This window comes from Sceloporus occidentalis, unplaced genomic scaffold, assembly GCF_023333645.1.
Source record: "Sceloporus occidentalis isolate IW3139 unplaced genomic scaffold, rSceOcc1.0.p SCAF_5, whole genome shotgun sequence".
NCBI lineage: Eukaryota > Metazoa > Chordata > Lepidosauria > Squamata > Phrynosomatidae > Sceloporus > Sceloporus occidentalis.
This window is the reverse complement of record NW_028316985.1, coordinates 101853733-101919522: the sequence shown is the minus strand read 5'-3', so window position 1 is coordinate 101919522 and position 65790 is coordinate 101853733. Positions and strand designations below refer to the sequence as shown.

The window sequence follows — 65790 nt, the reverse complement described above, 5'->3', positions numbered from 1 at the left end:
TTTTTTCAAAAACCTGTTTCTCACCCATCTACCTACTCAGTAAATAGGAATGAGTGAGATTAAAAATAAATAAATACACGTACATGGGAAAGCAGATGGAAACAAAAGTTTACTGGGTGGCATGACAGCAATTAGAAAAGGTTGGAGCAATTAAGCACAACTGATTGGGCAGGTAGGTTACATCCCAGTCCAAGACTCCAACCCCCAAACAATGGATATAAATCCAATAACAAAGAAATGTCCACCTAAGCTCTCAACAATGACAAAAAATACGTCAAACCCCATCTGCAACCCCTTCCCCATTATCCATGTAATACTTGTAGAGAGGCGGGCGGTAATATACAGATAATTGCAGCAAAAGTAGAATCAGAAAAACTGAAATGTGGTGAACAAGAAGACAACATGAGGATTAAACTCTCCATGGCTCAGATTTCAAGATGTACTTCCCTGTGCTGCCCCTAAAACGTGGGGCAAAGTGTGTATATGGGTGGGGGGGGGTATAGCATTAAACCTCCCTTTCTCCCTCTGTTCCTCCTTTATCTTTCCTTTCATCCATCCCTACTTCTCTCTCTCACTCTGTGGAGTCCTGCTTTTCCTACCTGCATCGCTGCATCATCAGGCAGTCCACTACAGTAGGGCAGGGAATCGTCCAATTAAAAAGATTGTATGTACAGCGCTGTGTAAATTTACAGCGCTTTATAAATAAAGGTTAATAATAATAATAATAATAATAATAATAATAATACAGGTTTCCTTTCCTTCCTTCTGTTCTTGTTGTTGTTGTTGTGTTTCATGCCATTTTACATCCACTGCTGCATGCCACCCACTACAGATGGAAGGTTTGGTTTTTTTAGCAAGAACATCAGGCAAGGTAATGAAAGGGAGGAGAAACAAAAATGCTAACCCCCAAAATCATTTCTGGAAAAATATCCTCCAAATTGGAATCATAGAGTTGGAAGAGACCACAAGGGCCATCCAGTCCAACTCCCTGCCATGCAGGAACTCTCACTCAGAGCATCCCCGACAGAGGGCCATCCAGCTTCTGTTTAAAGACCTCTAAGGAAGGAGACTCCACTACACTCCATGGGAGTGTGTTCCACTGCCAAACATTTCAATAAGTAAACAGCGTTGTGGTTTATTTTGTTAAAAATAGATAGATGTAATCAACAGCAATGCCTCGTTTTGGACCTAGGGTTGCTAGAATGAAAATTGTAGATGGCTTTTGTAATTTTAATGGTTGTGTCGAACACAGCATTTCAGCAGGTGTTGCTTGTTACCTAGCTGTGTGACAAGCAGCACCTGATGAATTCCCTCTTCTGCACAACCACGGGAGGCACAGGAGTCATCTCCAGTTTTCAATCTAGCAACACTGTTCTGATCTCTTTTAAAAATAATGCTGTAGCATGGAGTTATAGCTTAGTAAGCAGCACTAAGTGGGCCTTAATTTTCCAAATGCAACTTCAGATTTGCCAGATTGTAAAGGCAACATACTCTGGATTAAAGTTCTCTCTTTATCAAAAATATGTCCATTTAGCTTATGTTATAGTGCACAGAAAGATTACCCATTTTATTTCTTCTTTTTTTCTGAAAAATCATAACTATAGCAAGCCCTCAGTCTCTTACAAATGCATAAGCAGGCATCTCTAAGAAGATTATAACATCTGTAGTGATTTTCATGTGTAAATGGTGGCTGTTATTTTATATCACCTCATGTAGTTATCAACAGTACCATAATAAACTCTGGACAAATCACAAATCAAGTGATGAAAATGCATCTGTGATGGTAGGCAGTCTTTGGGAAAATACGAGCATAAAAAAAAGACATATAGGTGTTCAATGCTTTAAATACTGACACTCATGATTGCTGTTTTTTTTTAAAAAAGGGGGGGAGCCTTTCCATGTGGAAAATTGGGTGCTTGTTGAAAGGTTAGAAACAAAATTTCAAATTAGATTTATAATCTTCTTTTTGGCCAGCATAAGGAAGCAAAGATTTTGGCACGAGCTAGAGCAATTTTTGCCAACGCGACAGATGTTTTGGACTTCAGCTCCCATCAGACCAGTTAGCATTTCTGCGGTCAGGAATTCTGTGAGATCTAGTGCAAAACACCAGGAAGGCACCAGGCTTGGCCAGACTAGAGGAAGGCCAGACCACAGTATAAGGTGTTATGTCCATTTGTGTTAAGTGAAATTAAATGAATGTCTAGTCGTAACTGACTGTAGGGGTGGTGCTCATCTACGTTACTAAGCCAAAGAGCCAGCGTTGTCCAAAGATGAATTCAGTGGTCATGTGGCCAGCATGAGTGCACCAAATGCTGTTACTGTCCCACTGAAGTGGTACCTATTTATCTACTTGCATTTGCATGCTTTCGAACTGCTAGGTTGACAGAAGTTGGGATTAATGACAGGAGCTCACTCCATGCAGCACTCATGCCTCGAACTGCTATCCTGCCAATCTTCAGAACTGACACCTTAATCACTAAGCCACCACTTCCCTTAAATGAAATTAAAATATTATTATTATTATTATTATTATTATTATTATTATAAATCCCACCTCTCCCTTCCGGAATCTAGGCTGGTAACAACAGTCCAATAAAAGAGATATGCAGACAATAGTAAAATTTCCCTGGTCCCCTTAACCTTCCCTCCTTCTGCTAAAATTGCACATAAACATCAAGATACAATACAATATCCCCAGTACAGTGTACTTAGTTACAAATTTTGTAACTAAGGATCGACACAGGTCGAATTGTTCCAAGAGACTATCAGGAGAGGCAGTGAAAGAGTGAATGGATCAATTTGGTTAATTCAGCTGGAGGTTAGTCTGGAAGGCCCACCGGAAGTTAATTCTAACTACCTTTGGGCAGCAGGGTACTAGAAGGTGTGTGTGTGTGTGATGTCTGATTATTGATAAAATTCAAAGCAAAATGGATTTTAAAAAAACAGGGAGAAGAAGAGGAGGAGGAGGAGGAGCAATGTGACCTCTCCTATTTTTCCCCCTGAAAAACTGGCTGAGTACCCCAGAAATCATCCTTGACCTGTACAAACCATACCCCACTTAACAACTCATGGTCATGCTGGAACGATGCTCCTCCCTCCTCTAACACTGATAAAACTGTGCCCGTTTTAATTAGTTTTGGGTCTGGTTTTTCATCTCTCGTGTTATGATGAGTTAAAGCAAAGCTTTGAACACGACAGAATTTAACTTGCAAATCTGCTCTCCAAAGATGTTTTCCCTCTTGAAAGGAATCCTGATTGACAACAGCAAAAGAACACAAGCCACTGAACTATTATATCTTGGATTTGAGGGTTTGGGTTGTGTGTGTGTTTTAAATAAAATCAATGTTCTCAGTACGCAAAGGCCGCCAAAGGCATGAACCATTCTTATTCCTATTTACAGCCACATTGAAGGGGCAGGGACTTGATGGGCACTTTACAAAGAAAACGTACTAATTTGAGTCCCACTCCCACCCGCGCTTCATACATAAAGAGAAAAGCTGACAACATGAAATCTGTACAAAATACTTGCCTTTCTGTGTTCCCTATTCTTCTATCAGTGCTTACACAGATGAAATTATTTCTTAACGATAGCAAGTTTCATTAGGACTGTAGCTGAAACATTATTTTAATTGACATGTAGCATGTTCTATGAAAATAACAGACAAAACTCCCTGACCAGTCAATTACCATATAAATAGGAAGGCATAGATCATTCCTCTATTGCCATCAGTGCATTTTTTGCTGATGAAAATATGTTAATAGGCAAAGGCAGCTTTTTCATTTGAATAATGACTTAATGCTTCTGTGGATTTCAGATGGTGGATTAAGGCCTTTCTGCGAAAAGTTTTTGCATTTGTCCTATAGTTGCTCAAAGAGGGGAAAGGGCCTGGCATTTGAGAATCTTCACACACACACACAATTGCTAGGATGTTGGTGTGTATGTGCTAAAATATCTTTGGGCCAAAGAAAATATGTATTCATCTTTTATTTCAGAAAAGCTAGGGTTTGATGGACCAGCATGAAAGATGAATGACATATTTGATGGTTGCAATCAGTTTCCTTTATCACACATTGCAGGCTTTCTTGGATCCTTGCCATTTTCCCTACCGGATGGACTATATCCATCACTTATTTGCATTATGTTCTTAGGATTTCATAAGATCACAGAGACAAGAAAGGCAGACATTTGTATATGGAGCTTCACTGTGTGCAAAAGTGAGATCTGGAGGCAAGTAAATTATGTGCCTTTGGTACTTTTCATGACTCTGTCCTATTCACTGAGTGGTAATCTAAACTGGAATGGGATCAGGGCTTGGAAAAATTACCCCCAGGATCCTCCAGCAAGCATGACCAGTCACATTCTGGGACCCATAGCCCAGAAACATAAAAGAGGTTGTAATCACTGATGACTCAATGTGGCTAGCTATCAAGAGGAGAATTTAAGGCTCCATCTTACATAGAAGAATTTGGGGCAGATTTTTGAAGATATTATCACCAGTATACATTAAATGCGAGTTCCAGCTATTCCTGCAACTATTGCTTTCCCTATTCTTTTCCATATAAGCTGTTTTGAGCAAAGTGCTTCTTTGTCTCCTAATGTGAGCTAACAAGAGTTTTTTTTTTGTTGTCATCAGTTTTTTGTTGTCCACAAATTGACTTCAACTTATGGTGATCTCATGAATGAATGTCATTTAAAGTGGTATCAAACTGCATTATTTCCACAGTGCAGATGCAATTTAGTATTCTTCTGATTCCTTGACTGCAGTCTCCACTCTGATTAATGACTGAGTGGCAAAACAGACAGCCCCTTTGTGCTGGCTTGGGGGCATCGTCAGAGTGTGGCATTTAGATACTGTATGCTCTGACATTGCCCTGAAGCCAGTGTCATACCACCCACCCTACCACACAGCAGGCAGCTTTGCTCAATAAACATTCCAATCCCCAAGAAAGGGGACACCAGTTATTGCAGTCACCACTGGACCATTGCATTTATCTCCCAAGCAAGGAAAGTGATGCTCAGAATTCTACAACAAAGACGTTTATCATATATGAAGTGAGAAATGCCAGATGTCCAGGCTGGATTCAGAAAAGGAAGAGATACTACAGATCATATTTCAAGCATACCTTGTATAATGGAGCACATCAAAGACTTTCAGAAGGAAAGCAGCCTGCAATTTATAGATTATAGCAAAGCCTTTGATTGTGCTGATCATGAAAAACTCTGGAACATGCTTTAAAAAACTGGTGTGCCACAACATTTGATTGTCCTGGTGCATAACTGTTCTCAGGGCAAGATACATGGGCAGAAAGGGTCAGCACCACATGCTGTGGCCTGTGCACCGAGCAAAAAGAAGCCCTGAAAAGGGGCTACCTTTTGTGCTACAGAATGGGCACTATTGGCGCACTTGCACACCATGATGATGCCTCTCATGCGCCACACTGTTTGGATGCAGCGCACAAGACATGTCACTGGCACGTGCACTTTATGCCAGTCTGTGCCAGGCCTATGTTAGCAGAGAATGCAGAGAAATGGAATGGTTCCGAAATGGCAAGGGGATCAAGCAAGCCTTCATTTTATCACCTTGTCTGTTTAATTTGTATACTGAACATATCATAGGTAAAGCAGGATTAGAATAAGAGGAAGGAGGCATGAAAATAGGAAAAAACAGCAATAATGAAAGATATGCAGGTGACACCATACTAGTAACAGAAAACAGCAAAGATTTGGAATAATTACTGAAGAAAATCAAGGAAGAAAGTGCAAAGAAAAGTTTATAGTTGAACATTAAGAAAATAGAAGTCATGACCACAGATGATTCACATAACTTTAAAGTAGACAGTGAAGACATTAAAAATAATTCAAGATTTTTCAGACCTTGACTCAGAGCTGAAACAGAGAGAAAGCTGGTTTGGGGCCACAGCAACAGCATGTCGCGGCCCCAATCCAGCTTTTTGCTGGCACAAAAAGAGGTGACAAAATGCTGTTCTTTTTTTGAGCTGGCAAAAAGCTGGCTTTTCTGCCGCCACTACGGCTTTGCGGCATATACACAAGCATTGAGCATTTCCAACTTGTGGGTCATTTCCCCCCCCCCCCCCCCAATATTTGTTGACAGATTTTAGTTGGAATATTTTGAATATGACCAACAGAATAGATGAAAAAACAGAAAAAGTATGGCCGGGAAATCCTATACATGATCACTACGGCAAGAATTTTATAAGCACAATATTGGAAACTCAACCTTATAAGTAATGCAGGCCTTGGCAATGAAATAGTTCACCAGCACTAATTTAGATGCTCATCCTATGATGGAGCATTCAAGCAAACAATTCTCACCCTACCCACTGTGATTGTCTTGCATTAGGGATGAGCAAAAAAATGGCTCATGGGACTGCATGGGGCCACAGGTTATTTTTTGGTACAGCCTTAGTATTATCCATTGACAATGCAATTTATAACTAAGTATGGTGGCAAACCAATAAATGCATTATAGTTAATGGCAAGAAATGCTAAATGTACTAAAGTCAATGGCATAGTGATTATCTAAGTCATCATCATTGTAAATTTAGCTCTTTTTGGTTCAGTATCATTAGACAATGTCATACTAATTAAAGTTATTCTATGTATATATAGGATTCATCAATCTATACATATAAGTTTAATAATAATCAAGTAGAAATTTGGGTAAAGAGCCTAAATACCTTAAAAACACAGATCCCATCTGATCTTGGAAGCTAAACAGGGTCAGCCCTGATTAGTACCTGTTGGGGAAACTCCAAGTGATGACCAGTTGCTGTAAGCTCTTTTTCAGAGGAAGGAACTGGCAAAAAGCCCTCTAAGTATTCCTTGCCTAAGAAAACCCAATGAAATTAATCAGGTCACCATAAATCGACAGGTGACTTGAAGGCACACAGAGGACTGAGGAAATTTATTTGTTAGTAATGGATAGCGGAATTTTTAAATAATTTTAATATTTGAATGATTTAATAATTTAATAATATTTGCTGTATAATTAATTAATTAATTAATTCAACTATTTTAAAAATCAATTTTAAAATTAGAATTATCTAAAACTATTTAGAGATAAATCTGTTTCACGTACACATAACATGTATTTCCAACTTTATTTTTTAAAAACAAAACAAAAATCTGACCCTTCAGCACTTGGCCAGCCTAAGGACACCTGTGGTCCCACTGTAGTGCTCAACTTTGCTTTATGTTGCTTAGTTTGATAACAACTCCATTGTTTAATTCAGTTGGATCTCAGTTGCACTTCTTTTAACAGCCTGGAGAACTGACTGACTATGACAAAGCATGAGAACTCCTGTGTTCATGCGCACAGCATGGGAAGCTTTTATAATGGTGAATTAAATAAGGAAAATTCTTTCTCCTGTATATTGTGTATACACATCCATTCACTAGATTCTTACTTTTCTCAGCTGGAAAAGCCAGTAGAGTAAGTTCTAAAAGATGTCACAGCTTACTTGATTTATTCTGTTTCAAGACCCTCTAGGGAAAAATCTTCCTCTGGGGAGATGCCAGACTTTCTCTCTTTGCTGCCCCTAAAAGAGTAAATTACACTCTACAATTCTTACAGGCCCCAAAGGCTGGAACTTTGCAGAAAGCCAGGTTCTTTGATGCTGTGAATGAATAAGATGAAAAACTGGTGTGAATGTGGTTGTACAGAGGCAATTTCTCATTCAGCAGGAGGCTTTATTTCCATTGTTAAACAAGTCACTTCCCATGAGGGCATCTGACATATAGCCCATGAGGCAGGAGCTCCACCTGTGATTTGTGTGTGTGTATACACACACACACACACACACACACACACACACATACATGTATGGATGTGCTCATAATATGAGACATCTCTTTTAATTAATCAGTCCCACCTCTAGTATATTCTGCAACATGTTTACTATAGAGATTATCACATGCCTCTTTTCACCTGATCCAGGCACAGGCTTAAACAGACTTAAAAAGATCTTATCACACATCTCCATCCCCAACTCGGTGGCATGGCGTACCCAATCTGGACTCCTGGCATACTTTCTGAAGAACAATACTTTCCTGTTCTTTGAAATTTACACCAACAGTCCAGATCAGGGTACATGATGTAGCTGAGTCAGGCACAGAGGCATGCAATAAGATCCGTTTAAGCCTGTGCCCAGCCTGTGCTTGGATCGGGTGAAAAGAGGCATGCGATAATCTCCTACAACAAATTTCTGTAGTTACCCTATAGGTGAATAAGAAATTGATGTTCCAATTGCCTCCCTTCCTTAAGTAAAAGTAAAGATTTTTCCCTTGACAAGGGTGTAAGGTCATGTCTGTAGGGGACAGTGCTCATCTCCACTACTAAGCCAAGAGAGCCAGCGCTGTCAAAGACTACTCCATGGTCATGTGGTCTAGCATGATTGCACAGAATGCCATTATCTTCTCAACAAAGTGGTAGCGGTACCTATTTATCTACTTGCACTTTTACATGCTTTTGAACTAAGTTGGCAGAAGCTGGGGCTAGTGATGGGAGCTCACTCCATCACATGGCACTTGGGTCTCAAATTACCTATCTGCTGACCTTGCGATGGTCAAAGTCATCGTCTTAACCACTGAGCCACACATGCATATTCTGTGGAGATTTGAGGATGAAGGAAATGTCTCCTTCTGTAAAGATTCTAGACCACATATAACTAAGGGTCAGAACAGATCAGCAGCTTGAGCCAGCTTGGGGACATGGCATTTACACACACCATGCCCCCAAGTCGAAGTCACTCTACGGGCAGCTTCGGGACAACTTGGAGGCGTGGAGTTTAGACGCCACATGCTCCAGAGCCAGTGAAAAATTGGCTGGATTGGGGCCACATGTCTGTTTGCTGCAGCTGGATTGGAACCACACGTCTGTTGGCTGCTGCCCCAATCCAGCCTTAATTGCAGCAGGCCCAAGCCGCCCCATCAGGTCTGTCTGTTTCACCCCTAACAGTGTTCAGATTTGGGTGTGGCTGTATGAAGACTAGGAATGTGGCGGGCAGCTAGGAAAAAATTAGAAAAAAATCCTAAAATGTAAAGATATACAACTGAGCATGAAAATTAGAATCGTACAAACCACTGTATTCCCTATTACCATGTATGGATGTGAGAGTTGGACAGTTAATAAAGATGATAGGAAGACAATCAATGAGATGTGGTGCTGGGGAAGAGTATTGTGGATACCATGGACAGACAAAAAGACAAACAAATGGGTCCTAGAACAGATCAAGCCAGACACCCCGTGTGTGTGTCTGAAACCTGGTCAACACCCCCACTACCCCCATGCCATCTGCGTGCACCGCTCCGTGCACGTGCGTGTGTGCTGCACTATGCATGTGCTGCCCCAACCTCCTGCCTTGCATGCACTGCTCCAGGGTGTATGTGCACATGTACCACTCCACTACCACCTCACGCGCTGACCCACATGCAAGCTTCTCTGTTGCCCCCCCATGCGCTGCTCCACCCCCATGCATGCTACTGCACACCGTGCACGTTAGAAAGCCTCACCAGAAGTCCCACCCCCAAGCCTTGCTTCCAGAAGCCTCTTCCCCCACACTGGGTGACAGCCAGTGCAGGAGCACTACTGTGTAGAAGGGCACATAGGGGCTGTATAGACAGCTCTGTAAGGGGGGGGGGGTCTGTGCCGCCTCTGGAAGCACTGGAATGGGGCCACAGTAATGGTCAGTCTGTGGCCCCAATCCAGCATTTTCCCACTTCTCCTTGGCCTGGAAAAGGGGTGCCCTTGCCCCTCATGTGCCCACTGTACCCTGACATGAAGGAGGAGAAAGGAGTGGCTCCTTTCGCCTCTATATCATTGGCACGGCCGTGCAGTTGCTGCATCAACAATTCACAGGCAGGAAGAAGCTGCCTAGAGCAGCTTCTTCCTTGCGAAGTCATAAGGGCTGCGATGCAGCCTTATGACGCCACTTCCTCTGCGCAACATGTGGACGCTGCATGTCGCGTACGTCATCATGGTGCCCCCCGTGTGGATGGGAGGCTGCCATGATGGTGGCAGCAGTAGAATTGGCGGCACCACGCCACTTTCTGCCCATCTGTACCAGGCCATAGATACAAATAAAAATGACTTTAGCATTCAGGATCATAAAAATATGCCCACCATGTTGCCATATGTATCCTTCTTCCTCAAGCAGAGAACTGGGAGACTGAATAATATGCAATGTCTTTCCCTCCAGCCATTGGGCAGGCACCCTGCCCCATAGCAAAATGATATGTTCTCCCCTCCATATGTTTCTCAGAATAACAGACTAAAAGCATGTCCTACTCTTGACATGAGTAGCTTACAGTTGTCTACCAATGCCTGCCATTTCATCCCAGGCTAAAAGATTCTGCAGCACAGCCACACAAAGGAGAATTCACCCCAATGTTCTACACAAAAGAGAATTTGTACTGGGTGTGTCTGTGAGAGAGAAGCCAAGAGCCGTTTGCATGTTCAGATGCACCATGCCTTGTTGTTGTTGTGTGCTTCCAATTTGTTTCTGACTTATGGCTACTCTAAAGTGACTCTGTTGTGGAGCGTTCTTTGGAAGATTTGTTCACAGGGATTGCCTTTGCATGGGTCTAGGTGTCAAAAAATGTTGAAAGCAGCTAGTGATGATAATGATTTTATTTATTTATTACCCTCCTCTCCCCATGGATCGAAGTGGGGAACAACAACAATTAACAAACATGCCACATCAGTTAAAACACATGAGCTAAAATGCACACCAACATAAAAGGACAAATAAAATATACATATACTAAAACAATCCATATTAAAAATTCACAATTTAAATCTGCTGGTTACCATCAGCACCACTGTGTGAGGTGTGGTGGGAGAGTGCCACTGAACTCAGTGTGTGCACATGTGGGTTTATTTTCATTTTTATTACTCTGGGTTAAACATTTTCATAGTATATTTTACAAATCATTCAGAAAGATTATTGCATTCAAAAGAAATATTACCCATCAGGGAGGAATAAATCAAGCTGAGAAGCTGAGCAATGATGTAAAGAAAGAGACAAAATAAAAGAATGGCATAATACTTAATAATGGAGCAATAAAATTAAGGACACATGCTAATGAAACATGATGCCCAAGGTGAAACAACCCCACCCCACCTCTTTCTCTTGTCTGTTGAGTTTCAGATTGTAAATTACCTCAGGGCAGTGACCTCTCTTTTTAGTAACACTTTGCATAACCTCCACAACCTAAACTGTCTCCCAGTACAATAACATCCAAAATTCACAAAAAACAGTAATACCTTTATTGGGAAAACCAAATTGCACAAAATACATGGTGTAAGCTTTTGAAGCTCCAGTAGTTTCTTCATCAGGCAAAGATGCTAAAAATCAAACAGGAGAGGACAAAAAAGGGAGGGCGATAATGATGCTGAAGTCATAGGCCTATGTTAACATACAGCAGTTCTCAGTTAAACTAGTATGGAAATTGGGCCATTCACATTACAATTTACCCCGGTTCTGAAATCGATTCTTGCACATGAAGTTCATATTCACCCCGAATTCCCCACAAGCGAATCAGAGGCTTGCACACCCATTCCATGGCAAATGCCCCTTAGAGCGGGTTAAAAGAAATCGGCGCAAATAGCGTTTCTTTTGAGAAACCCCGGGTTCTGTGGAATATGAACTTGCCCCCGATCATGACCGGGGCAAATTGAGGGAGGGATTTAGGTCAGAGGGTGGGCAAAGGGCAGGGCATTCCCTCCCATCATCAGAAGGGAGGGGGAGGAGGGGGAGGAAAGAGCCGAAAAAAAGGGGAATCTGGATGCAAAGGGGTGACTTTTGGGCTGCAGAGGGCTGTCAGAGAGAGGTGGGGATGGAGAAAGTGATGAAAGAGGAGGAGGAAGAGGAGGAGGAGGATGAAGGAGCTAGGGGAAAGAGTCAATGGGCATCCCTGAGGAAGGAGAGGGTCTGAAGGAAGGAGGAGGAGGAGGAGGAGGAGGAGGAGGAGGAGGAGGAGGAGGAGGAGGAGGAGGATTTCCAGGGGGAATTGGGTTGCGGGGCTACCCTGGGGCATGTAGGGAAATCCAGCTGCAGCAGAAGCAGCCTCTTCTATTTCTGATAATTTCCCTTTGATGTGTATTTTTTAAAAATTATTTTTGGCAAAAAATGTGCATATTCTTGGCAATATATAGATAGATAGATAGATATAGAGATATAGAGATAGATGGTGAGCAGGAGCAAGGGTCATTTCAGGGCAGGTGGGGGGGGCAGAGCAAGACAAGCCTCTCCTATCCATCAGGGACCTTGCCCCTTTGATGTGTATTCTTTTAAAATTATTTTTCTCTGTCTATTCTATGCACATATTCTTTCCTTTGGAATGACAGCTGGGTTGGGAATGAATGTTACAAACCGAATGTAATGTTGCAACTTGACAAACTGATACAGCTTTTGCTAGGGCAGGCAATTATTTCCTTTGGAATGACTGCTGGATGAATGTTACCAATTGAATGTAATGCTTCTCTTTCCAATTATGTAAATTGACAAATTGATACAGCTTTTGCTAGGAATTCAGGGGTAGCCTAGGGAGAGACAAAAAAAGCATCCTTTTCTGGCATTCCAAGGTGAGGAATTAATATTATTATTATTATTATTATTATTATTATTATTATTACCTGTGTATGAGGCATTCTAGGATGGCAAGGAATGGGGAATACTGGATGCATTAACTTGCATTTGGGGGTTGAAAATGGGGCCAGGGGGAGATCATAACCTGCACCCCCCCACACACACACACACAAAGAGGTTTATTTGACAAAAGGTGCACACTTTGGGGCATCTTGTGCATGGCTCTTTAAAAAAAAGGAGGGGGGAGGACCCTTCCGATTCCCCTGCAAACGTCACCTATGACAATTGCTTGATTGACAGCAGGCACCCTCAAGTTAAACCCGATAAGGCATTCGGGTTAAAATGCCCCTCAGTCGGTAGTGAGCACTTGCTAATGGAGAGATTCAGGGGAGGGGCATCCGGATCTACCCAGTTCCACCCACGTTACATGGGCCAGTGGGAATGGGGTGGCAAAACACCAAATGTAGTCCCAGTTTTAAAGAACTTTTACCTTTGTTGGAGGTAAAACCCCTAAAGACTTAAGTCCTAGTCCTTTGGCTCCCAATTCCTTGGATCTTTTGCTGGATGAAGAAGCCAGTGGAGCATCAAAAGCTTGCATCATGTATATTCTGCATTTTGATCGATCCAATAAAGGTATCACCATTTTGTAGCTTTTTGATGTTACTATCTATTGCTATATGGCCAACACAGCTGTTGTTGTTGTTGTTGTTGTTGTTGTTGTGTGCTTTCATATTGTTTCTGACTTATGGCAACCCCCAAGGGGGACCTGTCATGGGGTTTTCTTGACAAGGGTTTTTCAGAGGAGGTTTGCTAGTACCTTCCTCTGAGGCTAAGAACATGTGACTTGCTCAGAGTCCTAGTTGGTATCATGAGCAAGTGGGGAATCGAACCCAGGCTCAAGTCACAGTCCAACACTCAAACCATTATGCCACATTGGCTTGCTTTCTGGATCGAAATACCAGATTTTAACCACAACAAGGGAATCCTAAGGAGGGAGTCAAGGAACTGGGACATGACTCTTTGAGGTTTCTACCTCCAACAAAGGTAGAACTTCTTGGACACTGAGACAGCATTTAACGTGTTTTCCCTAAACAGCATCTAAAAGTTTTCCAAATGCAACAACACAGAGCCTTCTTGAGAAATTCAATGTTCTCTGCCAAAGAAAGGGGTGGGTAGCCTCATAGGACAGAGACAAACTAGATCTCAAGGGAGGTTCCTTTTTGTATTGCTAATAGAGTTCAAATTTTACTTTCTGGACTTTAAGACTCATTATTTCCTAGAATCCAAAAGAGTAATGGCCTCTGTATACCTGGATATGCCTCCGTACCAGCTTAACTGAGAACAACTATAACAACATCTTAACAAAATGGAGGCCCATGGCTCCAACAGCCAGCCAGCCAGCATGGGGTAGTGGATTGAGTGTTGGACTCTGACTCTGGAGACCAGGGTTTAATTCTCAACTATGGGTGACCTTAGTCTCAGCCTCAGAGGATGGTCATGGCAAACCTCTGAACAAACCTTGCCACAAAAATCCCATTATAGATTTGCCTTAGGGTTGGAAACAACATGAAGGCACATAATAGCAACATTGCATGAACAATGTCATTTCTCCCCTCTTTTTTCTCCTCTTTGATTTTTAACATCTTTGCCTGATGAAGAAACCAGTGGAGCTTCCAAAGCTTGCACCATATATTTTGCGCATTTTAGTTGGTTCAATAAAGGTATCACGTTTTTGGTGTGGATCCAATAACATCAAAAATCCACCAGACAGTGATAGTTTTATGTTTTAAATGTTTGCTTAAATAAAAACGTCTTAGCCAGCTGTTGAAAGTGGCACCACAAAGAGGGTTATGGTTTTTGCCTCAGTGGTGCCAGAAAGGGGTCTAACGTTCGAAAACAGCCAACCAGGAACAGGGTGCCCAGATGTCCTCCTATTTTTCCAGGACGTGTCCTCCATTTCCACCTTCTCTCCAGGAGGAATTCCAGAATGTACAATCCAGAATTGTACTAAAACAAATGACAGTATAGTACTTGCCCATAGAGAAACCATTCTTGCCCACAGAGAATCATTCGAAAATACTTGCCCATAGCGAGTATTCTCCAATGATTTCCTATGGGCAAGTATGGTTTCTCTATGGGTACGGATTCCCCAATGACCTCTATGGGAGGCATTCCCCAATGATTCTCTACTGGCAAATATGGTTTCTCTAAGGGTTTCTCTTTGGGTAAGCATTCTCCAATGATTCCCTATCAACAAGGATTCTCCAGTGATCCTCTATGGAAAGTATTCTCCATTGATTCGCTATGGGCATGCATGGTTTCTCTGCAGGTAAGTATTCTCCAATGATTCCCTGTGGGAAATATTGCCCAAATGATTCTATATAGGCAAGTATGGTTTCTTTATGGGTAAGTATTCTCCTATGATTCCCTATGGGAAGTATTCTCCCATTATTCTCTATGGATAAGTATTCTCCAATGATTCCCTATGGACAAATAGGGTTTCTCTATGGGTAAGTATTCTCCAATGATTCTTTATTATGGGAAATATTCTTTAATGATTCCCTATGCGCAAGTATGATTTCTGTATGGGATGTATTATCTAATGATTCTTTATGGACAAGTATAGTTTCTCTATGGGCAAGTATTCCCCAATGATTCCCAATGGACAAGTACTCTCCCATGATTCCCTATGGGAACTATTCACCAATGCTTCTTTATGAGCAAGTATGGTTTCTCTATGGGTAAGTATTCTGCAATGATTCCCTATGGAGAAGTATGGTTTATCTATGGGAAGTAAAGTATTCTCCAAGGATTTCCTATGGAGAAGTATGGTTTCTCTATGGGTAAGAAGTATTCTCCAATGATTCCCTATGGGGAAGCATGGTTTCTCTATGGGAAGTACAGTATTCTCCAAGGATTCACTATGGAAAAGTATGGTTTCTCTATGGGAAGTATAGTATTCTCCAAGGATTCCCTATAGGGAAGTATGGTTTCTCTATGGGTAAGAAGTATTCTCCAATGATTCCCTATGGGGAAGCATGGTTTCTCTATGGGAAGTACAGTATTCTCCAAGGATTCACTATGGAAAAGTATGGTTTCTCTTTGGGAAGTATAGTATTCTCCAAGGATTCCCTATAGGGAAGTATGGTTTCTCTATGGGTAAGAAGTATTCTCCAATGATTCCCTATGGGGAAGTATGGTTTCTCTATGGGAAGTATAGTATTCTCCAATGCTTCTTTATGGGCAAGTATGGTTTCTCTATGGGAAGTCTAGTATTCTCCAAGGACTCCCTATGGGCAAGTATGGTTTCTCTATGGGTAGTATAGTATTCTCCAAGGATTCCCTATGGGCAAGTATGGTTTCTCTATGGGAAGTATAGTATTCTCCAAGGATTCTCTATGGGCAAGTATGGTTTCTCTATGGGAAGAATAGTATTCTCCAAGGATTCCCTATGGGCAAGTATGGTTTCCCTATGGGAAGTATAGTATTCTCCAAGGACTCCCTATGGGCAAGTATGGTTTCTCTATGAGAAGTATAGTATTCTCCAAGGATTCCCTGTGGGGAAGTATGGTTTCTCTATGGGAAGTATAGTATTCTCCAAGGATTCCCTATGGGCAAGTATGGTTTCTCTATGGGAAGTATAGTATTCTCCAAGGACTCCCTATGGGCAAGTATGGTTTCTCTATGGGAAGTATAGTATTCTCCAAGGACTCCCTGTGGGGAAGTATGGTTTCTCTATGGGAAGTATAGTATTCTCCAAGGATTCCCTATGGGCAAGTATGGTTTCTCTATGGGAAGTATAGTATTCTCCAAGGACTCCCTGTGGGGAAGTATGGTTTCTCTATGGGAAGTATAGTATTCTCCAATGCTTCTTTATGGGCAAGTATGGTTTCTCTATGGGAAGTCTAGTATTCTCCAAGGACTCCCTATGGGCAAGTATGGTTTCTCTATGGGTAGTATAGTATTCTCCAAGGATTCCCTATGGGCAAGTATGGTTTCTCTATGGGAAGTATAGTATTCTCCAAGGATTCTCTATGGGCAAGTATGGTTTCTCTATGGGAAGAATAGTATTCTCCAAGGATTCCCTATGGGCAAGTATGGTTTCCCTATGGGAAGTATAGTATTCTCCAAGGACTCCCTATGGGCAAGTATGGTTTCTCTATGAGAAGTATAGTATTCTCCAAGGATTCCCTGTGGGGAAGTATGGTTTCTCTATGGGAAGTATAGTATTCTCCAAGGACTCCCTATGGGCAAGTATGGTTTCTTTATGGGAAGTATAGTATTCTCCAAGGATTCCCTATGGGCAAGTATGGTTTCTCTATGGGAAGTATAGTATTCTCCAAGGACTCCCTATGGGCAAGTATGGTTTCTCTATGGGAAGTATAGTATTCTCCAAGGACTCCCTGTGGGGAAGTATGGTTTCTCTAAAGGAAGTATAGTATTCTCCAAGGATTCCCTATGGGCAAGTATGGTTTCTCTATGGGAAGTATAGTATTCTCCAAGGACTCCCTGTGGGGAAGTATGGTTTCTCTATGGGAAGTATAGTATTCTCCAAGGACTCCCTGTGGGGAAGTATGGTTTCTCTATGGAAAGTATAGTATTCTCCAAGGACTCCCTGTGGGGAAGTATGGTTTCTCTAAGGGAAGTATAGTATTCTCCAATGACTCCCTATGGGCAAGTATGATTTCACTATGGGAAGTATAGTATTCTCCAAGGACTCCCTATGGGCAAGTATGGTTTCTCTATGGGAAGTATAGTATTCTCCAATGACTCCCTATGGGCAAGTATGGTTTCTCTATGGGAAGTATAGTATTCTCCAATGACTCCTTATGGGCAAGTATGGTTTCTCTATGGGAAGTATAGTATTCTCCAAGGACTCCCTGTGGGGAAGTATGGTTTTCTATGGGAAGTATAGTATTCTCCAAGGATTCCCTGTGGGGAAGTACTGCCATTTGTTTTAGGACGTCCCTCCAGAATGTCTTCCATTTTGAGCATGGCTAAGAAGTAGGACCTTCCACTTCTGTGAGTGGTTGTGTGTTTTTGAGTTTTCCCCTCTCCTCCCTTTTCCCTGAGGGTCCTCCTTCCTGGCTTCTTGCAGGGCCTGCCAGGCCCTCCTTTGGGGCGAGGCCCTGTGGGCACCAGGAGCCAAGGAAAGGCGGGGAAAGCCCCAGGGAAACCGAAAGTCCCTCCTAGCCCTAGTCCTAGCCCTGCCTCCCTCAGAGCAGCAGCAGCAGCAGCAGCAGGGCCTCAGTGGCAGCCAGGCCTTGGAGGGCAGGTGCCAGCCAGGTAAGTGAGGGGGTGCCTTGCTTCCCAGCTCTCAGGATCCCCGGGGAGGGCCTTGGGGGCGGCCTTGGCCCCCCCTGCGATGGGGAGGTGGGCAGGGAAAGCAAGAGGAACCCCAGCCTCTCCTGTTTCTCTGCCTTCCCTGCCACACCTTTCCTTCAGGTGGGCTCCAAGGCGGAAGGAAGCCTCCCTGGCTGAGGAACAGTCGCCTGGAGTCCTTTGGAGCATTGCAGCCCGGGTTGGGTTTCCTTCTTCCTTTGTTTTAAGTGATCTTTTCTTTCTTTGCTTGTTTTCTAACCCTGAGACTTTGCCTTCTCCATTAAGGGAAACTCCGAGTTGGTCAAATCAGTTTTTGCTGCTCTCATTTTAATGCAATTTATTTTCAGGTATGTTGCATCTGCTGTTAAATCCTATCCCAGGTCAGCACTTAATCCAGTGGTTCCCACACTTTGGTCCTCCAGGTGTTTGGGAACCACTGCAGAGTCTCTTCTGTGAATGGGAAGCATGTTTATGTTTAGCCTGGAGAAGAGAAGGTTAAGAGGTGATATGATAAATACTTGAAGGGATGTCATATTGAGGAGGGAGCAAGCTTGTTTTCTGCTGCTCCAGAGACTAAGACCGGAGCAATGGATGCAAGCTCCAGGAAAAGAGATTCCACCTCAATATTAGGAGGAACTTCCTGACAGTAAGGGCTGTTCAACAGTGGAACAAACTCCCTCTGAGTGTAGTGGAGTCTCCTTCCTTGCAGGTCTTTAAACAGAGGCTGGATGGACATCTGCCAGGGATGCTTTGATTGAGAGTTCCTGCATGGCAGAATGGGGTTGGACTGGATGGCCCTTGTGGTCTCCTCCAACTTTATGATTCTATGTCTTATGATAAACCGAAGCTGAATCTACCACAGGGTTTTCTTGACAAGATTTGTTCACAGGGGTTTGCCCTAGCCTTTGTCCTCTGAGGCTGAGAGAGTGTGGCTTGCCTGACGGCTTCCATGGCCAAGTGGAGATTCATTCCCTGGCCTCCAGAATCATAGACCAGCGCTCAAATCACTACACTACATGTCACAGGCTTATTATAGCACTCTAATTCCATTTTAACTGCTATGTTTCCATCCTATGAAATGTTGGGATTGGCAGTTTAGGGAGGGGGATTTGGAAGAATTCCAGGTAGAATACTCCAAGGTCTCACCAAACTACAAACTCCAGGATTCCATAGGACTGAACTCTGGCAATTAAAGTGGAATAATAACACTACAATTGTGTAGTGGGCATGGGCCCTAGGTACCCATCAAATAATTTAAACTGCCACCCCATCATCCACAACCAGCATCTTCACAGTGTTCACTGTGGATTGTGAGATTGTAGCATGCCAGGTCATGGAAGGCTAGTCCATAAGGATAGCTTCACGTCTTAAGCCATACACAAAGCTACTTAGAAGTTCTGTTGATTCCAGGAGGGTTTACTCCCTGACCAAGTCACGAATTTCACTTTATCCAAATGTAAATGTCAGTTTGCTGTGGTAAAACCAGTTTTTGGCACCTTCATGACCTTCTGAAGCCAGAAGCGATGGAGCAGCAGTGGCAAAAGCTATGCCTGGAATTGGATTCAGATCTGCTTCAAAAGATCACCTTTTTTGATTGGGATGCACATCCTCTCAACTTTGGCTTTTGCACTGGGAAATGTCTGCAGGCCAAAGTGTCTAGATGTCACTATTGCAGAGGAGTACAAGGTACCACAATACATAGGACATTCAAGAAAAATGGAGGACATGACCAAATAAAAGCTAAAAACACTCATAAAAATGGAAATTCAATTCATAGGTTTTATTTACAACTAAATTACATCTACTGCATTATTTCTCGTAGGAGAATGGCAAACATGGTGTTACTCAATGGGCTCAAAATGGAGGGCATTTTGCGAATTCTTCCTGGACAGAAGGTTGCAATGTAGGACATGTCCTGGAAAAGGGGGACCCAGAGCACCCAGGCCTGGGTTCAAATCTGTTTCAAAAGATCATCCTTTGATCATGATGCAAGTCCCCTCAATTTTGTTTTTGCACTGGGAAATGTTGGCAGGCCAGGGTGACCAGACGGGTCCTCACTGCAAAGGAGGATAAGGCCTCATGAAATGTAGAACATTCAAGAAAAACAGAGGAGATGACCAAATGAAAGCTAAAAACACTAATAGAAATGGAAATTCAATTCAAAGTGTTTATTTACAGCTATATTACGTCTACTTGAATGTAGGACATTCCAAACTAAAAGCAAAAAGCACTAATATAAATATAAATTCATGGTTTTTAGTCATGCTCAAAATGGAAGACATTTTGAAATTTCTCCTAGACAGAAGGTTGGAATGTATGATGTGTTCTAGAAATGGAGGACATCTAGTGATCCTGCCACAGGCAGTTGTTACCCAGTGGCCAAGGTAATTCATTTTGCACTTGCTTAAGATCTCTCTTGTGTTCTCACTTCATGTGTGCTAGGCCCAAGCCTTGGCATTAACATGTTCCAGAGGTGAGCCCTGTTGATACCATGCTTTGAAGTGAGCCCCAAAGAAAGTGACCGGGCTTATTTTTGCAGATGATGCAAGTGCCCTACTATAGTCAAATGCAGGTACACATACACCCTGAATCAAGCAAAGTGGCCTCTGGTTTCAGAAGGTCAAGAGTGTTTCAAAAACTTTTACCAGGGCAGACATTTACATTTGGATACAATGAAATTCATGACTTGGTCTGGAGTAAACCCTCCTGGAACCAACAGAACCTCAGAGGAAATGTATATATGGTTAAGGTGTCAAGCTGTTCCTATGGGTTACCCTTCCCAGACCTGGCCGCCTCCAGATATGATAGACTACATTCCCATAATCTATATGGATAGGGTCTTTTCTGCAGAATCGTGAGCATTATTTTCCTTGAATGGGAAAGTGCAATGTTTCTGTAATTACTGCTATCTTTTGTGTTTCCTTTTTTTTGTGGTTGGGAATGTATATTGATGGCTTCTAATCTTTGGGGCATTGTTTTGTTTCCCATATGGAGCTTGCAGCTCTGGAATTTCTCACTCCATATATGGTTGGAGTCTTTGCTGCAGAATTTTAAGCATAAATGCCCCTCCCTACGTTACAAATCTCAGGATTTCACAGGATGGAACCATAGTTGTTAAAGCAGAATGATAATGCTTTAATTGTGTAGCGTGAAAGGGTCCCAAGCAACAAGGTAAAGAGCATGAAGAGAAGTGGGCAAAGCACAGGTGTTTTCTTACTTGTTCTGTTTCTTTGCTTCTATTTGATAACACTTAAGAAATTCAAGACTGTATTATTTAAGATATCAATAATCTTTATAGAGAGCTAATTTATTTGAGCTTAAGAATTCCTTGTGGATCACTCAGCAGTTTTAAATATGGTATGTAGCTATGATGCACTGGACCGTTGTCCAGTAGCTTGCCAGAAAATTAAATAAAAATTGCCAGCTGAACAAATATGTTTCAGTCTAAGATCCAAAGCATAGTACCCATGGGATGTAATCTCTATTTGAGCATGAATTTAGCCTAACATAACTCTTTGTTGTTACCTCCTTTTCCAGTCTGTTAATTTAATACAAAGTAGATTTCATAATGATTGAACATTAATGTTTATTGTAACAGCTAATCACCTTTACCGAATAGAAACTTACACTACTTAGGCAGGTATAATATGCCTTTTATATATTAGGTGATGCACGCAACGTACCCAATACTGAGGCTGCAATGTTTTTGACAAATTTAATACAGCAACAACTAGACCCCAGGGGCTGAACAGACTGCCCCTAAGGGGCAGCCTGCAGCCACCTCTTTCATTGCTGGATTGGGACCACGGCAACTACACGCTGTGGCCCCAATCTAGCATTTCTGTGACGCAAAAAGGAGCTGCAAAAAGGGCGCCCTAGCTGTAGTGGCAGTGGCTTTTCACCACTTCTTTGGTGCATCGTAGAATCGTAGAGTTGGAAGAGACCGCAAGGGCCATCCAGTCCATCCCCCTGCCATGCAAGAATTCTCAATCAAAGCATCCCTGACAGATGGCCATCCAGCCTCTGTTTAAAGACCTCCAAGGAAGGAGACTCCACCACTCTCCGAGGGAGTGTGTTCCACTGTCAAACAGCCCTTACTGTCAGGAGGTTCCTCCTAATATTGAGGTGGAATTTCTTTTGCTGTAGCTTGCATCCATTGTTCCGGGTCCTGTTCTCTGGAGCAACAGAAAACAAGCTTGTTCCCTCCTCAATATGACATCCCTTCAAACATTTAAACAGGACTATCATATCACCTCTTAACCTTCATCATGTGTAAGCACTGCACCAAAGACACAGCGTGATGCCGCCTGCCGTCTACGGGGGAGTCTGGGTGGCCGGAATGCGGGTGCTCTTTATGCGGTCTGTTGAGGCCTGCTGTCTACATGTCTTGCGGCCAGTCCAGATCAATTTTAAGTGTGAGGAATTAACCATTTTCATTTAAAGCACTGATGGCTCAAAATAAATAAGAGCAGGCTAGTGTATGCATGTTAAGATTGTATAGTCAGATAATGTTTTTAAGGTCCAAGGAAAATGATATTTTCCCATTAGTGTACCACAGACAACTAATAGCTGGTAACTTTCTGAAAATGTGATGGTACGGTATAACAGAAATATTAAAAGGTTACAGGGTTGGTGGGATTTGGCCTGCCTCCCAAAGTGCACCATTGGAAAGATGAATATAAAATGTGAGAAGTGTTTCTATGTATTTACAAGGATATACAAATAATTAGCATCCTAAATCCAGAGAAAAGGTGTGTGTGTGTGTGTGAGGGGATATCTATTCCATGTTGTCTAACATCTCTGTTCCTAATATCTGTATAGATAGGACAAACCCCATCTGTCTTCCTCTTTCACCTTTTAACCTTGCAAGATTTTTGTATAATATACATTGTATTGTTGTGCTTGCTTTCTGAAGGCCAGATCATACATTCCATTTTAATGTGTGTGTGTGTGTGTGTATTTATACACACATGCTCACACACACTTAAAAGGATAAAAGTTAAATGCAACAAACATACTTGTAAATATGTATACTCCGCAGATACACTTGTCAGGGCTTTCTCTTTGGCTGTTGCTCCATGTAAGAGTACACTCAGTGGAAAGTTGCCACAATATCCAAAATGGCGCTGTGGAGTAAGGATTTACAATATGTCAGGATTGTATTCCAGGACTCACAGTGTAGATTGAGACTGATGTAAATGAGGAGAGCCAGTTCCAGAGGGATGCATTCCAGTGGAGCTGAAGTTGCCACTGAGTTAGTGATTTTACTCAATCTGTCACCAAATTTGAAGAGGTTAGATAACAAGAAATGTTGTAAATTGGAGCAATGCAAATTGCAACTCACCAGTTGTCTTCCCTGCTGCTTCATACTCCCATGGCATTTAGCCACTATTAGAACCCCAACCTGTCGCTGGGTCTTGCACTCTTAGTAGTCTCACTGCATCCTTTAATAGCACAGTGAACATGGTATTCTGTTCATGCCTTCCATGTGTTCTTTCCACCACATCAACTTTCATAATCCTAAGGTGTTCTAATGTAGCTCCAGTGTGGTGTAGTGGTTTGAGTATTGGACTATGAATCTGGAGACCAGGGATCGATTCCCGCTCAGCCATGAAACCCACTGGGTGACCTTGGGCAAGTCACTTGCTCCAGCCTCAGGGGAAGACAGTGGCAAATCTGAACAATCTTCCCAAGAAAACCACGTGATAGGTTCACCTGAGAGTTGTCATAACTCAGAAATTACTTGAAGGCACACAACAACAACTCACACACACATTCATAATGTAACTTTTTTAGTCACTGGGAGATGGTTGGCTGCTTGACTGATGTAATACGTTCACACATATAACATAGGGTCCCACTGCAGCAGATAGTGCTTTTTTGTGTTTTGTAGGCTTTATTTATATTTATTGTATATGAAATTTAGGCCTCTTTGTAAAACAAAATCAAGGTAGCTTAACAGCTACATATTTTCCATGCAATGACATGACTTCTTTCCACAAAGAGCTCATTTACTACACTGCCTATATGCTTGACTTACAACCTGTAATTTTTTAATAGTGTAAATCTGCTGCATGTCCTATTGAAATAAATGAAAGCGAAGCATATCTAATTGGAAGAAGAATTGCAGCCACATTTTTATTGTCAGGCCTGTCTTTTTGTTTGACATTTCTTCCATTAATTTAGTCACACATACAGACGTTCTTGGCTTAGTCTGCTAAATAGTATGTGCTTAAGCTGAGCCATATTGGTTGTTCACCAAATCATTTGTAGTCTGCAGAGAAAGTAGATAGACCTCATAGCTTTTAGATATATATTTGTCTAGTGCTTAATCCAGTAGTTAATGTGAAGGTCAGACAGCAGCTCTCTGGAATATCAAAATATGGATCACAGTGTGGGAGAGGGAAGCAGGATCTTCCATGCTGACCTCACACTCCATCTGTTGACATGGAGTTCTGAACAGTTCGTGCATGTACAAATTATAGGTGTGCTATATATTTTCACAACTGTAACTCTCCATTCCCACATTCAGGCACACCTAGATAATTAGTGTCACACTAATTGATTTGGGTGTGATTCTCTGCCACAGTGTCAGATCAAAACCCCTTGAGGCCCTCCTGCGATACAAACGTCTGGAGCTTTTGCCACAAAATGGAAATGATTAACTGATATAAATACTATAGGTCAGAATTGAGCCTATGTACTCCTTGTTCCCCTGTCTGCTTCGTGTCTGCCTTTTGCTTCCTAAATTTGCCTTCTGGTTGGCTCCTTTGCTTGTCCCACACATAAAGATACGTATCTGATACTAACCTGAAATCTACTGTGTTACATGATTCATCATGCAGAACTTTGGACAAGCCCAGTATACCACAGTCAATGCTGCAAAAACAATTCCACCACTGATTGTATTAAAATGGCAAGACACTGAAGAATGGTCTGGGATCTCAGTTGCAGAACCTGAACTTATTTATTTATTTATTTATTTATTTATTTATTTATTGCACTTATGTCCTGCCTTTCTCTCAGATGAGATCTCAAAATAGTAATACAGTAGTTAAAAGATTAGTTCAGTGCATATGGATCAGCTTTTTTTGACAATTAAAAAAATAAAGTTCTTTTGTTTTTGATGATAGACCAACATTGGCTTTCTAAGCAGCATTAGTATTTCAAGTGGCAGCCTGGTTAATCTAATACTCAGTTATATGGGCTGTTGTGAGTTATATGGGCTGTTCCACTTCATGGTGGAACCAGTTTGCTTTTCATTCTCTCATAGAAATTGCTTGGCAGGCCTGTGTTTGACTCTAAATGGCTGACATTTGTGGAATAGATTAGGTTTGGGACCAATCTCCAGTATTATTTATCTGGGTTACTGCTTACTTCATTAATAATGATACCATCTCTAGGTTTGCCTTAATGTTCTCCTGTATTGTGATATTTTGATTCCTTAGCCCTATTCTTTACAATATATGTTTCTTGTCTTGATTGTGGTGGCGATTTTTATGTCCCTTCGATTTGTTTCCAATTTATGGAAACTCTAAGGTGAGCCTATCATAAGGGTTTATTGGCAAGATTGTTCAGTGAGTGATTGCCTTTGCCTTCCTCTGAGAGATTATGACTTGCCCACAGCCACCAGTAAGTTTCCATGGTAGAGCGAGGATTTGAACCCAGGTCTCCAGGGTCGTAGTCCAAGGCTCAAACTACTACACACTGGCTGTCTTCTTTTCTCTTCCCATTTTTCTTCTTGTCTTTAGCATTAAGAAACATAGAGTCTCTTGATGCACACTAGTCTTGAGTGATAATGATGCAGCTTCTAAAAGCTCTATAGTGCAGGTCAGAGTAATTTACAGAAGTCAGTTTAGGATGATGTCTATACCTGCCTGAAAAACAGCCCCCAAGCAAGATTTCTTTGTTGGCTCTGGGTAGTATATATTTCTTGCACATAAAACACCATTCTCTTATTATTTTTAACTCAAATGTTGAATGAATGAGACTGGAAGAAAATTGCTTTCCAAAAATCTGCTCCGTCTGATCAGCATGTAAGCTGGAATGATAGCACACAAAAGCTCGTCTGTCTTGCTTTCATCTTCACTTTCTCAAGGCTGCATCTCAATTCATCTCAGAAATTAACCTTTCTGTGTACCCCTCTGCATCCTATCTCTTATCGCTGAAAGCAAAAGCTTTAGATACCACCAAAAATATCTTGTATAAACTTTTGAAAAACATAAAACGTTTTAAAAGCTGACTTCTATCTTTTCTCTCTGGTCTAATGTGAAATTTCTGCTTTTAAAATAGTAACTCTGGCCCAATCCAGCCAGAGTTAACTTTAAAGTTCCTTTTATTTCCCTGGGAGATAATGGAAATATGTGCTTAACTTGCCTTTTTAAATCAATAGGATTTAAAAAGCAGCTAGCACTTATATTTCAAAAACACAGGCCTGAAACCTATTGGGAGTCCCAGCTGGGGTTCAGTAATTGAATTGGTGGGATATGCATGATAGGTGTTGACTTACAATTTATGCACTTGATTCAGTGGGTGCACCCTAGTTGAAACTGCTGGTAAGATTCAGTTCCCAGGGAGCTGGAACAGATCCTAGAGATCTATAGGAGTAGTATATGGAGAATCTGATTGGCCAGAGCTGGAAGAACATGACGGTAACGGAGTTGTGGTGATGATGTAAGTCATTGGCAGAATCTGGTTGAACTAGGATACCTGGATTTTCAACTGAGAGAACAGTGGACCTTGCCTTAGGCAAGATCTGAAAAAGAGATTTCCTGTAGCATACCTCATTCTTTTCACCTTTTACTACAAAATGCATGTTACCAAGGAGCTCAATTCTCAGTGGGGCTCTATTTCAGACCCTGCCCCCCCACCATGGATACCAAAAAGTGTAGGACCCCAAGTCCCATTATTTTCTATGGATGCACAGCATGCCCGTGCATACTCAGCCTTTGAGGATAGCCCACTGATACAGAGGGCTGATTGTACTCCTAACATCATAATTCTAGAAACTTCCACTTTGCCTTGATAATGTATGTGAAAAATAAAGCTTGTGCCCGCAATGGCAGTAAATGTGTATAACCGCATCCTCTTTAGTCTATAAAATGAGCATACAGATCACAGCAAGTTTTGAAGAAAACATTTGCTTTAGAATAGAAAACATTTTCGATAATGCTTCTGTGCTGGCAAGTTGGTATAGAACCCAAATAATTCCAATCCTGAAAACCAAAGAAGAATGCTCAGAAACTAAATCTTTCCATCCTATTGCACTCCTTAATCAAGATGCAAAAATATTTACTTCTATTATGGCCTCCAGAGTAAATGAGTTTATTTTAGAATACATTGATCCTGACCTCATGCCGGGCAGATGCCTAGCAGACCCAGTCCGCAGGGTACTCAGTATCATCCACCATTCCAACTGGTCAAAGACTCCTCTAGCCTTACTTTCGCTTGATGCTTTGAAAGCCTTTGACAGGTTGGAATGGCCATTTCTTTTTGGGGTCCTTCAAAATATGTTTGTAAATACTGATGAAGTGGACAAGATTCTTGGATGTGTCAGGAGGACGACATGCCCTCTCGATCCTTGCCCAATATGGTTGACCGCCCAGGGAGGGGATGCAACAAAAACATTAATACAATCTATAATCAATGCATCCCTCAGGGAGGGAAGATTTCCATCACAATTAAAGCAAGCAGTCGTTAGACCGCTTTTGAAAAAGCCTTCCCTGGACCCGCTGGTGAGAAACAATTATAGACCGGTCTCTCTTTTACCATTTTTGGGCAAGGTGATCGAGAGGGCATTCGCCTTCCAGCTACAAGCTGTCTTGGATGAAGCCAATTATCTAGACCCATTTCAAACTGGTTTCAGGGCGGATTAAGTGGATTGAATGTCCTAAAGTGAGAAAATTCTGGGATGCAGTTCTCTATAAAATTTCATGTATCATTGATCAAACTGTAAATTTCTGTCCAATTATGCTTTTGCTTTCTATATTTGTTAAAGGTAATTCTAACTTGAAACATAGGGAATTGGATCATTTTTTTCCTTATTACTACTGCCAGATTAGAAGTAGCCAAATATTGGAAGTCAGGTGAACTCTCCATTGAGAACTGGTGGTGTAGAATTTGGACTAAGTGGTTGATGGAGAAACTGTCTGCTATGATGTGGTTTTGCATTGGTCACAAAAAGACTGACACATTTCAAGACGACAGGATGATCTTTATTGACTCCCATCGGATCCAACCTCCTTCTTCACAGATGGATCTTTGGACAGACACTCTGCACCTGGACAAACCAGACTCTCTGGCTCTTGCTGAGAACTAATTTTTTGATTCTGCTGCAGAATAACTATTAATCAAATACATACCCTTGGCCCTTGTAGTTAATTGTTGTTGTTGTTGTTGTTCTACAGACTTTATCTGTTTTACTGTAAAAACGCAATAAAAAATAATTAGAAAAAAAGAACAGATTTTTTTTTTCATTTCAACCCTTTTTAAAAATTATCCTCCATTTCTACTGCCTCCACTAACATCAATCACCTCTACCTTGCCTCTACTGGTCAAGATACCTGTATTCAAGTCCCTGTCTCCATCACATGTTAGTTTGTAACATTTCAAATCTGTGTCCTAGCTTTGAAACAGTGTCTCCTTATCCCTTCTGAAACACTTTATGCTGTTCTGTTCATCCTAGGATATAGCCACACTTCAGAATTAAAGAATTTGCCACTACTTTAATTGCCAGAACTCTATCCTACAAAATCCTGGGATTTGTTGTTTGGTGAGGTATTCAGCCTATTCTGACAGAGTTTTGGTGCCTCACCAAACTACAAATCCCCGGATTCTGTAGAATAGAGTCATGGCACTTAAAGTGGTGTCATAATTTTATTTCTGCAGTGTGGATACATCTCTAGTCCTTTCAGTTCTCTGGACCCTTCATAGACTTAACTTAATGTATGTTAACCATGTCTAAATGTTTGCTTGTACGTATATTTCTTCTATACAGTATTGCAAGGGCAAGAGTATAGCCCTTTGTGCCCCTCCAGAATGAGACCTCTAGTCTTGCTTCATTTCTGAGAACCTAGTTTGAGATATATATCTTATTATCCACATGGGCACCCTGGTTCTCGCTGTGATGGTTTGGGAGACTTGGCGAAAGACTCCTCATATTCACTCCAGGTAGTACATATCTGTACATGGACACATGATACCAGGCATCAGCAGAAAACATAGATTCCTATGGGCTGCATTGTACAGTGCGCCTGCACCATACGGAAGCTTGCCATATGCAGACTCAAGGTCATGTGGATGGCAAGCCCCCCATAGAATGAATGCCACATTCATACAAACAGGACTTGAGGTCCCGTGTATTTTGTCTTACATGCCAGGGGGAGAACAGATCCCCCACATATGGTAAGGGCAGACTATAAATGTAATAATTAAATACTAGTATGAGCAGGATGAGAATCAGTGTGGTATAATGATTTGAGTGTTGGAGTACAACTCTGGAGGTTAGGGTTCAATTCCCAGCTTAGCTATGAAACCCACTTGACCAAGTCACATTCTCTCAGCCTCAAGGGAAAACAATGGCAAACCTCCTTTGAACAAAGCTTGCAAAAAAAAAAAAAAAAAGCATGATAGGGTCGCCTTAGAATTGCCTGAAACCCAAAATGATGTGGAAGGCACACAACAACAACAACAATATCAACAACAAAGTATGAGCAAGCTGTTGGTACAGTGTTTACAAAATGACAGTGATATCTTGTCATTGTCTGTCAAAGTAAATAAACATTTAGCTGGAACTAAATACCATTGAACTCAGCACTTACTTGTGAGTAGACAGAGATAGGATAAGATTCTTAGGCTGAGATCCTACATTGGTGCATTGCTCTGCTCACACAGTTCTGCATCCTCCCACTGCTTGGCAACTGTCAAGTCCCAGAAGGGCACTCTGCTGCTATCACCTACTGGTGCGGTGCATAGTTCAGACAGTGGAGTAGCAGCTGGTTTCATTGTAGTGGAGCAGGGAGTAGACATGAGGGTGCAATATTAAGTGAAGTGCACCCACCTTTTCATTCTGGCAGATTGGAATAAAAGGATCTTTCTGCTCCTTCCTCCCTACCAGTACAAAACAGCAGTGGAGGTCACTCCCAGGGCTTGACAACTGCCAGATGGTGGAAAGGTTTTGGACAGAGTGCAAGGGCAAGAGTATAGCCCTCTGTGCCCCTCCAGAATGGGACTTGCAGGTGTATATGTCAAGAAGGAGAATGCCTGCCTTTCTCTTTACTTCTAGTTCATTTATTGAAACTTTTTAATTAGATCTGAAGTGTTACTGAATGCAATTTATTTTTCTTACTACCCTCTTTAAGCATGCAAGATTATATAATTAATAATCTGCTAATAATAATCCTTGAACATCTTTCAAGATTTTAACAGAAGCAAAATATACTTTCCATATTAAACTAGTCCAATACTCTTACAAGACAGAAAGAATTATACTCGTAGATAGAATCATGTGTGAATAGCATTTCTTTCCTTTTCTTTTACCAATCCAGATCAATGGTTTTCCATTTTAAATTAAAATAAAAGGTGTAGCTGACAGCTACAAGCACAAAGAAAAGCATCAAAGTGTTAACAGACATTGCAGAGAATCAATCATTTGGCTTTCTTTCATCTGTTTCTTGATGCTGATTGGGTTTTTTTAAAAGAAAACTGTTGTCTTTGCAGTTTTGTTTCATTTTTTTAAAAATGCATGTAAAATAACACTCTTCTAAGTTGTCAAAAGAACTCATGAATGATACAAACTGGGCTTCTTGTATAAGGCTTCTAAATTTCTTTTGTAAACACTCTCCCCAACCTAAAGTAGTGGAGAAGAGAGTTAAGTTAATTCTGGCAGTTCACTATAAACAGTAATACTTGCTGCCGAATGCTATTAAGGAGATTATGTTATCTCTTAGGAACAGAGAACACTGTGGTCAAGGGTAAATTAATTTCCAAGTGTGCTGCAGTAATTCTCTTCCCCTTGTAACTGGAATTGGAGCTCCTCAAGACTGCATATACTGTACTGAAAACTGGCCAGATGATTTCTTTCCATGATCTTATCTTTTTCCTTGGTTTAGTTTCTTGGAGAGGGGACATGTAGGAACACTTTTGATAACGTTAAAAAGTGTGGGCAAACTAGACAAGCTGATGTGCCATGTGTGCTAGGTTTGGAGAAGAAGGATTTCCGTCTGTACAGATTTGATGGTTGCATAGTGTATGAGTTTTATTGTAAAAAAATGAGACAGAGCTGCAGCCTGACCAATGATCTGTGTATGTAGAGGCTAGTTTGGTGGTGAGTCAAGTTGCATTTCTTGGTATGTTGAGTCCATTTGTGAATGAGCAGGCAAGGCATCCCTGTACTTAGTTTACTGCAACCATGATTCTGCTGTAAAGAGGCACTTTTGTTCTTAAGTTACTTTTGAGTTATGAGCTAGACACTGAATTGCTCTCTTATGATATATTTGGTCTGACTTTTGAAAGACAACTGATAAATACGAAAAGAAAAAAAACCAGTAAAGTGGGCTCTCACCATCCACAGGCTTGCCATCTGCGGATTTGAGCATCCCGTTGTTCCCAATGGTGGTGCGGCTGCGCCCAATGGCATCACTAACTGTGTTGTCAGCTGGTATGGAAAGAGTGCACACATACCCATCCTGCTGCTCAACCCAAGACCCATATGTGGCAGAGCGCCCGGCCCACCTCCAGTGCCAGGCTCAGAGATATGACCAACCTGGCCAGGTTGGATGGTACCCAGTGGAGACTCTTCACTCACAAGTGACACATGGGGGGTGGGCATTGTCAGCAGTGCCAGCAGGTGGAGGAGAAAGACTCACTGCTTTGGCTTGGTTGCCTGCCGCGATGGCAGAGGTGCTTTCAGTGGGATACCCAGTGGGCAGGAGGAAGATGTCCCCCTCCCTCACTGTGGGGCATAAGGAATTCTCAAACCACCTCACTAGAGGCTGGCAGGAGCAAAGATGGTGGCAGTGCAGGAGAGCACAGAAGCCCTACTTTCCCCAACTCCCCTCTGCCAGGCAGTTGATTCCTCATCCTGCCAACCTTCCTTACCTCTGTCCCCTTGCAAGAAACATATTTGTAATTCCTGCCCATGGTAGGTCCAAGGCATCTCGCCAGGTGAAGTAAGCAGGTAGACAGGCATGCAAGGTAGTGAGGGAAGCTCCTCACCAGGCATGTGCTGGGGGCTGCCTGCATTCTGAGATCACCTTCAATGGGAGTGAACGATGTTTGGGGATATGAGGGACAAGATACCTCTCCCTCTTGACTGTCCCTGCACCTTCTCCCCTCAGAGAAAGCTGGAGATGGAGCAGCAGGCATTGGGGACAAATGAGGTCCTGCGTTTTTTCTTATCTGTAGCAGTGTGTGTGTTTGGAATGGATCCCCCACAGATACGAAGGGCTGACTGTATTCTCTATGGATGTGCATGCACACGTTTCTCCTTTTACAAACAACAGAATACTTCAATAATGTATTTTGGGTTTTACTTGTGTACCCATTTCTGAGGGAGAAGGGTCAATAATGGAATTGGTTTGTGTCTCTAGTGGTTGCTCAAAGCAAGGGTGGTATAGTGAGGTGAACAGGGAGCATTGGATTGTGACTCTGGAGACTAGAGTTCAAATTTCAGTTCAGCCATGGAAACCCACTTGGTGACCTTTCAGCCTCAGAGGACAGCACAGACAACCCCCCTCCCCTGAACAAATCTTGCATAGAAAATCCTGTGATAGGTTCACCTTAGAGTCACCATACATTGGAAATTACTTGAAGGCACAGAACAGCAGCAGCAGCAACAACAACAGCAACAACAACAGCAACAACAGGACAGTAGCAATAGTGAGCCTGTCTAACAGCAGCTTCTTCCAGCTTATGTTAGACTTTCGGAAGCTGGAACCAAACTCAATAAAATACAAAAGAATCTAGTTGCAATGAAGACTCTCTGAACATAGTTAGAACAGTGCAGGGTTGGGATTGTGACCTTAAACATGACCTTAAACATGCTACAGAAACACTTTTTTTATGATTTTAACTATTCATTCTTTGTTTTGTTTTCAAGGACTAAAGACCAATCAGTTGAGCAACTAGTAGACATCACTGACTGCAAAGGCTGGAATACTGAAAGCATGTCTGCAATTGACTTTGAAAAGTTAGCTGAAATAGGTAAATATATGTAATACTAATCAAGAGATATTTTGTTAGATATTGCCATGTGATTTAGAAGAAATTTTTCCATAAGTGAAAAACTTTTGCCAGGATCGTGTAATATATTTGAGTTACAACCACCGTACTGACATGTACCTTATTATCAAAAGCTATTAAGGTTGAAGGTTAGTTTAATACACGCAGTTTATATGAATTATTGGTATGTGCTCCCTGTGAAATTCTAGGCTATTGGAATATTGCTATCATCACATATTGCAGTACAAATGGGAGTCATTACTCTAAACAGACAAGTATTGAATGAGGCTAGAGACTGCCTGATTGTATGTTATCTTTTGAAGATGTTCCAGAAAACGTAACCATATGGCCATCTCATTAGGGGGCCCATCATTTTGAAAAATCAATTTTAGCATATAATAATATAGAAATGTGACTGTAAAAGACTTTTTATAGAGGCAGAAGAAAAGGTATTGCATTTATTGAACATAAATGGCATGCATATACACATACATAAATAATGCTACTGGATACATATAAATCATTCAAGATAACAAAAAGTTTCCATATCCAAAAGTGATGTACCTGTGAGTATTATTTGTGTGGCACGTGCAACAATAGGTTGCCATCTTCTTCATGTCCTGCTTGTGAACTTCTAGAAACATCTGGCTTAGGTGTAGTCCTTAGTTCTTGAGCATACTAACAGTTTGGTTAAGAAAAATCATCGAACAAGTTAAACTTTAAACTAATAAAATTAGATTTTTCTCCACACATAGTACCTGATTGAATGTTGTCATTATAATATTACTACTGTAAATAGTTGTAAAATGTATCTCATATTTTCTAGGTCTCTGTAGAACTTTTAAAATATTAAAACTTCACCATATATGCAGTGCCCAATACTTTATGCAACATAAAAATTGGCATTATAATATCTTAAAAATATAATGTTGGTTTTAAAAACAAGCTGTTATTAAAACACGCACACCAATGGTTAATTTTTTCTTGGGTTGTAACACATGCATTGAAAGACAAAGTGTTGATAGGTACACTTCCATAATTTGGGGTTGCCCATTGAAGTTGATATGCTGTAGTCCAGGATAGACAGAAATACACATTATTCATTGATGGATAACAAAGTTTTGGAATTCAATGTGGTAAGATGTGGCGACCAGGTGTTCTTTAGATTTGTGGTTCTCAAACTTTTTACTCTTGTAACCTTTACATCATATGTGGATTTTGTGCCCCCTCCCTGCTTGGCGTAGTATATGAATAAAAATATTTTGTTTGCTTAGTGTGCATATTTCATTCACACACTGATGTATATACATACTTTAACAATTTTAGCCTTCCCTGTTAGAGAGCTCTGGTGCTGCAATAAACTACAATTCTCAAGATTCCCTAGCACTGAGCCAGGGCAGTTAAAGTGGTCTCAAACTGGATTATTTCTCAAACTGGATTATTCTGCAGTGTGTTTTGGATTTAAAGATGTACCAGTTATTTGGGCATACATTAGAACCAAGAAGTTGCCTTCAAGCCGTGCTTGTTGGCTTCCCAGAGGTATTTACATGTTGGGTGTTTGGACTAGAATTCTGAAGTAGAAGTGCTTAGTATCCTTAATAGATACACTGGAGTTGTTTGCAGAAGAGTGTTTTGTTCTGTTTGGGGTGAGGATGGGGGAATGGTCCTTGGTATTTTCTAAAATGTGCCTCCATTTTTGTTTTGCTTCAGAATTACAGAAAGATGAAGCAGAAAATGCAGCTATGGGAGAGATCACAAGCTCATTTGCATCTGTATCAAACAGAGATGCTGATGTCAGTATGACTCATCCGTATTATGATGTGGCAAGGCACAACATCATTCGCTTTGCGGGTGAGTACTGAAAACTTGTCTGGCGTTTTCTTTTGTCTTTGCACATCACTTTATTCTTCTACTTCACATTATCATACTCTGTAATGGTTTTGTGTTTAATCTAAATCAGTCACAAACTTTGGTGAAGATACTTTTGGTTTTAAGACTGATTTTAAAATGGAATCTTGCATATAACAAGGAAAACAAACTGATGGCCTGGAAACTGGATCAGGCCTTCAGGCTCTTCCAAACTGTATTTTTTTTACAGCTGTTGCTTTGGCTACATAAGAAGACGAATTGCGAACTGAAGTATTAAACAATTGAGATTGCTATTATTATCTGTGATGAAATGACACTTAACCTTTAGAGAAACAGATTTATCTCCAATTAAATAAAATTACACTGTTCAATCCAGTATATAATAAGTGGTGCGCATTTACCTAGAAATGAAATTGCTGTACATTGTGATGTTATTTGTACAAAAATTATGTAAATTAATTCTGCTTTAACATATTTAAAAATATGTGAGTTTATTATGATTTTATAACAGTCAGTTTCTTTCATACCAATTAAATAATATAGCTGTCAAAAAGCAGTGATTATACTAATATTTTCTATAGAGTGGTAGAGTTCCAGGTTTTTGTAGTTATGTTAATGCCTTAGTTTTGACAGATTTTGAATAGTTTAGTAAAATATCCAACTTTTTGAACACACAGCAAGCTTACTATGACATTCCTCTCCCACCTTCAGCTTTAGTCTTTTATTAGATTGTAATCAGTTTAATTGTATTCATTTCTGTCATTAAAATTTATGATTGATTTACACAAAAGGAAATACTATGTCACAAACCTCTCAAAGTATATAATTTAAAGAATTAAAAGCTGTAACTCAAAGTAAACAGTTTGACTTTCTCTTTTTTCTGTCATGTTTTCAAATGTCATAGATTAATTAAGATGCTGGGGGGAGGAAGAGCTGGAGATATGCATTATATACTTCCTATGTCCCAAAGTGTGAAAGAGTTGAATTTGGAATATCCATATTTCAGAACAGTTTTTCTCCAAAATTTAAGATCAATTTACAGTCTGCCCTCCACATTCATGGGGGTTACCAGTGCAAGACCCCCGCAAAAGTGGGGAAAACACAAATATGCATGGGCGAAGGTGGAGGGCTTACTGTATTTTAAAACATGCCTCCTATGCATACAAAATTAAATGATGGCATGCCTAATCTGTTTTGGTTTTTCAGGCGATGACAAGTTGGGCAGAAAGGTGATAGTGTTCAGTTGTTGCCGTATGCCTCCTTCTTACCAGCTTAATCACAGTCGGTTATTAGAGTAAGTTATCTTCTCTTCACTCGCATGTGTACATACTATTGGGAAAAAGTCCAGTGAGGCCAGGACTATGTATTAGTAAGTAAATAAGTTATACGTTTTCCAGTTCCCAGCCATTAGTGAGGCATCAGTCACTTCATCATGTCACACTTTGCTGCATACTGTTCTCATATTTGAATTATCTCTGAATGAACTTATAAGTGTGGCCAAAGCTATATGAGACTAGAGGTGGGTAGGAACCATATCAAGCAGGTATATTTGACAGTTTGGCTTGGGTCTGAATTTATATGCACAACCATACCATGAAGATATGCTTTTGGGTTATCTGATATCACCAAATACATATTCAAAATAATTAATATGTGAAAATATAGTGTAGGTACTAATATTTGATTTGTGGCTTCTCTTTCTAGATATTTAAAGTATACTCTGGACCAGTATGTGGAAAATGACTACACAGTTGTCTACTTTCATTATGGCCTGAACAGTCAGAATAAACCCTCCCTGAGCTGGTTGCAAAGTGCTTACAAGCAATTTGACAGGAAGTATGTTTTCTTAATCACACTAAAAACTATTATTCCCAAAGCACAGTCCAGCCAATATGAGGTACCTTATATACTTGACTATAAGTCGACCTCGTGTATAAGTTGAGGGTAGATTATGGGGCCAAAATTAGGGAATTTGCCATGACCCGTGGATAAATCGAGGGGTGGCTTCTACCGATCATCCACTTTACACTCCACCTCCCCACCACTTCCTCCTCCATTTTTCTTGCCAGGATGTGGTCTCCAGAGCAGCTATTTGGGCTGTGGAGAGCTGCAGCTCAGTTGGTGGCTGTAATTTCTGAGGATGCCTTGCAGGATCTGGACCTGGAGAGGGTGCTTGGGAGCCAGGCAAGGGCAGCCTGGAGGCCTTGGCGGGATGCAGGGGTAAAGGCAACCCTGAGCTAAGCCTCTTCGGTGCCTGAGCCACACTGCTGTCAGGAAGTCTTTCTTTCTTTTTTAATAAAAAAATAAAAGCCAGGCAAGTGATGGAGGGTAGAGATACTTCCCCTCCCATACCATCCACTTCTGCTGCCCTCCAGGCCAGAACATGGCCGCCCTTAGCCATGGGAACTCAGCCTGCCCACAGCTACCCCTGGCGCTCCTCCTCACTTCCACTCTGCCAGGGAAAGAGGCCCTGCTCTGGTGACTGCAGCTCCATCTTCCTCCTTGGTTGCTCTCCCCACCAGCTCAGCCAGGCTAGGCTGGTGCTCCTCAGACTGCTTCCTCGATGGGAGACTCCTGGCCACACTTCCCTCCAGACTTCCTGCACCCTGCTGCTCGGCTTTGCTCCAAGGCCAGGAGGCGGAAGGCAGACCTGAGGGAAGCAGCTCCATCAGGGTGTTCCTGGAGGAGAATGGAGAGCCCATCCTTCTTGTGGGGCACTCTCTGGAGCCAGCCCTCTGTGGGGATAGGACTAAGTGACTCCAGAGGATGCAGAGGAAAACTCCCGAAGGACAAGTATGCTGACAGGAGGCTTCCTCTGGAGGTCATCCTTCATGTCCTGCAACCCAATTGTAGTCCATTTTGACCTTTGGAAACTCCACCATTTTCCCAAAGGCAAACCCTTTCATATTTTGGCTAAACAAAACACCTTTCCATAGTAATACCACCCCTTTGCAGGGGTTTCAGGATATTTCCCACCCCAAAACAGCTAGCAGGGCAACTAGACATGATGTGTCATAATTTCTCATCCCCAAATTTGTGTCTGTGACAGTGGCTCTCCAGAGTGCTCTAGGTTTGAACATTGAAAATGCTATGGAATTTCAGATACTAAAGTAAGAAAAGATTTCTCCAAGCAATGTAACTAAAAAGTAGCTGAACTTTATCATTCTTCCAATTATTGCAATATCAGGTTGTAACATAAGAAATTTATTCCAGACAATTCTTTCCTCTATTACTTGCCAGTATACATGTAGTTCAGGAGTGGGCATATATAGATATGTCATCCATATATTATGTGTACCCTTACACAATATATGTTGTATTTGATACATACACTGATGAATTATCCTGTGACTATCTCCCAAATTCTCTAGTTGCATCTCCTGTAAGACTTCTCATTGATTTATCAAGAAAAATTATTAAATGAACTGTTTGCAACTTTCAGATGCTATAGCGATTTGATAACAGTTTGGACAAAGTATTACAAGTATCTTTAAGACTGCAAAACAAAGTACCACATATCAGAAACAAATACTTTTGACAAGTTGGATGTCCTTTCCAATGTGTTACTTCGTTTTTCAAGCAGAGAATAGTGAAATGTTGAATCAAATAATGATTTTCTTTTACATAGTTTTGAAAGATATTCTCCTGACTTTCCCTCTTTTTTCCTTTCTCTGTTTCCCAAATTCTTGCTATCATTTAGAGATATTTTCCCCATCATTATTATACCCACAGAACAATTCAGATACTGGTTTGTAATATAATAGGTATATAATCTTTGTCTACTTCAGTTCCATCAGAACTGGCCATTTCCTCTTTTCATTTTACATTCAATTTCCTCTGAATTAGATGTACTTGAAAGGAATACTATATAATGTTCTAGTAATAAAAACTTTTTTCATTCAATTGCAGCTTCTCTGCACTGCAGCATGTAGCATTCAGATGTCATCTAACAATTTAATTTTCTTTTCCTCAGGTATAAGAAAAATCTGAAAGCAGTCTATATTGTACATCCAACCAACTTCATAAAAATTATTTGGAACATCTTTAAACCTCTAATCAGGTACAAACTGGTATGCTGGAAACAATTTTGTTTTTAGCTGAAGGACAGTTTATTGCTTTCTTTCATTTTCTAGAAACATCTATGTTACAGAAGATGCAAGATAAAAACCTTGATCATTCCATTTTCTTTTTCTTTCATCTCTTGCCTTCTGGGTTTTTTTTGGGGAGGGGGGGAGTTCTAACTCATTACACTGGTTATGACAGGATATTTTGCCTGCCTTACCTGATAATTGCCTGATCCTAAACATGCTTGCTTGAGAGTAAATCTCACTAAGGAGTTTATCACACTAGTGAGATGCTGTGGGAAAACGGGACTTAAATGAGATTTAAAGCAAAGAAAACCCAGAGATGCCCAAAGTTTATCACACGACGTCCCTGTTAACGTGAAAGAATGCAAAGTTAATCCGAACGCAAAGCAGAGAAAAACGGCAGCTTTTTTTACTTTCGGGTTGTTCCAAAAGTAAAAAGCTGCCGTTTTTCTCTGCTTTGCGTTCAGCTTAATTTATCATTATTTCACTTGGGTAGTCCCTTAGTGTGATAAATTACCGAATCAGCAAGTTTTGTTTAAATTTGAATCTTGTTTAACTCCTGTTAAATTCCCATTTTCCCACGGGATCTGCCCAACATCAGAATGGAAGGCTTCTTGGGGAGGGACAGGACAAAAAGGGACAGGACAGATCCAGGGTCAGGATACTCCAAGCTGTCCCACGCTGGTGCAGACAGGGCCTTTGGTCTCTAGCAGCAGCATATTGATCAACAAAAGTGATTCTCAGTCAGATACAGCACAGTATGGCAGAAGGATAAGTGGATGTCTAGTTATATACCATTTCTTTTGCCATCATGATGTGTTCAGGTTTCCCAGTGCTTTGTCTCCATGCTTCTGGAGAAACTCTGTTCTTGGATCTACTCTAATGCTTGACCTACTCTAATAGTGTGACAAAAAGACACATATGTGCTTATATGGCTGTGATCCAAATAAGATCTTGCCTGTCCATTTTTAAGGAGTTCCTTTTCCACCCTGAATTTGGAAATTATATTTTTCCATACCAATAGAAACCATAAAATGAGAAGTTACCTTGTAATATCTTCTGTATGTATTAGTGTTACAATAGCAAATTTTACAGAATAGAAATCCATTCTGAGGTGAACAGCAAATTATCTGGATCATAAAACTGTTTGTATTAATCATGTTTAGTAAGTTCTCTCAGTCACTGCTTTAATGTGTAATACAATCTAGTTTGCAGGGAGGGGAGTACCTAATTAGCTGGCATAAATGCTTAATTTATAATAGAAGAGCATGGTGGAAATCCTAAATAGGCTTGTACACACAGAGTATCAAATATGTTAGTTCTGGGAAAGTGCTTCCTTTCTAGCAGAAACCAGCTCTTTTGGTTAATCAGTTCCTTCCAATTAAAGAATGAAATATGCCCAATTTCATGCAGTTTTCCACTAGAGGGAGCCTGCATATACATAATTAGGTTTTCAATGCTATTCTGAATAATAGATTATTCCTCTATCATGCAGAAATGAGAATAATGTTGAAATTTCTTTTTTTTTTAATCCTAATTTGCATCCACTCTGGTCTATGTAACAAACTGGTGAGTTTTTGTACTGATTTCTGTGTTTACTTCAGATTGGGAGCCCACAACCAACACTATGCAGAAAAACATGAATCAGAATTATCTTTATATATGAAACTGAATTAAAAAGGGGGAGCATTGCTTGTCTGTGACACGCAGGCTGTTTTGAAATGTAGTACCAGTTATTTGCTGAATATTGTCAGACTTCCATTTGTGGACTAAAAGGTTTAAGGTGCAGGCGAGAAATATTTTAAGTCTTTTTCTGTATCATCATGTCTCCCAACTGATTTTGATTCGTGCTGTTCTCCCCTTTGTTTTATTTTTCTCCTTTCTTCCTGGACTAGATCATATGAATTACCTCAGCCAATCAGGAGTGAGGACAGTTTATAGCCAATCTGGTTTGGCTATGTGATATTACTAAATACCTGTAAAAGTAATTCAATTTGTAGAGCCCGAAAGTAAGAGAAAGTGCTGTAAATTTATGCAGACAAATGTCTCCTCAAATTGTGTAGACATGCATCAGGAAAGGCGGGGGGGGGGGATTGCCACTGCCAAAAATGCCACAAAACCACTGGTTTCTATTGCTCCCTTTAAAAATGGAAAGAGAAGATTGTGTTTCATAGTTTTGTTTTGTTTTTGTGGGTTTTTCGGGCTGTGTGACCATGTTCTAGAAAGGTTTGTTTCTGATATTTTGCCAGCATCTGTGGCTGGCATTTCTCTGAAGATGCCAGCCACAGATGCTGGTGAAACATCAGAAACAAACTCTTCTAGAATATGGCCACATAGCCCGAAAAACCCACAAAAACTATGGATGCAAGCCATGAAAGCCTTCGACTTCAGATCCTGTTTCACTTAAAGTTGCAGTCTCAGACAGAACGAAGGAGAGAGCATTACCTCTAACTGGGTGCTGTGCACCCCTCTAGTAGTATGTGGATGACAGACTCATGTGGACACAGGAATGAGATTTCTGCCTGTGTAATGTTGCCCTTCCTGGAAATGAGGAAGGCCATATTTACAGGGGTGAGAACCACAGAACTCATTCTTCCCATGCCATTCCTGCATCCAGACACAGTCAAAGCAGGAAGGAAACAGGCAACAGGAAAATACTTCCTATAACTGTTGTGGTAATTATGAATTGGATGTATGAATTCTCTTGCTACTAATTTAATCTTTCCATATAGAGCAAACCACAAACTACTTTGCCAGCAACAAATGTTTTGAGCTGGGGCAAAAAGATGACTGTTGACATAAAATTTTAACAACACATTCTTTCATACATTTTTAATCCTGTGTTAAAATAATGCTTTTGTGGAATTCTCAAAACAATGAGTTCCATATGTATGCAAATAGCAATTATATTCAGATAGAACAGAGTCATTTTTATTAAAATTAGATTGAGCATGGTATGTATATGTTTGATCATATGAAAATGAATATGTTTTGTTTCACGGCTGCTTCAATCATGGGATGATTGAATTGTATTGATATTTGGGTTCCGTAATATAAAGCAAGCATTTCAGGAGATGAAAGCATGAATTTCATCAGGTCTTAAATTAGTATTTATATAACTTCTACTGTATTTTAAAGTCACAAGTTTGGGAAGAAGGTCATCTATCTGAATTATTTAAGTGACCTGAGAGAGCACCTTAAATATGACCAGCTGAACATCCCTGAAGAGGTTATTCGGTATGTGATACATTGAAAATATTTTTTAAAGTATTGAAAATAAATTTTGCTGTAGTCTCTTTCCTTTTTAAGTGATTTTATGTGAAAATGTTTTCCTTTATTATTTTAGAGGTTACTGTACCAAATTTTAGTTGACTAAAATTGTGATGTTCATTATTTATTTTTGCTTCCATTTCCCCATCATAGCAGCAAACATACTGTATATACTTGGCTACAAGTTGACCTCATGTATAAGTAGAGGACAGATTCTTAGGGCCAAAATTAAGGAATTGATATGACTTGTGGATAAGTCAAGAGTAAAACATAGGTGCATGTAGCAAAGGATCTAAAGCAGGCCTGCATAACCTGGCAGTAAGTAGAGGCCAAAATTAAAATATGCTAAACTTCTTTGGGCCGCAGATAGGTTTTAATTAAATATTAATTAATTTATAATACTAATTAATATTGATTATTAATTAATTGATTAGAATTAGAATTAATTAATATTAATTCCCTCCTCCTCCCCTGCCTGGCACTCTCCTCAGGAGAAAGCTGAGCAGCAGGGGAGCCTTTCCTGTTCTCCCCCTCCATCCAGACTTCTCCTTGGGAGAAGGCCGAGTGACAGAGGAGCCTTGAGGGGTGAGCATTGGCCCCCTCTTCCTCCTCTGCCACCTTGTCAGGAGAAAGCCAGGCAAAGGAGGAGGCTAGCAGGATGTTTGCCAGTCCTCCTCCCCCCCCCCCCCCCCCCGTCCTCCTTAGGAGAAAGCTGAGCAGCGGAGGAGCTTTGCAGTGTGGATGTTCACCCATCCTCCTCCACAAATGCAGCCCGGCCTTTTCCTCAGCACAAAGCAGGGCAATGGAGGAGCCTTGCAGGGTAAGTGTTTGTCTGTCCTCCTCTTCCTCCACCACCTGGCCTTCTCCTCAGGAAAAAAAAACCAGATGGTGGAGGAGGCTTGCAGGGTTAGTGTTCGCTTCTTCTGTATGGCCCTCTCCTCAGGAGGAGGCCAAGGGTGGAGGAGCCTTGATATCGTTGCACATCTCTACGGGCCACCCAAAATCCTTTGGCGGGCTGCATGCAGCCCCCAGGCTGTAAGTATGTTCAGGCCTGTTCTAAAGGATGGCACAAAAGAAAACATTGCCAAAGATCGTACAAAATCCCTTAACCGTTCATGCTCACACTAAAGGCTAGGATGGATGAGAGAGTAGAGGGTGGTGTCAGTGCTTCCAGGACAAATTATACTCTTGCCTTTGACGAAGGGATGGTTCCTTTTAAAATAAGAGTTAAAGTACAGTATTTGCATTGACCTATGGATAAGTCAACTCAGGTTTTTTGGATCAATTTTTTGACTAAAATTTTTAGACTCATACGTGAATATATACAGTATATGCTTTCACTTTCCACAATTTGAGGACCATTAGGAATCTCAATCTCTGCTATTTTGAGTGGCTCAAGGTCACACTGTATACAAAGCATATGACTGGAGCTACTGAGAAGCATCACGTAGAATCACACATAAGAGAGGAACAGAAATGCAGGTGGTATGTTTTGATGCTATTTTAGGTTTTGATATGTATAAAGAGATTGCAACCTATAATTAAGATCTTGATCTGATTAAACACTCTTTTGGGACACCATTCAATTTCTTTGTGAGCTTGTTCTGGAAAACATGAATGAAGCCATTTTTCTTCAATAGGCATGATGAAAAACTTCGGACTAAACAAAAGAAGAAAACATCTGCCCCAGTAAAGCTTCCTCCACCAAGACCTCCTCTCCCGACTCAGCAGTTTGGAGTCAGCCTCCAATAGTAAGTCTCATCGTTTCACAGCAGACAAGGCCTGGGGAATGGGAAGGTGGAGTTGAAGTGATCTATTGGGATTCCATCTTCCTCACCTGATGCCTTGTCCCACTGTCTGCTGAGTTTGAGTATGTTTATTTGAAGGTTGGTGGTGGGCAGGGTGGATTTACTTTAAATCAATCTAAATCAATTTTACTTAGATCATAATTTAAATTACAATTTAAATCACTACTCAGAATCAATTTAATTATGTGATTTCCCCCTCCCCCCAGAAATGTCAGTCTTCCTAACTATAAGCTTAATACATATTTTACACAGCTCAGACTTACCAAAGACTCATTCTTGTTGGTATAATTTTTTATATTTACAACCAGATGAAAGTTTCATTTTTAAAATATCATTTTTTCTGATTAGTTTTACAGTTGCAGTGGGCCCTCCTTATCCATGAACCTGCAATCTGCAGATTTGGGCATCCACGGATTGCAAATCTGGGGGGGGGGGGAGAAAGGAGGTAGAGGTATACGGGGCATGGCAGGGCAGCAGGAAGGAAGATGAGGAGGAAGAGGAAGGGGCTGCACGGTGTGCTGCATCAGCAGGGAGGAGGAGAAACAGAGGGAAGGCACAGCGTTGCAGCAGGGAGGAGGACTAGGAGGAAGGGGGTGCCAGAGAAAGCCGGAGGGGGAGTGAGCATGCGCCTCGGTACCAGCTTGGTCTGTGCATGCTTGAAGGCAGGCCGGCTAGCAAGCGCATAACCTTTACTTCCTCCTCCTGTCCCCTCATCCTCTTATCGTGCATGCGCACCCCTCTCAGGCAGGACTGCTCCTCTTTCACAAGAGGAGTGAGCTTCCCCCCCCACTTCCCACTCTTTGTATGCATGCATGCTGCAGCTGACTGAGGTGAGCCAGTCAAGCGAGGCAGAGGGAGTTTGTGAGGGAAAGGAAGTAATGAGGTGGGCCAACTGGGCGAGCCTTTTTCCACCTTGCGTGGAGGTCTGGCAGGCGAGCCTTGAAGAGCCCGTCGCAAGAGGGTAGAGGAGGAAGCAGCGGTCAGGAAGAGGAGGAGGAACAGGGAGGAGAAAGAGGTGGGGGGGGGGAAGGAGAGGAGGAGGCAGCTCCTCCAGAATGCCATTGTCTCCAATGGTGCAGTGGCTGCATGGCCGCACCACCATTGAAGTCAATGGGACTTGAGCATCCATGGATTTTGGCATCCACAGGGAGATCCGGAACGGAGCCCACTGCAAATTAAAAATACTGATTTGGTTAGAAACATAGCATAAATAGATGATTATGACATTGTTGTGAATTATCTCCACTTTAATAGGTTAATCATTCATATTTGGACAACTTTTCTGTTGTATTTTATTGGAAGGAGAAAAATAATCATTACCTTAATACCAAAAATTTAAATAGTTTAATTTAACCAAAAAAGTAACATTATAGCTTATGTATTCTTGTATTTACTTAAACATCCATGTTTGTTAGCTGATGTTGATAAACAAAATATCTTTAAAAAACAAACCTTAGATTGTCAGCCCTGTCCATACAAGAAAAGCTTAAAACACAGTCCCCTGCAGCTCAGTCATCTTCATCTTCTTGTCTGTTCATAATCTGAAGAAGAAAAACAAGGTTTCCTGCTTTATTGGGTTCAAACAGCTATTTTTCTGTATTTTATTTAAACCTTCAGAAATGGGTTTCAGGATTCTCGGCATATCTTCTGCATTTCTCTTAAGCCCAGTGTTGAGGATTTTGGCCGTTTTCGTGCCAGTGCATTTTCTCTCAATATTGTTCACAAGCTGCCATCAGAATAGGCCAGTTCTTGATGTAATGCTCAAAACAGTCCACTACAGAGTGCCATCTAACATCTTGTGGGAGCGTTAGCTTGTTCTACGAATTCTTTTCAGAGCTACTACTGCAAAATGATCGTTACAGAAGTATTTAGTAATTTCAGTGACATTAATCTTTCTTTCTAGAACAGTAAAGTCTTCAGCTAGGAGATGCAGCAAATGATCACTACAACCATATGTTATTAGTTTTGTATACCCTTCCTGCTCTTCTGTATTTCTTCCCATCTTGGATACATTTGCAGCATTGTCTGTGACCAAACTACATACTAGACATTTGAATTTTTGTTTGTAATTTATTATAGCTTTTGCTGCTACTTCTTGTAAGCATTCTGCTATGTGTGCAATTCATGCCAAAGTGATCCTTTCTGCAAGGAAGACATTCCCCTGTTGTATTACAAGCACATATATAATAGGATCATTTTGGACATTAATCCACCTATCACGACTTAGGTTGACAATTTTACCCTCTAGAGCTGTTGCATGTAGCTCCATTTCTTTATCTACACTTTATCTAGTAGCTTCTTTGCAATATCTACTCTGCTGGATGGACTAGTCTCAGTGTGTTAAACCATATTAATTAATTAATTAACGATATTAATGAAGTGTGGGTTTTCAATCTGACAGAAAGAGTTTGTCATGTAAACAAATGGCATTTTTAATCAACTAACTCTTTTTCTGATCTGTTGGTTTTTATCACAAACTTATGAATAAATTAATGGAATTCATTTACCAAAAATTTAAACATTACATGAATATACATTCTCATGCAACTTAATTAAAAACTTAAACCAATTTCATGATGAATAACTCTGATTTCAAGCAAATAATTCTGATTTCAAGCAAAAAAATCCTATTTAATTTTTTTAATCAGTTTTATATTATTATTTTAAAAATCATTTATTTTTATCCAACCTGGTGGCAGGGATAGAACAGAAATTCTGTTGGTGTATGTCCATGCTGATGTGTGATAGTCTCCCTTCCTGAGTTGGCTGAGTGGATGATGAAGCTTGAGTCTCTCCTGGCATGTTGTACTGAGGGGCTTCAAGATCTATGCAGAGACCATTCTGTAAGGGGCACTTCAGGACTTCCTGTCCTCCATGATAACCATGGCGGGTTATAAACCACCATGAAAGTACGGAGTCAGTCCGTACTAGGGTTAGGAAGGTGCGGTGCTTCCGCACCCCCTAACCCTAGTACGGACTAAGTCCGTACAAAATGGAGGCTCCCCTTCCACATGGGGGCTGCCGTGACGACGTCACGACTGTGCCGCCTCTATACGGGGCGGCGCGGACGTGACGTCGTCGGTCCGCGCCAGGGCGCTTAGTGCACCCTTTGCGTGTACCAGGAAGGAGCTCCGTTTCGGAGCTCCTTCCTGGTTTGCGGCGCCGCTTTGCGTCGCTGGGCGCAGCCTTCAGACGGCTGTGCCCAGCAAAGCAAGGGAGAAAGGGGCCAACCTCTAGAGGGAGCCAATTAAGATGGTCTGCCCCAAGAGGCTTATGGATCCAACTGGATTCCTGTTGGTTCTTGAGGAGTTCCTTGTTGGCTTGGCAAGCGATACTGTCAAAACCTTGGCTGAATAAGTTCAATCAAATGGCCAAAACTGTGGGCTCGGTTTTGTCTCCCATGCTATTTATCATCAAAATGAAACAGCTGAGAGATGTTATTCAGAGTTTTGGAGTTGGATGTCAGAGCTATGATGACACCCAAAAGTATCTCTTCTATTCATCCAGGTTCAAGGAAGCACCCTCTGTACTAACCTAATGACTTCTGTTGGTAATGGACTGACAAACAACTAAAGATAGAAGTTGGCAGCATGAGCTTTAGTAGACTTCAATCTATATCCTCAGATACATTTGATGGAGTGGTCTGGAAACATAATCCAGATAAGGCAAAGGTGTTCCTGGTCAGTCAAAAGGCAGGTCAGAGAATAGGGATTCAGCCTGTGTTGGATGTGTTACATTTTCCCTGAAATCACACCTTTGGCATGGACTTACTTTGGACATATTGTGAAAAGACATGACAATAATGCTTGGAAAAGGAAAGGTAGTAGAAAAAGGGAAAGGCCACAGTGGAGATGGAAAGCTTAAATCAACGAAGCCACAGCCCAGACTTTGCAAGACCCGAGTGGGTTTTTTGATAACAGAGCAACTTGGAGGTCTCTCATTCTAGGTTGCCATAAGTCAAAGGTGACTTGATGGCTGTTAACAACAACAGGTTGTCTGTCCTTGTTTCAGGCATTCCTTAACTCTGCAACTAGTCTAGTCTATAGTTTTTTGTGGGTTTTTTGGGCTATGTAGCCATGTTCTAGAAGAGTTTCTTCCTGATGTTTTGCCAGCATCTGTGGCTGGCATCTTCAGAGAATGTCTAGGCTACTTTCCTACATTTTGGGAAGATCCATACACTTTGATGCCACATATTATGCATCAAAGGTCCCAATTAAGATTTATTTATTTAAATCAAGTGTGTAACTCAATCAGTAATGGAATCTTCTAGAAAGTTTAGCCCCTTATTCTAAAATTTAAAACCTATGGAGGGGGGAACCCTTATGACGATTTAGAAACCTTTCACATTCTTACTTGGTGGCTCAGGTCTTCCTTGTCAACTACAGTAAGCAAGAAAATTTTGTCAGGGTTCCCTCTCTATAAATACCTACAAATTTGTCCTAGAGAGTGGGAGACAATTAGAGTTGCCTGAATCAAGATGCATCATGTCTGCCAAGACATTTTGCTCTTGTTCAGGCTTTGTATTGGCAGTGACTAACATCAGTAAAGGAACAGTCTACTGGACAACCTTGCAAAGTATGAAGCTGGTTTTACTTGTGAAGTCGAAGGCTTTCATGTCCGGCATCCATAGTTTTTTGTGGGTTTTTCGGGCTATGTGGCCATGTTCTAGAAGAGTTTCTTCCTGATGTTTCACCAGCATCTGTAACTCTCTGAAGATGCCAGCCACAGATGCTGGCGAAATGTCAGGAAGAAACTCTTCTAGAACATGGCACCCCCTGGTTTTACTTGTTTATAAGTATCACAGTAGCTATTGTAAACTGTTTGGGGGGCAAGACAAGAAAGCCATACAGTGTTGTGCTCACCTAGGGCATATATAAATCTGTCCCTGGCTTACCACTCCACCAAACGTATTTGAGGATATAGCCTGAAGTCTATGAAAGCTCATGCTGCCAATTTATTTCTTTTGTTAGTCTCAAAGGTGCTACAAGATCTCTCTATATACTATTCTACAGACTAAAATGGCTACACCTTTGAATTCTTCCACTGTGGCTGCACACTACAAAGAAATGCCAGTGATAGGGGCAAGATGCTTTCCTTGGAAGTTTGTCCATCATCTGTACCTTCCCCACCCTTCAAGACCCAGAATTACTGGATTTGTATGTGAACAAACCTGCACATAATTACTATTTCTGGATTGAGTTGCAGCTGAAAGTATGAATAGATGAAACCAATATGGTGCTTGGACACAATCATGCAGTAATCAGTTGATGAATGAGCAAATATAAGCTGGTTATGAAAATATGACCTGTAGCATTAGAGTCTTGCTCAAATCAGATCTCTTTTTCTTTTCTCAATAGCCTCACACTTAAAAACAAAGGTGAATTAATCCCACCAGTGATGAAACACACAGTAGCTTATTTGAAGCAAAAAGGTAAGATTTTGCTTCCCTTTTAAATTAGAGCTGTGATATTATACTAATTTCAGGGTGAAGAGTTGTATGACTGTGTATGCAGAAACAAATGTCAGCCTGCACTTGGATGTGATAATGTAGTGCTACTGAAACAGAGATCGCGTCTTTCCTCACCAGGTAATAGTAGATCACTACTTAGGATTGGCTAGGAGAACTAGAAAGATAGCAGCACTTTTGCAGCAGCAGCAGCATTTCAAAGGGACTTTTCTGTCTTCACTACTAGTGCAGTTTGTGTTTTACTTTTCAAAAAGAGCCAGGGTGAATGAAAGGATGGAAGACCTAATGGGACCCCAGCTATAGCTGAATGAGACCTTAGCAGGAGGCATGTAGGGTAAATAGCTGTTGGGCTTTCTGACAGCCAATGCAAACACTCAGAACCATCTGTTATACAGTCCTATATGGGATGCTAGTGCCTCAGGCATGCATCACTTGTTTGAAAGCACTCTCATGGGTGGATAGTCCCAACTGTCAAGCAGAGTCAGAGAATCACCTCAGGAGCTGATTGTGGAAGTAATGAAAGGGCAGCAAATTATTTGTCATTTCATGTATTATTATCACATTTTAATTGCCAGCAGGGGAAACTGAGGGATTTTCTGCCTCAGGAGCCAAAACAAATTCAGCAGCTTTGGCTGCTATGCACTTTGACACAAAGGAGAGGGGGACTTGGATTTTCTGCTTGGATGTCTTGGGGTGACCCTATGCAAAATGAGGATGCTGCAGAGAAATGTGGACTAAAATCCTGTTCACTTGGTTTGACTGTCAATTATGTGAAGTATTTATTAAATATGGACAACGGGGTAGAAAAGTTAGGTAAATGTTGAGAATAGGTGTGAAGGATTCCAGTGAGAAGATTCTACAAAACAGATGGAAAAGGCTGTGCAAGTTCTGTATTGAAGAAGGTTGTGTTGTGGTTCATGAGATCACAGAACTAGGTTGAGTGGTTAAAAGAGCTGCCATACTTGCAACTGTAGATGGTCCAGCGCACGGTGAGATGCAGGTTGCATCCGCACAGTAGAAATAATCCAGTTTGACTAATAATAATCCAGAAATATCCACTTTGAATAATCCACTTTAACTGCCATGTCTCAATGCTATGGAATTCTTGGAACTGTAGTTTGGTTGTGGCACCAGAGCTCCCTGACAGGAAAGGCTAAATGGCTCACAAAACTACAATTCCCAGACTTCCATAGCACTGAGCCATAGCAGTTAAAGTTATTTCTGCAGTGCGTATGCAGCTATAGAGCCATTGCAAAGTTTTAAAATGACAGTATATATACAGAAGGATCTAATTCCAGTACACTGTCAAATATAGGTGCTGTACTTACACTTATCTGCTTCAAATAATTTTATGCACTAATATGCACATGCCATGCACCAGTGTTTTGCTTTTAAGGTCAGATAATGGCAAGTGAAACTTATTTCACAAATTGTTCCATTGGTTTTTAAGAACTACCAGTAAAAATCAATGGGGAAACTGCTTTTAAAGAGGAAATGTGTGATATCCTCCCACAAATGCTTATTTTAAAAATATACTTACATTCTTTTCCTTTGAAATATCAGAAAATAGCCAATCTTTGTCTGCTCCCCTAATGCAATATTTATATCTATTTATTAATTAAAATATTTATAAAACCCGGCCCCAGTAGCTTATGATCTCAGGGCAGTGTACAATACAATCAATTTCACCTCTTAATCTTTAAACAGTTTAAAATAATGAGAAAAGTTTTATGTGCTGAATGGTTTAATATGCTTTTAATCTTTTAAAATCATTCTTTGAATTTAACAGACAATTTAAAATTAGTTAAACAATACAAGAGAACCAGTGTAGTGCAGTGGTTTGAATGTTGGACTGCATCTCTGGAGATTAGGGTTCAAATCCCCACTTAATTTGATCAAGGGAAGTAATTGTGCCACTCTATTCTGCTCTGGTCAAGCCCCACTTGGAATACTATGTCCAGTTCGGGGCACCACAATTCAAAAAGGACATTGAGAAACTGGAGCGTGTCCAAAGGAGTGCGACTAAAATGGTGAAGGGCCTGGAAACCATGCCCTATGAGGAACGACTTAGGGAACTGGGGATGTTTAGCCTGGAGAAGATAAGTTAAGGGGTGATATAACAGCCTTGTTTAAATATTTGAAGGGATGTCATAATGAGGAGGGAGCAAGCTTGTTTTCTGCTGCTCCAGAGAACAGGATCCGGAACAATGGATGCAAGCTACAGGAAAAGAGATTCCACCTCAACGTTAGGCAGAACTTCCTGACAGTAAAGGTCTGTTTCACAGTGGAACACATTCCCTTGAAGAGTGGTGGAGTCTCCCTCCTTGGAGGTCTTTAAGCAGAGGCTGGATGGCCATCTGTCGGGGATGCTTTGATTGAGAGTTCCTGCATGGCAGAGGGTTGCACTGGATGGCCCTTGTGGTCTCTTCCAACTCTATGATTCTATGATTCTATGATTATGTAATCATGGAAAGCCACTGGGTGACCTTGGGCAAGTCACACTCTCTCAGTCTTACAGAAAGGCAAAAATAACCTCCCTTTAAAGAAATCATACCAAGAAAATCCTGTGACATCCTTAGGGTTGCCGTAAGACGGAAATGACTGGAAGGCACATAACAACAAAACATTACACACCTAATTTGCTATTACTATTAAACATTACTATCTAATTTGCACATACACTATGGTTTATATTACGAATCATGTAAACCATAGCATATATGCAATCAGGCTTTGAGGTTTTTAAATTTATAAAGTGTTTGATTTATTGTAGAAACGGCAGAAGCATTGGTGCTTAAGGGGAGGTTATTAAGGACCTGGGTGGCACGAACTGAGGAGGCCCTATATATGTCCATGGTATATTGCTCCTACCAGTGGGCCACAGGGGAATGTGCTTCCAGCAGACCTCAGTTTTCAGACAGATATATAAATACATGTATTTTTCAGGTGCATGTCATTGACCAGGCACATTTTTGATTAACTGTCACAGAAATGAGGATGTGTTTAGAACTTGAAAAAGTTATTTTTGTAATGCTGTAATTCTGGCATATGCAATCCAAAAAAGAACCTTTCAAGGCTTTGGGTTAACCATTCCCACTCATTAGTGTACCATGACCAGCCCTACTTTTATTCTGCAAGATCCTTACCTCTTTATGGCCCTTCCTTCTTGGAGAAACACTTCCTCATGCTTCCTCTCCTACTTTTTAATGCTTTTGATAAACCTGGCTTCTTCTGTGTTGTTGCTGGGTATCTCAGAACTTCTTGCCAGCTTTCCTTGTTCCTTCCTCTCCATGAGTGTCTCAGAGCTTTGGTGCACCTTGTTAGGAGTGCCTAGAATATGGCAAATGTCAATATGAATGCTGGAAATCGTAAGCAAATGTTATGCTTTACATATAATGTTTCACTCCGTTTCTTGTTAAACAAACATGGGTGAATGTTGTCGGCTCATGGGTGAATGTTGCTGGCAACATTGATTGGTACATCCCTAAATTTTTGGCTGTTTGCAAAATTTATCTGGAATTGTCAGCAATCATATAAAATGCCATAATTCACTGTGGTCACAGCCAAGTGAATTTTTAAAAAACGAATCCTGGAAATCTAGGATTTTTATCTGTGTTTTCTAGTTTTGTTGTGGAAATCCATATGATCTTCACTTCTGCTTGAAGTATTTTCTGGGAAGTTCCAACCAAGGACTTTTCTTTCCTAACCCCAGGTTGGTTTAAATTAATCCAATACTTTCTGAAATGATATTAAATGGAGTTCTAGTCTTGGTCCACATCCAATAGCCTGTTGATATGTACTCCAGATGTATGTCTAGTTGCCGTTGCAAGCTTGACTTGCCTTACATCTTTCTTTCTTTCTTTCTTTCTTTCTTTCTTTCTTTCTTTCTTTCATGTCACAGGGATTGGTGCTAGCATTTGAAGTAACGCCCTTATTAAGTATTTATTGAATTTATTTAAAGATTGAGCTATGCATGTGTTGTTGTTGTAGTCATAACATCAGGAAATTAGACTGTACATGAAGGTGTTTGATTTGAGGAGTAAGTCCTTTTGCAATGTTTGGAATACATATAGTACATGAACAAAAAGTGAGTTGTCCAAGGCTACTCCCTAAATGTATGTTTGATAAAGAATTTGAACAAAGATCACTAAAATCATAGTCCACTCCCAAAACAAAGGATCTGATGCTCATATTTCATGCCACCTGATAAATGAACATACATTTTAACAGTATTTCATATTTCTGCACTATAGTTAAACACTCTTCTGTCATTAGAACTGGTATAAACCTAGTACCTATACTGCAAATGTTTGCTATTACAGCATTACTAGAGTAAGAAAGATGTGAATCTCAAACAATAGTTCAAGACAAATACAGCTGCTGTTGGTAATTCAGATTAATGTCTTCAATTAAGGCATGCTGCAAATCACTAAACTAAAGCATACCTGGGGTGGGGGGATCTAAGCTTGTAAAAGGAAACATTTATTAGACAGCACTTTGCACGTGGAGATCCCCACTAGATAAAATCGTTAACTGTTAAATAAACCTCCATAAACCAAACAATTAACAGTTTGGAAGTCTGTCTAAAATAAAACAATGTAAATATAAGAATACTGAATGCATTTCTATGCAATTAGCATAAAAATAGAACACATTTTATTTAATCAGTATTTTATTCAAAAAAGTTGATCAGTTAGAAGGTTGGAACCTGAATAACAGAAATTGAACATCTTTTCACCTACAGTATGTTAAAGAAAATAGCTATGCAAACAGCCTGTTCAAGCACAGTCTGTGGAAGTGAAAGATTATCAGTTCATGTAAGAAGAGCCACAAATCTTGAGTTCATGGTTCCTGTATTGCACTGTTTACATGAGTGAATTGCTTCCATGAATGGCTTTCTTGTATAAATGACATGGCTTGTAATAATCAGGGGTGGCTCCTAATCTCTTTAAGAATTGATAAAAATTCTCACATTCTCAACATCAACTCAGATACCTGTAAATTGCTCTGTGCAGATTAGCATAAAGATACCTAATGGTGCTGCTGTTGAAGAACCATTCTGTTCTGCTTCAGTTTCCCCCAATTGTTCCTTACAACAATGCTTGAAAGAAGAGTAGCTGAAAATACACAGTGTGGAGACAATAACTATGTTTGTTGGTCTACTGAGCCAGATATTGCTACTTCATGGTATCTGAGACCTCAGGGTCTAAACCAGCCTGGTGATATTGTTGAAAGGGAATTTTAAGAGCAATCACATTTATATTTTATTCTCTCTTCACAGGTCTCAAAGCAGAAGGACTGTTTAGAAGGTCAGCTAGCATACAAAGTATTAAAGAAATTCAGAAACTTTATAATCAGGGTAAGTGTTCATTCTGCTTGATGATCACTGTCCATTATTATTATTATATTTATTTGTATTCCACTCTTTTCCCAGAACTGGGACCCAGAGCTGGTCACAATATTAAAAGAATGGTACAATTAAAAAAAATAGAAAAGTGGTACAGTAGGCCCTTTGTATCTGTGGACTTGCCATCTGCAGAGTCCAGCATCCACGGATGGTAAGCCCATGGCAGTGGCAGAGGAGGAAAAGCAGGAGAAGGAAGGCGGAGGTGGAGGTGACAGCAGGAAGGGGAGGAGGAAGAGGCCATCTGGGGGACATTGCAGCTGGAGAAGGGCCTCCTTCCACCGCTCGAAGACTACCTCATGTTCTTCTCCTTCTCCTCCTCCTTCATCACCACCACCACCTCCTCATCCTTCTGTCACCTGGTGGGCATGGCGAAGCCTGAAGGGGCAGGATGTGGAGTGGCGGAGCCTCAGTGGGGCCAGAGCTGAAAAGGACCATGAGGTCATCCGGCTGGGCCCCAGAGCACCCTCCCCAGAAAGTGGCACTTCCTCCCTCCAAGGTTTTCCATCCCCAATGACACCCAAGGCTCATGTATCCCATTGCCCCCATCAGGCTTGGATTAGCCCCTCTTACTCCATCCATCCCTCTGTCTGTGGGGCTCCCTCATTCCTACAGCACGTGACTGATAGGGTGGTCGGAGGGGCTCGTCCAGGCCTGATGGGGGGTGGCAGGAACCACAAGCCTTGGGTGTCTGTTGGGGCTGGAAGACTCAGGAGGAAAGTGGTGCTGCCTTGGGCCTGGTCAGTTGAAACTCACAGTCCCTTTTGGCTCCAGCCCCGCTGAGGCTCTGCCGCTCTGCTTCCTGCTCCTCCAGGCCTCATCATGCCCACCAAGTGACAGAAGGATGAGGAGTTGGAGGAGGAGGAGAAGAGGAAAGCGAGGTAGGCTTTGAGTGGTTGGGGAGCAAAGTGCGATTGTACCCCAATGGTTGCACAACCATGTAGCTGCGCCACCATTGATGTCAATGGGACTTGAGCATCTGTGGATTTTGGCATTATTATTATTATTATTTTCCTATATCCCACTTTTCTCCCAATACAGAGACTCAAGGCAGTGAACAACAAATATAAAACAATACAATTTAAAAACAGTACAATATTAAAATGTATAAATATAAAATTTAAAAAGCAATTAAACAATTAAAAAAGTTAAACCAGTTATAATTTAAGCTATAACATGTTAAAATACAAACTATTAAAATTTATGTCGCACAATATTAAAAAGCCAATCCCTATCAGTTTGCAAAGATCTGCTGGCACAAGAATGTCTTTACCTGCTGCCAGAAGGACAGCAGAGATGGCGCCATCCTGGCCTCTCTAGAGAGAGAGTTCCAAAGCTTGGGAGCAGCCACTGAGAAGATCCTGTCTCTTATTCCCAACAAACCTGCCTGAGAGGGTGGTGGATAGAGAGAAGGGCCTCTCCTGATGATCTCAATACTCTGGGGGGCTCGTATAGGGAGGTACGGTCCTTCAGATAGCCTGGACCGTATAGGGGTTTATAAGTCGGAACCAGCATTTTGAATTGTGTCCGGGAATGGACTGGCAACCAATAGCCAGCTCCAGCTAACAGCCTGGCTGCTGCTCTTTGGACCAGCTAAAGTTTCTGAGCACTTTTCAAAGTGCCAAGTACAATTCATTACAGTAATCCAGATGGGATGTAACCAAGTCATGTATCACCATGGCCAGATCTGACTTCTCCAGAAATGGGCGTAGCTAGTGCACAAGTTTTCACAAGTTTTTCTGTGCAAAAGCACTCCTGGTGACCAGTGATACCTGGGTTTCCAGGCTCAGCGCTGAATGCTGAGATATCCCCAAAATATGAGTTTTCAGGGGGAGCATGACCCCATCTAACGCAGGCAGAATCTCTATTCCCAGATCTGTCTTTTGACTTACCAGGAGCACCTCTGTCTTGTCTGGATTAAGCTTCAGTTTGTTTGCCCTCATCCAGTCCATTACAATGGCCAGACACCGGTTTAGGACAGAAATAGCTTCCTCGGAATTAGGTGGAAAGGAATGATAGAGCTGGGTATCATCAGCATATAGATGACACCAAACTTCAAAATTCGGGACAACCTCTACCAGTGGTTTCATTCCAGAATTGATCCCCCATGATACCAAGGGCCCACTGTGCATTGAAACAGAATTAAAGTATTAGAATTATTAAAATAGATTGCTTGTTAAAAGAATAAAATACAGTTTAAAAAGATTAAACTGTTTAAAAAACTTTAAAACAATACAACACCACAGCCCATTCTTTAAAAGCATTCTGTTATAAAAGCCTGTCTGTATAAGAAGATTTTAACAGGCCCGTGGAAGGAAGAGGGCATTCTGGACTCCCTGAGAAGTGATTTCCAGAGTCAAGGGGCAACCACCGAGAAGGTCCTCTCTCATCTCCCTACCCACCATGCTTGTGATGGTAGTGGAACTGACAGAAGGGCCTCTCCTGAGGATCTCAGAGCCTGAGCCAGCTGATAAAGGAAATACGGTCTGCCAAATAGCCTGGAACTGAGCCATATAGGGCTTTATATGCATGTGGCTCTGTGCACCTGTGCCGAACCTTTTAGAGAGCTTAAATTTTGGTGGTAGCCCTACTCCTCCCTTCTTAAGGAAGTTTGTGAAATGCTATCTCCTAAGTTCCTTGTCTGCTGCAGGACTGTGCTACTCAAAATGGTCACCCAGGGATCTGACCAGGCGTCAGTCTATTGGCTGCCAATCCACACAATGTTTCCAAGAAAGAAGGAAATCTGTGAAGTCGAAAGCTTTCATGGCCGGCATTTATAGTTTTTTGTGGGTTTTTCGGGCTATGTGGCCATGTTCGAGAAGAGTTTCTTCCTGACATTTCACCAGCATCTCAAGATGCCAGCCACAGATGCTGGTGAAATGTCAAGAAGAAACTCGTCTAGAACATGGCCACATAACCCGAAAAACCCACAAAAAACTATAAATGCCGGCCATGAAAGCTTTCATGGCCGGCATTTATAGTTTTTTGTGGGTTTTTCGGGCTATGTGGCCATGTTCGAGAAGAGTTTCTTCCTGACATTTCACCAGCATCTCAAGATGCCAGCCACAGATGCTGGTGAAATGTCAAGAAGAAACTCGTCTAGAACATGGCCACATAACCCGAAAAACCTACAAAAAACTAATTAAGGAAATCGTTGAAGCCAACGGGCACAAATATGATTCTAGTCCTTAGCATGTTGGCTGAGCAAATCATGCTAGTATTAGATCTTCTTTAGACTGAGCCAAGTTTCCTTTGAATAATTTTCTTTAGTTTAAAAATAAAATAAAAATCAGAAAACAAAATCAAAATACACATTTTGGTGATGTGGTATTTGGCCAGGCAAAAGCTCTCCATTGCTTTAGTTTTTTTGAGACTACCAGCTCCTTCATCAAGCAAAATTGGTTAAAAATCATCAAGGGGAAGACAAGTGGTGAGGTTAAAGTCAAAGGTCTGCATTTTGCTTAAGATCGTTGCTTAACATGGTGTTCAGGTAGAATGTCAGAAATGGCATAACACAATCCTACTGGATGTATTATGTGACATATCCTGTTTGGACCCTGGGAAAAAGGCACATGGTTCAGTAGACTTGTGCTTTAGTTGGTTGAGCTACTTCTTAAACTGATTAAAGGTTTGCTACAATAGGTTTAAGAGAAGCAGCAACAGCCCACAAAACATTGGTAGGCAATTTTAAATATTCTGAATGAGTCGTCAGTTCATATAGAGATTTGCAGCAACTAATGAATAATGAAGTCTAAATGCAATGTAGTCTGCCTTTCCTTGAGCATTATTGTTGCTTTCTGTGCTCTTCAGTTTACTTCAGTTAGTTAAAAATTGCCCAGTGAGGCATCAGCCTGACATTTTGCCTTAAGTGGTTTTGGTTATGACAAAAGAAGAAGAATTTGTGAAATGTACTGCAGTCATTTTATGTAGTGCCTTTAGAAAGCAAATATCTTGCAGCTACATGAGTAACACACCATTGCTGGTACACCCAGGAAGTTGTTGGGAAGATGTTAAATTTGTCTCTTGTATTTTGTTTGAAACCTAGTGTGCTTTTATTAATACTGTTCACAAACCACTCAAGCTGAAGAATTTGCACTTGAAGCCATTTAGACCCACTGCAGTGCCATTTGAAACCAGTCCAGATGAACGGTTTTAGTGTGAGAATTGAGCGCACATCACTTGAAGGTCGCAAATGGCATGTGTGAAATAGCTGTTGCAAAACAAACATGATGATCAGAGGTAACGTTCACATAGCAGACTGTGGATTAAATTATGTATTCAGAAAACAGTAGAATTACGTTCAGAACTATGAACATCAGGCTAGGAACAGGGTTCTTATGCATGGTTATTGCATGATGATGTCACGTTGAAGAAGAGAAGGAAGAGTTCAGTGAATTCCTTGCAGGGTGCTCCCCACAGATGTAGGAGGTAGGAGTTTGAGAGAGATACACCAAGCCATAGCTAATATCTGTTGAAGTTATTACACAAGGTGTGTGGGAAAAGGCAGCCAGTGTCACTTCTTCTCACGTGTTGCATTTCTTCTCAGGGGTTGCATTTCTAACAGCAATTAAGTGCAAATAGCTTATCATTAGTATGCTCATCCAAATTCCATTATTTAGGAAAACCTGTTAACTTTGATGAATATGGAGATATCCACATCCCTGCAGTTATCCTTAAGACTCTGCTGAGAGAACTCCCTGAGCCTTTACTGACCTTTGATGCATATGACCCAATTCTTGGAATTACCAGTGAGTACTTTTTGAGTTGCCTGGTTCTGACACATCTGGAAATTCTACCAGTAGCCATCCCATCTGCCCTTGCCAAAACTAAGGGCCCAAACAGACAGACCAAAATAAAGCTGCTTCAGGTCTCTGGAGGTATGCTGTTGAAATGATGCATGTGTCCTAAGAGGCTGGAAGCCACCCCAAAGCCACACTCTAGTCCTAAGGACTGGAGTGCAGCTTTGGTGCAGCTTCTGGACTCTTAAAATGTGTGTGTGTCATTTAAACAGCATACCTCCAAAGAGACCCGAAGCAGCTTTATTTTGACCTGTCTGTTCGGGCCCTAAATCTGTAAGTTTCATGAGATCTGTTAGAGAGTTACATATGGCATAATACCTCTGCAACCTTGAAAGTTAGGGACTTGTTTTTCTTTTAAAGATATAATTTTCAGGGTTTGAATGAGCAATACTAAAGCTGTCATGAGCCAGAAGTGGGGGTAGAAGTGATTGGGTTTAAGTACATCCAAATGGTCCTAGGCCATTTTAATAGAACAGAAGTTGTCAGTTAAAGCTGCAAACAGTAGAATTTATTAGTTTATCCTTCTTTATTAGTAAATATTTTAAGCATAATGGGAGCCTGAGAAGCATGATAATACTGTGAAGATCAAAATGAAGGCAAGCTGATGCTCTCTGACTATGCACCTGTTTAACAACTGGGATTAAGTAAAATATGTTCTGTGTTCTTACAGGTGTGGAAAGTAGCTTACGTGTGTCTAGATGTAAAGAAATTGTCCATAGACTTCCTGAGCATAATTATGCTGTTCTGAAGTTTCTAATATGTTTTCTCCATATGGTAAGTAGAAATTAAATCCTCATGATGGTTGCTGCTTAATTCTGAAACTGTTTTATAACTGAATTGGGTGCTGAGGTACCAGATGAGATGTTTGTTCTAAAAAAATTAATGAATCTGTAGAATAATAATCAATTAAATAGATGTCTCAGATTGCTGTTGTCTTGATTAGTAAAAGTCAAAGCAGATTAATAACCTTAATTAATAACAATGGTATCTCCCACCTTCAGAAATTACCAGAAGTCTCATGTAAATTCAAATAAAATCAAACAATCCAATAAATAGCTTAAAGGGGCATTTGCAAGTCTCTCTTACTGCCTTTTAAAAATTATTTTAAGTTTTCCAGAAAATACATTAATGGCAGTAAAAATACCAACAGAACAACAAATCACAATTGATGCACTAGGAACTATAAAATCTCAAATCAGTTGGCTGATTCTCTCAGATGGTTAACTCAACAATCCATATATGTCTTGGCATGCAGCAAATTTGGGTTTGTGTGGCAATTTTTTGTTTTTGTTTTTTTTAAACTAGAGAAGTGCCCTAAAAGCTAGGAAAAATGCAGCAGTTTCTTCTCCTAACCTCTAGAGTCCTTGAAACTTTACCCTCTCCAAAAAAAGGGAAAGAAAAGAAAAGAAAAGAAAGAATAGAAAAGAAAAAAATCAGCCGAACTGGGAGTCATTTCTATAGCATAAATGCACAGGTGGGAAAATGGCACCCACCCCTGTGCAGTCCATACCTGAGTTATGTTGTTCATAAAGCATTGAGGTAAAAGCCACATGCAATGACAGATTAAATGGAAATGGCAGTAAAAGAATATGAATTTTCAGTGAAGGTTTTATTCTTATTATTGGACAACATTTTCAAACTGCAGGCCAGTTTTTCACAGAAGGCTATTTGCCATAGCAATTGGCATCCTGTTAGTCACATAGTCACCCATGAGGGAATAATTTTTTACCACAAAGTGAGAGACATATTCTGCTGACAGCAGCAGAAATGGAGTTTCACACACAGCGGTGCTGTACATTGCACTTGTGTTGCACATTGCAATTTTGCATTGTACAGTGGCACCCAGTCATTGACATTTTGACGTTCTGCATGGGGGTTGCATGGTGCTGGCACAATATCACATATGGATATTTACATTATGTTGAGGGGATGTAGGAGTGCTAGATTGCATGGTAGTTCATTTAAGTGTTTCCATTTGTGAAGAGACATGCCAAGGACTTTCCCCTTCAAGTCCTTGTTGTTTCTGCAATAATACCAACAGTGCTCCTCAAAAAAAAAAAAAAAGCTCTGTTTTCTGTTTAGATATAAATTTAATATTTTTTGTGGTCATATGGACAACAAAATCGTAAACCCTTTATCAAAAAGGTTGATTCTGGATCAAAAGATACCCCAGACTAAAGTATACAGTGTAAAATGCAGTCATGCATCCCCTATAGTAGTTGCAGCTCCCATTAATTCAGCTAAAATGCTCAACACTGAGGGACAATGGAAGCTGAAGTCCAAAATACTGGGAGGAGGACATGTTAAGGTTAAGGTAAGATAAGCTACTGTCTACACATAGTAAAATATCACAACACAGGGCATGCCACAAAAGAAAGAGAAAGAAAGAAAGAAAGAAAGAAAGAAAGAAAGAAAGAAAGAAAGATGGATAGATGGATACGGTAGATAACATCCTTGTAATAAGTTCTCCATTCGTAAGTACTTCATACCTAAAGTGGAACCTGCAAAAAATGTGTGGTATCTTCCTTTGTGTTGGTGTAATATGTCATTCCAAAATATTACAACTCACCACATGGCTGTTATTTTTTACAGTGTCCCCAGTAATGATTTAAGGTCCATCAGTAGAACCCCATCTGTCCTTTGGGGAACCATACAGAAATAAACCTTTTTAAAAAGTAGTTCATCTGGTCCCTAGGCCATCCCACAAGATAATGGACTAGATGATTTTCTAATGTGATTCATTCAGGGCAATTCTTGCTTTCTGCCTCCCTTTCCCTCATAATAGAACTGCTACTGCTGACACAGTACCCGGGATGCATCAAATAGCATCATCTGTTATTGTTTAATATAATCTCTGCAAGCTATTATCAGAATCCCCACGTCATTTGCTATTATTTTTACTACAAATATCTCTTCAACATTATGGATCCAAGTGACATTTTTGTTCTAGTAATAGACATTCTGCCTGAACAGCCACACACACACTAGATGTTAATGAGGTATGTAAAAGTGCTTGGTGATGCCTTTTGTAATTTGGTAACAGAACTTAGAATTATTTCTGAGTGTCCCTTATTGTGTAAAGTGCAGGCTTGAGTTGATTTTAGTACTCAGATCTGGAGCTTCTGCGGATCTGTCTTTTAATCTTCAGTGACTGAAAGAGTGTTTCACATTTGGAAAGGTCAAGGTAATTTGAAAAATCCTGGTAGGAAAGCTCAAGAATTTCCGGTTAGCATAGGCAGAGGAAGCTCAATGTCCTTTAATTTGTGTTCATAAAAGCTGGGAGATTTTTTCGCATCAAACACCTAAGCCCTGCTGCCTCCCCCAATTCTCTCCTTGCCAACTCTACCTTCTGTTAACAAGTTCAAGTGGAAGGTCTGAAGGAGGCTTAGGATTTCAAAGAGCTTGCTGTCTCATTTCTTAACTTTCACTATATTTGTAACTACCATTTATATTTGTAACTAATGCAGCTTTTATGTTTTACACATTTCATAGCACAGTATGCAGCTTTAAGTGCTGTTATAAACAATGAACTTTAAGTTCTTAAAACAGAAAAAGTCAACCTGATAAGAAAATATATTTTGCATGTATTTCATTTTTTCCCAACAAATCCATGACTTCAAAACTTTCCAGATTTTTTTTATCTCTGCTTCTCCATGAATGGTGTCACATTTTGTTTATCCCTTTGTGGGGTTACTTCCCTCTTTGTATTTATGATGTTCTCTAAGACTTTTCTTTTAGGAAGATTTTTATGATCGGCTTCCCCAACACCACCACAGCTTTATGTTTTTATGCTTTATGCTTCTTCTTCTTCTTCTTCTTAATATCAGTGTACATTTTGTATTTTAATATGTTGCATATATTTCTTCTTATTTTATTGTCAGCTATATTGGGAAGAGCTCTTTAAATCAGGGTGTAAATACAGTTTGATTTTCAAACTGTGATAATTTGACTATTTATACACTGTTTAGAAATAATGATTTGTATGTAATTCCTTTTTCAGGTGTCACAAGAAAGCATTTTCAACAAAATGACTGGTTCCAATCTTGCCTGTGTTTTTGGCTTAAATTTAATCTGGTCACCCAAAGGTGCTCCTACTTTCAGCACTTTAGTACCTATAAACCTTTTTGTTTCATTATTGATAGACTTCTATCCCACAATCTTTGGTTCACGGGTTGTATCTGGTGAACAGTTACCATGAAATAAAGAAAGAAAGGCAATTGGAATATGGCAGTGGGAAGAAGAAAAACAGCATTCCAAGCAAGATGTTATCGGATCAGATGTTCTTTATACATAAAACGAACCACTTTATATGGATCAGCTTTATATCACGTTTGACCATGGCCTCTCAATCTAATTGACTACAGTATCTGCCCCCTGGCTCTTTTATCTGAGATCCCTTTGGAGATGGAACCTATTTCATGCAAGACTCTTTCTTCTACTGCACTGTGTCCTCTTCCTAATCAAATGTCATAGGTAAAATTGATGTGACTTGGAGCAGTGCTCTCTTGGTGATGATACCACAGATTTGGTCTTCAAACAGACCTTCCTAGTTTATGTTTTTCTGGAAGGTAGCAAAACATATTTTATATCAAAAGGATTTGGGTGCACTAGAGATTGTTGTGCTTCCATGATTAACTGTTTTATTACTGTAATGATGGTGATTATTTATTACTTGTTTATTGTATCATCTGCATCTCACTGTGCATAGTTTTGGTACAGAAGAGCTGCAGGATAGACTCTTTACCATGTGGATTGTAGCTTCTGGCATTACGCAGACAGTGCAGGAAAGAGCTGCACCAGGAATGAGCTTCATGGTGGTGGTGGTGGTGGTGATAATATATTTCTGGTCTATGGGGATGTGCTGTGTATAATTAATCATTTCTCTAAAGGTGAAGGAATAACTGAAGCAATTTTCTCCCTTCTGCCAGATGTCTTCCAAAATGATGCCCACTCCTGCACAACAGCCAATAATCTGGAAGACTAGGTACCTTTCCCCTTCACCTGTCCTATGTGACATCAGGAAGGAAGGAGACAGCTGAGGACCTGGAAGGCTATGACCTTTCCCCATTGACCTCCTTGCACAACCTTGAGGGGGGAAAGGCAGCCAAGGACTGAGAGTCTGTTACCTTCCAGAATCCTTTCCTGGCTCTTCTGTATCCACTTGTTCTGTGACATTAGGGGAGTAGTCTGTGTGAAGACTTGGGGAAACACAAGAAAGATGCTTGAGGAGGATTCTCCTTGTTGGTGTTTTCAGAAACTCAGAAAGTCCTATTTGCTTTTTTCCTGGAGTGTTCAAATATTCCTTCCATCCCTACTAAGCTCCTTATCTGAATTATGCTATAACTGTCTCATAAAAAGAGTAAAACCAGTCAGTCTTTAGCTGCTGAAAAATATGTTCATAAATTACATATATAACCAAATTCATAAAACATATTTCATAATTGCAATATATATATATATATATATATATATATATCCTTTTTTAAGACTAATGTGTACATCCCTTTAAGTAGCTAATGATTCCACTTGAATTTCCCTTAAACATATATATTATATGATTTTTTTCCCTTAAATTTAGAACTATTATCACAAAATATACATGGTTTATAGCAACTTTTTCATTCTCTAATCCACATCCTTGTTGTTAATTGCCATTAAGTTGATTTCAATTAATGCCAACCCTATGAATGAGAGATCTCCAAGACACACTCAGGTCTTGTAAAGTCAGGACAGTTGCTTCCTTAATTGTTTTAGTCCCCCTGTAATGATGAGACAAAGACTGAGATATTAAACTGCAAAATAATATATCAGTATAAAAATATTAAAAATTTTAAATAATTTGATTCAACTGTAGCACAACAGTCAAAGGTGAATTCATGTCAATGTGATCAGTAGAAAATATATATCTCTAAGCGTTTATGGCAAAGAAATTTAG

At 40.7% G+C, this 65790-nt stretch overlaps 1 protein-coding gene across 1 annotated transcript; it reads left to right on the top strand.

Moving 5' to 3' along the window:
- The first annotated feature begins 17830 nt into the window (after positions 1-17830).
- LOC149312594 (rho GTPase-activating protein 8-like) lies at positions 17831-65218 on the top strand. Its single transcript, XM_089524938.1, has 13 exons — positions 17831-17895; positions 33029-33132; positions 34861-35001; positions 36226-36313; positions 36724-36855; positions 38993-39079; positions 42246-42344; positions 44018-44128; positions 49543-49616; positions 54934-55011; positions 59676-59804; positions 60526-60629; positions 63856-65218. Exons 2-13 carry the CDS (start codon positions 33096-33098, stop codon positions 64051-64053), a joined length of 1278 nt encoding a protein of 425 aa, XP_089381064.1. The 5' UTR covers positions 17831-17895; positions 33029-33095; the 3' UTR covers positions 64054-65218.
- The last annotated feature ends 572 nt before the right edge of the window (positions 65219-65790 follow it).

Bases quoted from the DNA above. Each gene is read 5' to 3' on its own strand.
- LOC149312594 (XM_089524938.1), top strand. From the start codon at position 33,096: ATGTCTGCAATTGACTTTGAAAAGTTAGCTGAAATAG. The intron at 36,856-38,992 runs GTATGTTTTCTT...TCTTTTCCTCAG, and splicing joins TACAAGCAATTTGACAGGAA to GTATAAGAAAAATCTGAAAG. The intron at 55,012-59,675 runs GTAAGTGTTCAT...TCCATTATTTAG, and splicing joins TCAGAAACTTTATAATCAGG to GAAAACCTGTTAACTTTGAT.